The 72,089-nt window shown below is 42.4% G+C and overlaps 2 protein-coding genes across 7 annotated transcripts; one reads left to right on the top strand and one right to left on the bottom strand.

The window, feature by feature from the left end:
- The first annotated feature begins 19,133 nt into the window (after positions 1-19,133).
- On the top strand, positions 19,134-30,185 carry pomt1 (protein-O-mannosyltransferase 1). 4 transcript variants are annotated; one of them, XM_041863207.2, is made up of 20 exons: positions 19,134-19,291; positions 19,772-19,898; positions 20,449-20,555; positions 22,017-22,067; positions 22,186-22,332; positions 22,479-22,587; positions 22,797-22,856; positions 23,061-23,154; positions 23,272-23,427; positions 23,589-23,719; positions 23,871-23,966; positions 24,224-24,316; positions 24,489-24,585; positions 28,054-28,146; positions 28,246-28,366; positions 28,607-28,704; positions 28,803-28,916; positions 29,098-29,224; positions 29,334-29,511; positions 29,621-30,185. In XM_041863207.2, the coding sequence occupies exons 2-20, from the start codon at positions 19,777-19,779 to the stop codon at positions 29,793-29,795; spliced, it is 2,169 nt and encodes a 722-aa protein (XP_041719141.1). In that variant the 5' UTR covers positions 19,134-19,291; positions 19,772-19,776; the 3' UTR covers positions 29,796-30,185. The 4 variants fall into 4 exon arrangements, with proteins under 4 accessions (XP_041719141.1, XP_041719140.1, XP_041719143.1 ...); XM_041863206.2 differs by having other exon boundaries at positions 19,740-19,898; XM_041863209.2 differs by lacking the exon at positions 19,772-19,898 and having other exon boundaries at positions 19,140-19,291.
- Positions 30,186-57,052: 26,867 nt separating this feature from the next.
- Positions 57,053-61,952, bottom strand: LOC121551332 (caspase recruitment domain-containing protein 9). 3 transcript variants are annotated; one of them, XM_041863935.1, is made up of 11 exons: positions 61,676-61,952; positions 61,276-61,413; positions 60,537-60,862; positions 60,158-60,337; positions 59,599-59,754; positions 59,133-59,258; positions 58,616-58,804; positions 58,149-58,185; positions 57,851-57,960; positions 57,551-57,624; positions 57,053-57,336 (listed from the first exon to the last, which is right to left on the bottom strand). In XM_041863935.1, the coding sequence occupies exons 1-11, from the start codon at positions 61,872-61,874 to the stop codon at positions 57,234-57,236; spliced, it is 1,638 nt and encodes a 545-aa protein (XP_041719869.1). In that variant the 5' UTR covers positions 61,875-61,952; the 3' UTR covers positions 57,053-57,233. The 3 variants fall into 3 exon arrangements, with proteins under 3 accessions (XP_041719869.1, XP_041719870.1, XP_041719871.1); XM_041863936.1 differs by having other exon boundaries at positions 59,599-59,751; XM_041863937.1 differs by having other exon boundaries at positions 61,276-61,427; positions 61,676-61,729.
- Positions 61,953-72,089: the final 10,137 nt, after the last annotated feature.

The following is a 72,089-nucleotide window of genomic DNA, read 5'->3' as shown; positions in this document are numbered from 1 at the left end:
GTCATACGAAAATCCCACCCCTCTGTAGGCGGGCTGTAGTTTTCCACTTTAAAACTGCTCTCCTGACCATCAGTTCACACACGCATGTTCTTATCATAGGCTGCATTCCTTAGTTATCACCGTCCTCACAATATCCTGCACCATATTTCATACTCCTTAAAAAGCCTAACAGTTTCTCTCCTCCCTAAATTGGAAGGCCTCTTTATCTTGGTTTCTCAGTTGTCTGTAGACAGTTCTCCTTGTCCTTTGTTGTCTGGCCTAACTCTTACTCACATTGCTAAATAGTAGCACAATGTCATAATCTTTACTGGTCCTACACTCACACATTACCAGGTAGTAGATTCTAACACATCTCACACAGTTTCGGAGTGTAATAATTAGTCACTACTAAGAAAGTACTAATCATACTTAAAACAAGAACATTTCACAACTATATTTAAGGGTGGAACATTTAGTCATTACTTTTAACCTGTATATATTTTAATTTCTATATCAATCCACCCTTTGACAAAATTATCCACACTTTAATACACAGAAAATCATTACAATTACTTTTAAACTAGAGATTTATAGTTCCAAGAAAACATCCAGTCTCAAACTATCTGAATCGTCGTCGTCCTCCACCAAGCCTGGTGGGTCATATTCTTCATTCCTTAGGTCGGAGTCCGGGATTGGGCCATATCTCACCATCTGTTGGGAAACTGCATTCTCCAACGCCTTGCTCACCAACCCTCGGACACAGGGAATAAGACAACATCCACAAAGAACAAACATACCCATAGAAGCTATAGCTGCACCCAGAACAGTTGCAACAATAGCTTTCCATTTTCCAAACATGTTATCAAACCAACCAGTCATTGATGTATTCACCCCCCAGTTCTCAGCCCATTCTTTACTTAATGCAGTGAGACCTGCCAGTGCTCTAGTTACTGTACCATCTGGGGCTGTATTGTTTGGGATAAACATACAACAATGACCTCCCACCATCTTGCAAATCCGCCCTTCTCTGCTAAAAGCATTTCGAGAACCAAACTATTCTGCAGGTCATGAGTGAGGTGGCGGATAGTTGGTCTGAAATTCCCTCAACTGCATCCCTTGTCTAATTAACGAATCTTTGTAGATGTAATTAATCCAGTCAACATTTTTCTCAATTGTAACCCACCAGAAAAACGTTGTTGTAAATCCTTCTCCAATTTGATCTGTGATTTGCATTACTTTGGTGTCTATAACATTGATAATCTCCGGGGTTCATGGTGAATTGGGGTGCCTTAGTATTATCCTTTTTAAGAGTGGTTATTTTAATATCAGAACAATTAGGTGAGGTTTGGTTTGATCCCAAATCTATCACACAAGAGAACATGGTCTGAGGCATAGGTGCAGTTAGAAGGGTTGGCCTACCTGTTGAACAGGCATAACAATTAGTTTGACCCAACACCCTAGCTGTGTAGTTCATCCACCTTACCCAGAAGTTCTCATTTGAAATTCCTTCTACTTCTCCTTGGTTCATTTCCTGCAAGAGGAAATATTCTAACCTTGGTGGTTTAGTGCTATTTAGGATTCCTTCTGAGGGCCTTCCAAGGGGTATTAGACTAGTTTTTGGTACCTCTGGTGATAACATTAGATCTACCTGCTGTTCTGTCTCTGGGGTGGAAGATTCATTTCTCTCCTGAAAAATGAGCCTCACACATGTATTTCCCCCGACATCATCAACACAGACCCAGTAGTTCCTTGCTATGTCATCTTGCATAATTGACTTTACCGTTATCACCAGTTCCGTTTTACATTTATCATGGGTTTGTTTAATTCCCCATCGGTGTACTGCATCCATTCCATTCTCATAGTATGTTCCCCAGGTATGTTTAAACACCCTTGCCCAAGGACATGAGTGTTCCCCAGTGCAAATGTATTTACCATACCTTCTAGGACCTAACTTTCTTGTACACGCCCCCTTCTTACCAAAGCCCCCAAAACCTCCTATCTCTTCATGGGAGAAGTCGAATGGTATCTTGAATCCCCCATCTTGTCCTAAACTGACTTTAACTATAAAATAATAATTCCCCCAATAGTCTTTCTTGGTTTCAGTATTTCTACGAGATCGAATCAGTGCATAATTTCCCTGTTTAGGTTGACCTGGATTAATCCATAATATGGTTAACACGATGATGTAGCTCAGAGTCCCCCAAAATCCCAAAAACCGCCATCCCAATCCTGTCCCTGACCCACCTGCCTGGTACTTCCCTATATCCACACCTCTATAAACACCCCACAGTGATGAAAGGTCGGGGTAGGGTTTCTTCGTTAACAGAGTTTACCCCCGAACCCTAGTGGGTCAGTTCTTCTCTTTAACTCTGTGTGTGTTCAACGGTGTTGGTATGTGGGCCTACCTTTTTTTCATTTTACATTACATTTACGTCATTTAGCAGACGCTCTTATCCAGAGCGACTTACAAATAGGTGCATTCACCTTATAGCCAGTGGGATAACCACTTTACAATGTTTTTTTGGGGGGGGGTAGAAGGATTACCTTCTCCTTTAATTTTTGCAGTGGGTAACGTGGACCCAAGTGTCTCTCTCAGCTATTCTTATAGCGAAGGCAGTTACCAATAGGACTTGGTATGGTCCCTCCCAGCATGACTGCTTTCAATCCTTTTTCCTCAACGATTGGATCCACACCCAGTCTCCAGGTTATATACTATGAATCACCTTCTCCTTTAATTCTCCTGTAGGACACAAATTCTTAGACATACAAGTATGGTTAACGAACAATGTTCTCATGTGTTCTGCTAGTGTATTCTCTAGTTCTATGTCTGCCTGTTCTGGTCCTGCCAACTGTGGCATTCTGTAAGGTCTTTCAAATACTTTCTCAAAGGGGGACAACCCAATTTATCTGATGTTACCCTAATCGTCATTAATACTATCGGTAGACATTGTACCCAATTTCTTCCTTTCACTCCGTGATAACTCTATAAAATCCATTTACAATTGCTGGACTGGATATTTTGACAGGGAAATATTCCCCCTGGGGTGCTCTCTGTCTATCCTGACCATCAGTTCACACACACATGTTCTTATCATAGGCTGCATTCCTTAGTTATCGCCGTCCTCACAATATCCTGCACCATATTTCATACTCCTTAAAAAGCCTAACAGTTTCTCTCCTCCCTAAATTGGAAGGCCTCTTTTTATCTTGGTTTCTCAGTTGTCTGTAGACAGTTCTCCTTGTCCTTTGTTGTCTGGCCTAACTCTTACTCACATTGCTAAATAGTAGCACAATGTCATAATCTTTACTGATCCTACACTCACACATTACCAGGTAGTAGATTCTAACACATGAGTGTAATAATTAGTCACTACTAAGAAAGTACTAATCATACTTAAAACAAGAACATTTCACAACTATATTTAAGGGTGGAATATTTAGTAATTACTTTTAACTTGTATATATTTTAATTTCTATATCATGCTGCCACCACCATGCTTCACCGTAGGGATGGTGCCAGGTATCCTCCAGACGTGACGCTTGGCATTCAGGCCAAAGAGTTCAATCTTGGTTTCATCAGACCAGAGATTCTTGTTTCTCATGGTCTGAGAGTTTTTTTTAGGTGCCTTTTGGCAAACTCCAAGCGGGCTGTCATGTGCCTTTTACTGAGGAGTGGCTTCCATCTGGCCACTCTACCATAAAGGCCTGATTGGTGGAGTGCTGCAGAGATGGTTGTCCTTCTGGAAGGTTCTCCCATCTCCACAGAGGAACTCTAGAGCTTTGTCAGAGTGACCATCGGGTTCTTGCACATTGAAATAAACATAATTGATGTTGTTTATTTGTCAGGGCATAAAAACTAAAATCCACACCTGTGCAAATTACAATATGATCAGGGCACACCCCACCACACCCACAAACGGGAGCAAATATATTTAACATACCTCAGACTGTTGAAGAACTGTGCAAAACATACTTTGAAGTAGGCCTACTACTTAAGTTGTTTTTAGGGGTATCTGTACTTTACTTGAGTATTTATATTTTTACTTTTACTGCACTACATTCCTAAAGAGAATATGTACTTTTTAATCTCATTCATGTCCCCTGACACCCAAAAGTACTCATTACATTTAGAATGCTCAGGCAGGATGACAAAAAGGTCCAATACATGCACTTATCAAGAGAACACACGGTCATCCCTACTGCCTCTGATCTGGCGGACACACTAAACACAAATACTGAATGGTGTACTAGATTTACATTTACATTTTAGTCATTTAGCAGACGCTCTTATCCAGAGCGACTTACAGGTAGTGAGTGCATACATTAATTTTTATATGTTTTTATTTTATTTCATACTGGCCCCCCGTGGGAATTGAACCCACAACCCACAAACCCATGCTCTACCAACTGAGCTACATTCAGGCCAAAGAGTTCAATCTTGGTTTCATCAGACCAGAGATTCTTGTTTCTCATGTCTCAGTGATGTAAATGTAGATGTTGTCTCAGTGTTGGAGTGTGCCCCTGGCTGTCCGTAAATTAAAAAAGAAAATTGTGCCGTCTGGTATTCTTAATATAAGGAATTTGATTAATAGTAAAACCATATACTTTTAGAATTAACTGAAGTAGTATTTTACTGGGTGATTCACTTTCATCTTTACTTTTACTGAAGTATGACAACAATTGGGTACTTTTTCCACCTATGACCGTTTTGGAAGGTTTGTTGTTTAGCTCAAACTGTCGCGGAACGTAGTAAAACGTTAAATAAACTGAATGCACCCCAGGTATTTCCTAGGCCTTTTCTCAATTTGATTTTCTCAACTCCTGCTTCCTCTCTGGCCTCATTTTGATAATGGTCAAAGGTAATCAAGGAGATGACCTTTTTCACCCTCTATAACCACTGTGATTATTATTTGACCCTGCTGCTCATCTATGAATGTTTAAACATCTTGAAGAACGATCTGGCCTTAATGGCCATGTACTCTTATAATCTCTACCCGGCACAGCCAGAAGAGGACTGGCCACCCCTCAGAGCCTGGTACCTCTCTAGGTTTCTTTCTAGGTTCCTGCCTTTCAAGGAAGTTTTTCCTAGCCACCGTGCTTCTACATCTGTATTGTTTGCTCTTTGGGGTTTTAGGCTGGGTTTCTGTATAAGCAGTTTGTGACAACAGCTGATGTAAAAGAGGGTTTATAATTTGATTGATTGAGAGGTGGCGAGGAAAGGGAAAGTGGACGAAAAAAATGACACATCAGTCAAATTACCTTTACAGGGTGGAATCCCCAAATAAATGTATAAAGTGATCAAAACAAATGTGGCTAGTTATGCAAGACATCTCATAGATAAAAAGATAAGTAGCATATTCAAAGGGGGTGTGGCAGATTTCAAAACTCTTCCGTGAAAGACCCAGGTAGGATACAGTTGTGCTTCCTCGCCAAAAGGAGGCTATCGAGGAGGGGAGGACCGTCTTCCGTTTGCCTTCTAATGAATTGACACTCCTCGACAACTTATCGGTTTCCAGGACACGGTGGAGAGAGGACGGAGGAGAGGGCAGAGGATGTAATTTTCCCAAATGAGAAGAGGCCTAAGTCAATCCACCCTCAAGCATACAGTTTTCAGAGGAAAAGGAAAGGTTAGTGCTATCCGGAAACCTTGGGACATCCATACCCTAAACACTAGCAACCCCTAACCTTAACCACAACCCTTACCTAACCCTAACCTTAACCATTTAAAATGTAAACTTCAATGGGGTAGGGACGTCCCAAAGATCCCGGATAGCAAGGACCGAAAAGGAAGAGAGCCTGTGACACGACTTCCGCTTTTGGGTGTGCGCCTCGCTGTTTACAGTCCCCGGTGAAATGGATTAGAATACTACTGGAAAACATGTAGCCAAAAGGCCGGCAGACTCGCTATAGACTCGCTTCATCTTACCGTCCAAAGGGAATGAATGTAGTCGGCATTCCCCCATGGTACGGTTAGTAAATAAAACATTCTCCAACTCCATTTAATGGGAGAAGGTGGAAAAAACTGGGAAAATATGCGTACTTTCTGTATAAAACTAAGTTTTCCACCACCATGCTACAGTGGCTAATGCTAGTCCCTAATGTTGCATATCACGTCCAGCCAATCAGACCAGGGGTGAAGAAACACAATGCTGCAACCTGATTGGCTGAATGCGATACGCAACATCCGGGACTAATAACATATGATGTGCTTAGCTGATACTTAAAATACCTATCCAGGCGTTGTAAGATCTGGCAACGTGTAAGCACTAGAACGCTACCCATATAATTAGGCAATTTAGTGCTCTACTGCACAGTCGATGTTGTGCCAGGAAAACATTCCACTGCCACCAGCCTGTACCATTGACACCAGGCAGGATGGGGCCATGGAATCATGCTGCTTACGCCAAATCCTGACTCTGCCATCAGCATGACCAAACGGGAACCGGGATTCGTCAGACCAGGCGATGTTTTTCCACTCCTCAATTGTCCAGTGTTGGTGATCGCATGCCCACTGGAGCCACTTCTTCATGTTTTTAGCTAATAGGAGTGGAACCCGGTGTGGTCATCTCCTGCAATAGCCCATCCGTGACAAGGACTGACGAGTTGTGCGTTCTGAGATGCCATTCTGCCACCACTGTTGTACTGTGCCGTTATTTGTCTGTTTGTGGCACGCCTGTTAACTTGCACGATTCTTGCCATTCTCCTTCGACCTCTCTCATCAACTAGCTGTTTTTGCCCACAGGACTGCCGCTGACTGGATGTTTTTGGTTTGTCGCACCATTCTCGGTAAACCTTAGACACTGTCGTGTGTGAAAAGCCCAGGAGGCTGGCTGTTTCTGGGGTACTGGAACTGGAGCGCCTGGCACCGATGATCATACCACACTCAACGTTGCTTAGGTCACTCATTTTGCCCATTCTAACGTTCAATCGAACAGTAACTGAATGCCTCGATGCCTGCTTTATATAGCAAGCCGTGGCCACGAGACTCAATGTCTGTAGGAGCACACCATTTTTGTGAACAGGATGGTGTACCTAACAAACCGAGAAGGGTGTAATTGCAATTAGGGGAGTTTTCTGATATGGGCGTTTCTTGATATCAAGTTATACACATTGATGCTCACTATTGGACCGCGGCCGATTCTTTTAAGTGCATCTTTTTAATGACGAAAAAAGCTGCAGTCGTTAGATTTTGACATTGTCGGTAAGTTCTTCCACGTAAGCAACCTCTATATCTTTGTTACTTCTCAACGTGTTCAACTGGACACTTTACCTACCCAATTCTTTATATATTTGAAGGCAACATAATTGGATAGCTACAAATAACTGGGAAGCTGTTATGTTAGAAGAATATTGACATTAACGTTGCCGAAGAGTACAAGTCAAATGCCACGAGGCTGTCGTAGTTGCTAGCCAGCACCAGTCAGTCAGTTCAAGTACGCTTGAATTTTTTAACAGATTTTAACTGTAGCTAATTACACTGAACAAAAATATAAACGCAACATGTAAAGTGTTGGTCCCATGTTTCATGAGCTGAAATGAAAAATCCCTGAATGTTTCCATACCCACAAAAAGCTTATTTCTCTCAAATTTAGTGCACAAATTTGTTAACATCCCTGTTAGTGAGCATTTCTCCTTTGCCAAGATAATCCATCCATGTCTGCCATATATTAAAGACAAAAATTGGCTGAAAAATATTGGCATAAATAGAAAAATATACCAGTTTCATTTGAGGACATAAATATTGCCAGCCGCACCATACAGGTTGCAAAGTAGCTGGGAAGACATTTTCGATGTACCGATTCCATGGCACATTGTATATAAACTGATACAAAAAACAACACTTATTATTTCAATTTAAATTATTATACAAAATTCTTGCCACCAATAGAATGTTATATATATGGGGCATACAACAATCTCAGCTCAGCAGATTTAGCTGCGAAGAGACAGAATCATTAGATCAGGGGTGTCAAACGTACGGCCCGCGGGCCGGATCAGGCCCGCAAACGGGTTTAATCCGGCCCGCGAGATGATTTAAAAAAAAAAAAAAAAAGGGATTTTTTTTTGTATTTAAATTTTTTTTTTTGTAAAGTATAAAAATGCGCTGCAATTTTTCAATAAAATAAACTGCTGTTCCAATTGCGTCCACTGGATGGCGCAATAGCAATTGTGTTAAGCAAGCAAACTGTTTATACCGGGGCAGAGCAAGTAGGTCAAGCACGTGCAGCCAATGAGCTACTTTGTTTTGCCCGCAATATTTATTACGGCTTCTACTTTTAACATTATGTGCTTTGGCACCCTCATTGCCCCAATATGTCTCTGTCAAAAAAGAGAAAAGTGGACGCAGAGTGCAGAGTGTTCCAAGAAAAATGGTCATCCTATTTATTCACGGAATTGAATGGGAAAGCTGTATGTTTGGTGTGTTCAGAGCATGTTGCAGTGCTGAAAGAATATAACCTTCGTCGCCACTATGTGAGTCTCCATGCCGACAAATATGACAACTTTCAAGGACAGCGGAGATGAGAGAAGGTGAATGAACTGTTGGCGGGTCTGAAGAAACAGCAGTCTGTGTTTACTCACAGCCGAGAAATCAGTGACGCTGCAGTGAAAGCTAGCTACCTCATTGCTAATGAAATCGCAGTGGCTTCAAAACCATTTAGTGAGGGTGAATTTGTAAAAACATGCATGATGAAGGCAGCGGAGATTGTGTGCCCTGAAAAGCGGCAGGCTTTTGCAAATATCAGCCTGACAAGAAACACAGTTGCAGACAGGATTTCTGATCTTTCAGTGGATTTGGACAGCCAGTTGAAGCAAAAAGTAAAGTCATTTATTGCGTTTTCGGTTGCAATTGATGAAAGCACGGACATTACAGATGTTGCACAACTGGCCATTTTCATCCGCGGAGTTGATGACACATTGACCGTCACCGAGGAGTTCGTGGAGTTGGTGCCGATGACAGATACAACGACAGCAGCTGATATTTTTACCGCGACTCGTCGGCGCGCTGGACAGGGTCGGAGTGGACTGGTCCCGCGCTGTCAGCCTGGCTACAGATGGTGCGCCCTCAATGATCGGGGAAAAAAGCAGGCGTTGTGACAAAGTTCAGAGAGAAAGTGCAATCTGCAAATGGAGGACGTGATTTTTTGACTTTTCACTGTATTTTGCACCAGGAGGCTTTGTGTTGCAAGTCATTAAAGATGGATAACGTCATGAAGGTGGTCATCCAAACTGTTAATTTCATCCGATCCAGAAGCCTGAATCACCGTCAGTTTGACAGCCTTCTCAGAGAGAAAGACCACATCTATGGCCTTCCATACCACACTGAGGTAAGATGGTTAAGCCGAGGTGCTGTGCTGAGGCGTTTCTTTGATTTACGAGAAGAAATTGAACAGTTCATGGAAGAAAAGGGCAAACCAGTGTTAGAATTTCATTCCGCAGAATGGATGCAGGACCTTGCATTTATGGTGGATGTTACAGAGCACCTGAATAACTTGAACAAACAGCTGCAAGGGCGCAACAAAGTTGTCACGCAGTATTATGACAGCATACGTTCTTTCAAGTTGAAGCTGTCATTGTGGGAGACGCAACTTGCCGGTGGTGATGCAGCTCACTTCCCCTGTCTGAAAAATGTGTGCACGACCCAACGTGGCAGACATGAAGCGGTTCAAAGATAAAATAACGGGACTGTTTCGGGAGTTTGAGCAACGCTTTCAGATTTATGTTTATGTTTTTATGTTGATGTGCTATTGTTTTTAATTGATTTTATTTGTATATTTAACCTATTCTTGACTCTGTGGTTCTTGCACTTGTTTGGGGAACAGGATTTCATTATTTTTATCTACATTTCTGCCTGAGAAATGACACCCTGATATAGTTCTGTGATCTGTGAAACAGTTCTGTTAATCACTGAGGCATTGTGTGTTTGTGTGTTCTTTGTCCTCAGAACTTTCAAATAACTTGGTGTTTTATGATTAATAGTGATGTTGTGCTTTTGGACACTGTCCTCAGGCTCCAGCTTTATGTTTATATGTTTTTATGTTGATGTGCTATTGTTTTTAAATTTATTTTATTTTATTTGTATATTTAACCTATTCTTGACTCTGTGGTTCTTGCACTTGTTTGGGGAACAGGATTTCATTATTTTTATCTACATTTCTGCCTGAGAAATGACACCCTGATATAGTTCTGTGATCTGTGAAACAGTTCTGTTAATCACTGAGGCATTGTGTGTTTGTGTGTTCTTTTTCTTTAGAATTTTCAAATAAACTTGACGTGTTTTATGATTAATAGTGATGTTGTGCTTGTACTATTTTGGACACACTGTCCTCAGGCTCCAGCTTTATGTTGCATGTTGATCGTATTAAAACAAAGAAAACAATCTGAAGTTGTTGTTTTTAAGTTATATATACCATGATTTTTCCGGTCCGGCCCACTTGGGAATAGATTTTCCTCCATGTGGCCCCTGAGCTAAAATGAGTTTGACACCCCTGCTTTAGATACAGTATGATATATGTATGACCCATGTAGCTCAGTTGGTAGAGCATGGCGCTTGCAACGCCAGGGTTGTGGGTTCGATTCCCACGGGGGACCAGTATGAAAAAAAATATATATATATGCACTCACTAACTGTAAGTTGCTCTGGATAGGAGCGTCTGCTAAATGACTAAAATGTGAATGTAAAAAATATATATATATATATTTATTTTTTTACGAGCACACAGCCATGCAATCTCCATAGACAAGCATTGGCAGTAGAATGGCCTTACTGAAGAGCTCAGTGACTTTCAACATGGCACCTTCATAGGATGCCACCTTTCCAACAATTCATTTTGTACCGTTATGAAACAGCACTAATAAACTTGACATTTAGGCCTACTCTTGTCCAACCCTTCAAAGTCGTATTGTATAGCCTACAACAAACATATTAGACTGTAAAAAGAGTCAGTTACAGAGTTAACAGTAATAAAGTTGATTGAATGACCATTCAAAGTTGAAAACATTACCACAGTCTAACACTGACAAAACTAAACTAAAATTAGGCTGTGTGTGTGTGAATTTCTGGCAAAGTGAGAGGTTATAACTCTGGTGCCTTCAGCTATCCTCAGCTAGAAACCTCACAATCTTAAAAGTGATGTCGCGGTAAACTCGGATCTGAGTTTTTCCTAGCCACCGTGCTTCTACATCTGCAATGCTTGCTGTTTGGGGTTTTAGGCTGGGTTTCTGTATAGCACTTTGTGACATCTTCTGATGTAAAAAGGGCTTTATAAGTAAAATGTGATTGATTGAATAAAGTAACTCTCCCTATACTTTCAATGCTTTTTTCCACAAAAGGTGGATAAACCCTCTCACAAAATAAAAAATGTGCGTAAACTGCATTTACCCTCCACTACACCACTGATCTCTACTGTATATAAATATACATATATAAATATACATATATAAACACTAGTTATGACTAATACTGAGATGTGTGGTGACAAAGGGAGCAGGAAAATGCACTCACCTACCTGGTATGGTACATTATTAGCTCTCAAGCACACAGACCTCTTCAGAGACATCAGAAAACAAACAACAAACACAATATTATAATAATAATAAATAATAAATTTTATTTTAAGCACTTTTCAAGATGCCCAAAGTCACTTAACACTAAAGTCTCAACTGACTTTATCGCTTCAGTCAAATCACGTCAAACTGTATTATCATCTTTCAGTTCACACAGAAGCTTCAGTTGCTTGGATCAGTATCCTCTCCTCACGGAGAGAGCAGGAGAGACAAATAGACTAACATTTCCGTTCCCTTTTCCTATGATGACGTTATTACTGGTGTCTCTAGTCAAGGTACAACAATAGCATCTGGGTCAGAGGAATGTAGTACATACAAACAGTCATAAACCTTAAAAACAGAGAGACGTACTTGGTTTAACCCAGACCCCCCCAAACACACTCCCCAAACCAGGGGTGGCCAACCCTGGTCCTGGAGAGCTATAGGGTGTGCAAGCGTTTGTACGTTTACATTATCACTATACGCACATATCAAAGCACTGTCAGAATTATGCATACAACAAATGACTTCCTATTCCATAAGTTAATCTTGTAGCAAATACAAAATACAGTCGGCACAAAATGCTGAACAGAATATAAATGCAACATCCAACAATTTCAAAGATTATACTGAGTTACAGTTCATATAAGGAAATCAGTCAATTGAAATAAATTCATTACGCCCTAATCTATGGATTTCACATGACTGGGAATACAAATATGCATCTGTTGGTCACAGATACCTTTAAAAATAAAGTAGGGGCGTGGATCAGAAAACCATAGCATCCCAAACATGCTAAATGGGTGACATGTCTGGTGAGTATGCAGGCCATGGAAGAACTGGGACATTTTCAGATTCCAGGAATTGTGTACAGATCCTTGCGACATGGGGCCGTGCATTATGAGGTGATGGCGGTGGGCCTCAGGATCTCGTCACGGTATCTCTGTGCATTCAAATTTCCATCGATAAAATGCAATTGTGTTCGTTGTCCGTAGCTTATGCCTGTCAATACCATAAACCCACCACCACCATGGGGCACTCTGTTCACAATGTTGACATCAGCAAACAGCTCGCAACACAACGCCATACATGCTGTCTGCCATCTACAGTTGAAGAGCACACTTCTCCAGCATGCCAGTGGCCATCGAAAGTGAGCATTTGTCCAATGAAGTCAGTTACAACGGCAAAATGCAGTCACGTCAAAACCCTGGTGAGGACGACGAGCACGCAGATGAGCTTCCCTTAGACGGTTTCATATAGTTTGTGCAGAAATACATCAGTTTTGCAAACACACAGTTTCATCAGCTGTCCGGGTGGCTCGTCTCAGACAATCCCGCAGGTGAAGAAGCCAGATGTGGAAGTCCTGGGCAGGCGTGTTTACACGCAGTCTGCTGTTGTTAGGCCAGTTGGACGAACTGCCAAATTCTCTAAAACGACGTTGGAGGCGGCTTATGGTAGAGAAATGAACAGAGGTGTGGACTCGAGTCATGTGACTTGGACTCGAGTCAGACTCGAGTCATGAATTTGATGACTTCAGACTCGACTCGACAAAATGTACAAAGACTTGCAACTCGACTTGGACTTTAACATCAATGACTCGTGACTTGACTTGGACTTGCGCCTTATGACTCGAGAAGACTTGCTACGAGGACTTGTAATGACTTGCAAAGGCTTGCTAAGAGGACTTGAAATGACTCGAAACTAAAATGTAGGACTTTGGACTCGACTTGAGACTTGATGGCTTTGACTTTTGACTCGACTTGGGACTTGCCTCATCTTTGACTCGACTTGACTCGGGACTCGAGGGCAAAGACTTGAGACTTACTTGTGACTTGCATAACAATGACTTTGTCCCACCTCTGGAAATGAACATTCAATTATCTGGCAACAGCTCTCGTAGACATTTCTGCAGTCAGCATGCCAATTGCATGCTCCCTCAAAACTTGAGACATCTGTGGCATTGTGTTGTGTGACAAAACTGCACATTTTATAGTGGCCTTTTATTGTCACCAGCACCTGTGTAATGTTCATGCTGTTTAATTAGCTTCTTGATATGCCATATCTGTCAGGTGGATGGATTATCTTTTATTTTATTTGAATTAACCCATCCACCCTCTGGAGGACAAAATAGCTTTTTCAGTTTTTTTTTTACATATACATACGGTTTACATACTACATAAATTGTGCTTTTAAATACAGCATTCACCTGACAAAGATACACACACATACCAGTCAAAAGTTTGGACACCTACTTATTCAAGGGTTTTTCTTTATTTTTACTATGTTCTACATTGTAGAATAATAATGAAGACATCAAAACTATGAAATAACACATATGGAATCATGTAGTAACCAAACAAGTGTTAAACAAATCAAAATATATTTTATATTTGAGATTCTTCAAATAGCTACCCTTCGCCTTGATGACAGCTTTGCTCACTCTTGGCATTGTCTCAACCAGCTTCATGAGGTAGTCACCTGGAATGCATTTCAATTAACAGGTGTGTCTTTTTAAAAGTGAATTTGTGGAATTTCTTTCCTTCTTAATGTGTTAGAGCAAATCAGTTGTGTTGTGACAAGGTAGGGGTGATATACCAAAGATAGCCCTATTTGGTAAAAGACCAAGTCCATATTATGGCAAGAACAGCTAAAATAAGCAAAGAGAAACGACAGTCCATTATTACTTTAAGACATTTAGAACTTTAAACATTTCTTCAAGTGCAGTCGCAAAAACCATCAAGCGCTGTGATGAAACTTGCTCTCATGAGGACCGCCACAGGAATGAAAGACCCAGAGTTACCTCTGCTGCAGAGGATAAGTTCATTAGAGTTACCAGCCTCAGAAATTGCAGCCCAAATAAATGCTTCACAGAGTTTAAGTAACAGACACATCTCAACATCAACTGTTCAGAGGGGACTGTGTGAATCAGGCCTTCATGGTCAAATTGCTGCAAAGAAACCACTACTAAAGGACACCAATAAGAAGAAGAGACCTGCTTGGGCCAAGAAACACGAGCAATGGACATTAGACCGGTGGAAATGTGTCCTTTGGTCTGGAGTCCAAATTGGAGAATTTTGGCTTCAACCGCCATGTCTTTGTGAGATGTGGTGTGGGTGAACGGATGATCTCTGCATGTGTCAGTTTGCGCCGTTCTGTGAAGGGAGTAGTACACAGCGTTGTATAAGATCTTCAGTTTCTTGACAATTTCTTGCATGGAATAGTCTTAATTTCTCAGAACAATTATAGACTGACGAGTTTCAGAAGAAAGTTATTTGTTTCTGGCCATTTTGAGCCTGTAATCGAACCCACAATTGCTGATGCGCCAGATACACAACTAGTCTAAGAAGGCCAGTTTTATTGCTTCTTTAATCAGCACAACAGTTTTCAGCTGTGCTAACATAATTGCAAAAGGGTTTTCTAATGATCAATTAGCCTTTTAAATTAATAAACTTGTATTAGCAAACACAACGTGCCATTGGAACACAGGACTGATGGTTGCTGATAATGGGCCTCTGTACGCCTATGTAGATATTCAATTTAAAACAAATCAGGCGTTTCCAGCTACAATAGCCCTTTACAACATTAACAATGTCTACACTGTATTTCTGATCAATTTGATGTTATTTTAATGGACAAAAAAATTGCTTTTCTTTTGAAAACAAGGACATTTCTATGTGACCCCAAACTTTTGAACGGTAGTGTACATACACACATATATAAGATTTTACTTCGGTATACATTATATGCCTTGTTTTCAATAATACCATTACCGATTATCCCACCCCTCAGCTACTCTCAGCCCATTCCACCTATTACCTTAGACCACTCTTGTTTGGTTTCCATGTGCCATATATTATTCCACTGTGCTCTGATGTTTTACATGAATTTTGAACCTTTCTAAGCGCATAGTATCCACACATTGTGAGCTAAAGATGAAAACCTGTTCTACAAGCATTATTATATTGTTGATTGATTGACTATGGCTTTCCAAATAGCCCAACAGCGCTATTTGTAAGGTTAATTTTAAATGAATGTTGTGATTTTATAACCATTCCTGAACCTCTGCCCAGAAACAAGCTACATAGGGTCAATACCAGAATAAATGATCTAATGCAGGGGTGTCAAACTCATTTTAGTTCAGGGGCCACATGGAGGAAAATCTATTCCCAAGTGGGCCGGACCGGAAAAATCATGGTATATATAACTTAAAAACAACAACTTCAGATTGTTTTCTTTGTTTTAATACGATCAACATACAACATAAAGCTGGAGCCTGAGGACAGTGTGTCCAAAATAGTACAAGCACAACATCACTATTAATCATAAAACACGTCAAGTTTATTTGAAAATTCTAAAGAAAAAGAACACACAAACACACAATGCCTCAGTGATTAACAGAACTGTTTCACAGATCACAGAACTATATCAGGGTGTCATTTCTCAGGCAGAAATGTAGATAAAAATAATGAAATCCTGTTCCCCAAACAAGTGCAAGAACCACAGAGTCAAGAATAGGTTAAATATACAAATAAAATAAAATAAATTTAAAAACAATAGCACATCAACATAAAAACATATAAACATAAAGCTGGAGCCTGAGGACAGTGTCCAAAAGCACAACATCACTATTAATCATAAAACACCAAGTTATTTGAAAGTTCTGAGGACAAAGAACACACAAACACACAATGCCTCAGTGATTAACAGAACTGTTTCACAGATCACAGAACTATATCAGGGTGTCATTTCTCAGGCAGAAATGTAGATAAAAATAATGAAATCCTGTTCCCCAAACAAGTGCAAGAACCACAGAGTCAAGAATAGGTTAAATATACAAATAAAATCAATTAAAAACAATAGCACATCAACATAAAAACATAAACATAAATCTGAAAGCGTTGCTCAAACTCCCGAAACAGTCCCGTTATTTTATCTTTGAACCGCTTCATGTCTGCCACGTTGGGTCGTGCACACATTTTTCAGACAGGGGAAGTGAGCTGCATCACCACCGGCAAGTTGCGTCTCCCACAATGACAGCTTCAACTTGAAAGAACGTATGCTGTCATAATACTGCGTGACAACTTTGTTGCGCCCTTGCAGCTGTTTGTTCAAGTTATTCAGGTGCTCTGTAACATCCACCATAAATGCAAGGTCCTGCATCCATTCTGCGGAATGAAATTCTAACACTGGTTTGCCCTTTTCTTCCATGAACTGTTCAATTTCTTCTCGTAAATCAAAGAAACGCCTCAGCACAGCACCTCGGCTTAACCATCTTACCTCAGTGTGGTATGGAAGGCCATAGATGTGGTCTTTCTCTCTGAGAAGGCTGTCAAACTGACGGTGATTCAGGCTTCTGGATCGGATGAAATTAACAGTTTGGATGACCACCTTCATGACGTTATCCATCTTTAATGACTTGCAACACAAAGCCTCCTGGTGCAAAATACAGTGAAAAGTCAAAAAATCACGTCCTCCATTTGCAGATTGCACTTTCTCTCTGAACTTTGTCACAACGCCTGCTTTTTTCCCGATCATTGAGGGCGCACCATCTGTAGCCAGGCTGACAGCGCGGGACCAGTCCACTCCGACCCTGTCCAGCGGCGCCCGACGAGTGCGGTAAAAATATCAGCTGCTGTCGTTGTATCTGTCATCGGCACCAACTCCACGAACTCCTCGGTGACGGTCAATGTGTCATCAACTCCGCGGATGAAAATGGCCAGTTGTGCAACATCTGTAATGTCCGTGCTTTCATCAATTGCAACCGAAAAACGCAATAAATGACTTTACTTTTTGCTTCAACTGGCTGTCCAAATCCACTGAAAGATCGGAAATCCTGTCTGCAACTGTGTTTCTTGTCAGGCTGATATTTGCAAAAGCCTGCCGCTTTTCAGGGCACACAATCTCCGCTGCCTTCATCATGCATGTTTTTACAAATTCACCCTCACTAAATGGTTTTGAAGCCACTGCGATTTCATTAGCAACGAGGTAGCTAGCTTTCACTGCAGCGTCACTGATGTCTCGGCTGTGAGTAAACACAGACTGCTGTTTCTTCAGACCCGCCAACAGTTCATTCACCTTCTCTCATCTCCGCTGTCCTTGAAAGTTGTCATATTTGTCGGCATGAAGACTCACATAGTGGCGACGAAGGTTATATTCTTTCAGCACTGCAACATGCTCTGAACACACCAAACATACAGCTTTCCCATTCAATTCCGTGAATAAATAGGATGACCATTTTTCTTGGAACACTCTGCACTCTGCGTCCACTTTTCTCTTTTTTGACAGAGACATATTGGGGCAATGAGGGTGCCAAAGCACATAATGTTAAAAGTAGAAGCCGTAATAAATATCGCGGGCAAAACAAAGTAGCTCATTGGCTGCACGTGCTTGACCTACTTGCTCTGCCCCGGTATAAACAGTTTGCTTGCTTAACACAATTGCTATTGCGCCATCCAGTGGACGCAATTGGAACAGCAGTTTATTTTATTGAAAAATTGCAGCGCATTTTTATACTTTACAAAAAAATAAAAACAAAAATAAAATCTTTTTTTTTTTTATCATCTCGCGGGCCGGATTAAACCCGTTTGCGGGCCTGATCCGGCCCGCGGGCCGTACGTTTGACACCCCTGATCTAAAGCATTCATTTAAAACAAGTACTTTTTTCGACATCTGTGGACTAGAAGAGAAAGAGGAGAGAGCACCATTGTTGTGTATTTTATTCCTCTCATGTTACTATTTTAATCTCTGCATCATTGGGAAGGGCTCATAAGCAAGCAATTCATGTAAAGCCCACACAAGTTGTATTTGGCGCATGTGACAAATAACATTTGATTTGATTTGAAATCCGGAAGCTCCTTGATATAAACAGCGTGGAACTGACCAATGTCAGGTATCAATGGACCGACCAATGGCGGGCACCAATGGTCTGACATTAATTATTATTATTAATTAATTATCTGACATCAAGGAACGCCCATATCAAGAAATGCCCTGAATTGCTGTCTGCAATTACACCATATTGAACAAACTGGCCACTGAGTGTATATCTTGTTATAAGCACAACGTGACTGCAAAAGAGATAGCTTGGAACGTCTATTCTCATCAAATTAATAGGAAGTCTGACTGAAAGCGACATGATTGTTTGGTTGCGGGACAAAGGGCCAAAATACGGGACTGTCCCGCACAATCCGGGACATGTGGTTCCCATATTACCGCGTTCAAGACAACTGGGCCCTCTGACAAAAAAACAGCTAAGGATGGGGAAAATCGTTTGAACGGTCATCCAACTCGCAATTCCAAGTCGGAAACTCGGGCAACTTTCGAGAGCTCCGACTTTCCGACCTGAAGATCGCTGACATCATGATTTGACCTCGTTTATTTTTTGTTCCCAGTTGTCTTGAACGCACTGAAGTCGGAAGTCAGAGATTTCCAAGGACCGAGATCCCGGTTGTCTTCTTCTTCGTTAAGGTTTTATGGCGGTGTGCATATCAGTATTAAGTACATTACCGCGACTTACCGAGCTGGAGTGTGATAAGACTATGGAGGTGTTCCCAATTGTTTTGAACGCGGCATTAGTTATAGTCGAAGACACAGTCAATGAGGCAGCACGCAAGCATTGGTTGATGCGTGCAACCTCTGAGCAGGGGAACGCGACCATTGTCTCCACTGCAGCAGACCCTCAAGTCGACTACCGATTTATAGTCTCACTGATGGAAAACCCTGCGGGCAGCGAAATGTTGAGACATTCCGAAAGAGTGCCAAATTAAAGGTAATTGTATGGCCATCGTACCTAGCTAGTTAGTAATATACATTCGGGTCCTCCAATTTTGCTAGAAGACTAAAGGCTAAGGTTAGCTTGCTAAGAGTGGGTGGAATGGGGTGAATAAAGGTTAGCTAGTCGGTTAGCTAGCTATAATTAGCTAGCTAGTTAGGGGAAACCACTGGAATCAGTCTGAATTATGGGTTTACAACAGAAAAATTGTTCTGTATGTAATTCAATGGGTAACCTATTTGCCTATATGTGATATTATTTGCTCCATATTTGTTAGCGAGCAGTAGCTGGCTACGTTCTGTACAGAGACTTATGGCCATGCAAGCATCATGGATCCAATCAGTCTCTAGCCTCATCTTTTTATTCGATTGTTAACTAGCTAACTAGATTGTAATGTGGGAACAATTGGCTAATTGTGTCATTGGTTATGATTGAATCCTTGTAGTTAATGCTGACAACAAAACCCTGGGCACACAGGAGCCATGCTGACGTCTATCAAGCTGCCTATTGTGATCAGAGCCGAAATCAATTTGGTTTTGGTGGTAGTGACAGCCCTTGGACTTTTGTCCAGACTGTATGGAATTAACTTCCCTAAAGCTGTTGTGTAAGTAGCTCACATTTACATTTAACATTTTTTCATTTTGCAGACGCTCTTATCCAGAGCGACTTACAGGAGCAATTAGGGTTAAGTGCCTTGCTCAAGGGCACATCGACAGATTTTTCACCTAGTCGGCTCGGGGATTAGAACCAGCGAACTTTCAGTTACTGGCACAACGCTCTTAACCACTAAGCTACCTGCCGCTACTGTATATCCAATTCTTCACTCCTGGTCCGGATCCCACTGACACCCAGGCTTTTGTTCCAACCCAGTGTGAAACACGGAACACACCCATTTAGCCACTGATTAGTTGAATCAATCTGTGTGTTAGGCCAAGAACTGTACTGGAACAAAAGTCTGAAAATCCTAGCCTGATGGTACCCTGGACCAGAGTTGAAGGACCCACATTAAACAACAGTAGCCCATACTATACTGTCACAGCTACTGGACCGCCCTTGGTAGATAAGACAAATATCGTTTTTTTTAATAAGACATGTTTTAATTTTTATTTAGCAAGACAGTAGTTTACCCTGACACCCCCATTGATGTTTTACAGGTTTGATGAGGTGTACTATGGACAGTTTGTATCTCTCTACACAAAACAGGTCTTCTTTGTTGATGAGAGTGGACCACCTCTTGGTCACATGATTCTAGCATTTGGAGGTAAGTACTGAACCCTTACAATACGATACAATATACACTACATGATCAAAAGTATGTGCTCAAACACCTGCTCGTCGAACATCTTATTCCAAAATCATGGGCATTAATATGGAGTTGGTCCCCCCTTTGCTGCTATAAAAGCCTCCACTCTTCTGGGAAGGCTTTCCACTAGATGTTGGAACATTGCTGTGGGGACTTCCATTCAGCCACGAGCATTAGTGAGGTAGGGCACTGATGTTGGGCGATTAGGACTGGCTCGCAGTCGGCGTTCCAATTCAAAGGTGTTCATTTCTGTATGGACCTCGCTTCGTGCACGGGGGCATTGTCATGCTGAAACAGGAAAGGGCCTTTCCCAAACTGTTGCCACAAAGTTGGAAGCACAGAATTGTCTAGAATGTCATTGTTTGCTGTAGCGTTAAGATTTCCCTTCACTGGAACTAAGGGGCTTAGCCTGAACCATGAAAAACAACCCCAGACCATTATTCCTCCTCCACCAAACTTTACAGTTGGCACTATGAATTGGGGCAGGTAGCGTTCTCCTGGCAGTCCCGTGTAGCTCAGTTGGTAGAGCATGGCGTTGTTGCATGGCGGCAGGGTTGTGGGTTCGATTCCCACGGGGGGCCAGTATGAAAATGTATGCACTCACTAACTAACTGTAAGTCGCTCTGGATAAGAGCGTCTGCTAAATGACGTAAATGTAATTCGCCAAACCCAGATTCGTCCATCGGACTGCCAGATGGTGAATCGTGATTCATCACTCCACAGAACGCGTTTCCACTACTCCAGAGTCCAATGGCGGCGCGCTTTACACCACTCCAGCCGACGCTTGGCATTGCGCATGGTGATCTTAGGCTTGTGTGCGGCTGCTCGGCCATGGAAACATATTTCATGAAGCTCCCGACGAACAGTTATTGTGCTGAAGTTGCTTCCAGAGGCAGTTTGGAACTCGGTAGTCAGTGTTGCAACCGAGGACAGACGATTTTTACACGCTATGTGCTTCAGCACTTGCCGGTCCCATTCTGTGAGCTTGTGTGGCCTACCACTTCGCGGCTGAGCCGTTGTTGATCCTAGACGTTTCCATTTCACAATAACAGCACTTACAGTTGACCGGGGCAGCTCTAGCAGGGCAGACATTTGACGAACTGACTCGTTGGAAAGGTGGCCCAGTGCCACGTTGAAAGTCACTGAGCTCTTCAGTAAGGCCATTCTACTGCCAACGCTTGTCTATGGAGATTGCATGGCTGTGTGCTCAGTTTTATACACGTCAACAATGGGTGTGGCTGAAATAGCCAAATCCACTATTTTGAAGGGGTGTCCACATACTTTTGTGTGTGTGTGTATATATATGTATATATATATATGTATATGTGTGTACTTTCCATTTACATTGAAATTCATTTTGTGATGACCCTTTAATCCCTTCACTTAGAATAATGCTCATTGTTTCTCTAATTTATACAGCTCATCTTGGTGGATTTGATGGTAACTTTATCTGGAACAGGATTGGAGCAGGTAGGCAATCTAATTAATACAGTGCCAATGCATCTTTAGATCTAATGCCCAACATCCGAATGTATGTGCTTTTCTCAAGTGGTTTAATCAAGTTGTTGTTTCTTACAATTCTTTGCAGAGTACTCCAGTAATGTGCCTGTATGGAGTTTAAGACTGATACCGGCCCTGGCCGGGTCACTGTGTGTACCCCTGTGTTACCTTCTGGTAGTGGAGCTCGGGTACTCACACCTCACAGCACTGGGGGCTGCATTGCTCTTCCTCATGGGTAATGTTGTCCTATACTTCCTCTTATACAGTCAAAGTTGTATTTGGATTTGCATAATCGATTTTTGACTCCATTGTTGCTCATTCTTTTCCATTTCCATTGAGTGTAATAAGAGGAACCGTGTATTTTCTGTTTTTGTGAAACAGAGAATTCCTTGATTGTTCAGTCCCGCTTCATGCTGCTGGAATCTGTACTGATCTTCTTCCTGCTGCTCGCTGTCGTATCCTACCTCCGGTTTCACAATGCACAAAGCAGGTGAGTGTCACAATTCCTCTGTACCTACTAGGAAGGGGTTGTCATTCCATGATCACCAACACATCTAACACACACCAATACAAACGATGTTCAATGGCGATTAGCAGAAATGTACCCCACTTCCTTGATTTCGGTTGATGTGTAGTGTCCGCTCGGCATGCTCTCAGCCTGTGTCCGTGCCAGCTGATGTTTCTCTTCATCCTTTTTAGCTCACAGGTCAGATTGGCGTGGCTGGTGCTGACTGGAGTCACATGTGCCTGTGCTGTGGGGTTAGTTCAATCAATCAGCAACATTTTAAAACTAATTGGATGGAAATGAATCTATTGAAAAATAGAAGTTTAAACAGTTGTCCACAATCATCTCATGGTCATGTTTGTGATGACTGAGGGTGTTTTACCTCTTTAGGTCTCACTCATAAAGGTTTGGGTTTGTTTGCATGCATGTCTAAACGGTCTGCTTCTCCCATTCATCAGAGTGAAGTACATGGGTCTATTCACCTACTTTCTGCTGCTGGGCTTGGCGACCGTGCACACGTGGCAGCTTATTGGGGACAGAGCACTGAGCAATGTGAGTTCATTAGGTTTGTTTTTTTGTTTGTCTATGAATATATCCATTAATTCAAATGGACAGCTTGACCTCCCAGAAGCATCCTGCTAATGTTTGAAGTGTCTCCCAACCGTGCAGAGTGTGGTGCTGATGCAGGTAGTGACCCGCTTCCTGGCCCTCGTGGTCCTACCCCTACTACTCTACTTGGGCTTCTTCTATGTCCATTTAACCCTGCTCTACCGCAGTGGCCCACACGACCAGATGATGAGCAGTGCCTTCCAGGCCAGCCTAGAGGTCAGTATTCCTCTCTCTGAGACCCAGTTGAGATGGCAAGCAACCCACCGAAATTGTCTATTGGATCTATGAAGTGTTTTTAAAAGACTTTACATTGGGTAGTGGTGCTGCTCTGCTGCATGTTATTTGAGTTTATATCCAGTGTGTTTGGCTGGATTCAGGGAGGATTGGCCAGGATCACTCAGGGCCAGCCTCTGGATGTGGCCTATGGCTCTCAGGTGACCCTCCGCAGTGTGTCCAGTAAACCCATCCCCTGCTGGCTACACTCCCATAAGGCCAACTATCCCATCAGGTGAGGGGGGTGTTTCTGGTTAGCAATTATTTATATTTGGTTACCATCAGCCTTTTATCAGATCTGGACCATGCACATGACACAACACTAGTATGTAGTGTATTTGTGTTCTCGCAGCATGACCCGTTTCTTATTCTTTGGTGCTCTGAAGGTATGAAAATGGGCGTGGTAGCTCTCACCAGCAGCAAGTGACCTGTTATCCATTCAAAGATGTCAACAATTGGTGGATAATCAAAGATCCAGGAAGGTATGTGCAGGCCAGCTTTAATTTGGATGTCTATAACACCCCCCCCATTGTGATGCAGTGTTTATCCACTAAACCGTGTAGCTCAGTTGGTAGAGCATGGCGCTTGCAACGCCAGAGTTGTGGGTTCGATTCCCACGGGGGGCCAGTATGAGAAAAAATAATGTATGCACTCACTAACTGTAAGTCGCTCTGGATAAGAGCGTCTGCTAAAATGACAATTTTTTAAAATGTATATTGTTTATCTGATTCTCTTCCAGACAAGACCTTGTTGTGAGCAGCCCTCCCCGCCCTGTTCGCCATGGTGATGTTGTCCAGCTTCTTCACGGCATGACCTCCCGCCTCCTCAACACGTACTGTAGAGCCACCATTTTGCTCACTGCCTTTTCCATCTGCACCCCAGACAACATGTCTGTTTATTTAAAGAAGCTACTTTAATTTAGCATTTGTAACCAATATATTAGTTGTGTTACTGTGCTTAGCTGCAGCCTAACCTCATTATTAATATTATCTATGGTCTCTCAGGCACGACGTTGCAGCTCCCATGAGTCCTCACGCACAGGAAGTGTCTGGCTACATTGACTTCAATGTGTCAATGCCAGCCCAGAATCTCTGGAAAGTGGTGAGACACACGCACACACTCCCACCACCTCATACGTCACCTTTTGTTTTACATGCATTTAATCACAATAACTTATACACTCATTTTATGCTCATTATTTTGTATTGTGATAAATCCACTGTTATACACTTTATTAGGTACACCCATCTACTACCTCATCGGACCCTCCTTTACCTCCAGAACAGCCTGAATTCTTCAGGGCATGGAAACGTTGCTCAATTGGTCAGTGTTGGTGATGGCGTGCCCACTGGAGCCGCCCATCCATGACAAGGAACGATGAGTTGTGCGTTCCGAGATGCCTTCTGCACACCACTGTTGTACTGCGCCGTTTGCTTGTTTGTGGCCCGCCTGTTAGCTTGCGCGATTCTTGCCATTCTCCTTCGACTTCTCATAAGCGAGCTGTTTTCGCCCACAGGACTGCCTCTGACATTCTCGGTAAACTCTAGACAATGTTGTGTGAAAAGCCCAGGAGGCAGGCCGTTTCTGAGATACTGGAACCGGCGCCATTGTGTGTGTGTGTATATACAGTACCAGTCAAAAGTTTAGACACACCTACTCATTCAAGGGTTTTTCTTTATTTTACTATTTTCTGCATTGTAGAATAATTGTGAAGACATCAAAACTATGAAATAACATATGGAATCATGTAGTAACCAAAAAAGTGTTAAACAAATCAAAGTATATTTTAAATTTGAGATTCTTCAAATAGCCACTCTTTGCCTTGATGACAGCTTTGCACACTCTTGGCATTCTCTCAACCAGCTTCATGAGATAGTCACCTGGAATGCATTTCAATGAATAGGTATGCCTTGTTAATTTGTGGAATTTATTTCCTTCTTAATGTGTTTGAGCCAATCAGTCGTGTTGTGACAAGGTAGGGGTGTAAACAGAAGATAGCCCTATTTGGTAAAAGACCAAGTCCATATTATGGCAAGAACAGCTCAAATAAGCAAAGAGAAACGACAGTCCATCATTACTTTAAGACATGAAGCTCAGTCAATATGAAACATTTCCAGAACTTTGAAAGTTTCAAGTGCAGTCGCAAAAAACATGAAGTGCTATGATGAAACTGGCTCTCATGAGGACCACCACAGGAATGGAAGACCCAGAGTTACCTCTGCTGCAGAGGATAAGTTCAGTAGAGTTACCAGCCTCAGAAATTGCAGCCCAAATAAATGCTTCACAGAGTTCAAGTAACAGACACATCTCAACATCAACTGTTCAGATGAGACTGTGTGAATCAGGCCTTCATGGTCGAATTGCTGCAAAGAAACCACTACTAAAGGACACCAATAAGAAGAAGAGACCTGCTTGGGCCAAGAAACACAAGCAATGGACATTAGACCGGTGGAAATGTGTCCTTTTGGTCTGGAGTCCAAATTTGAGATTTTTGGTTCCAACCGCTGTGTCTTTGTGAGACGCGTTGTGGGTGAATGGATGATCTCCGCATGTGTAGTTCCCACCGTAAAGAATGAAAGAGGAGGTGTTATGGTGTGGGGGTGCTTTGCTGTTGACACTGTCTGTGATTTATTTAGAATTCAAGGCACACTTAACCAGCATGGCTACCACAGCAATCTGCAGAGATATGCCATCCCATCTGGTTTGGGCTTAGTGGGACTTTCATTTGTTTTTCAACAGGACAATGACCCAACACACCTCCAGGCTGTGTAAGGGCTATTTTACCAAGTAGTAGAGTGATGGAGTGCTGCATCGGCCTCCATAATACCCCAACCTCAACCCAATTGAGATGGTTTGGGATGAGTCGGACCGCAGAGTGAAGGAAAAGCAGCCAACAAGTGCTCAGCATATGTGGGAACTCCTTCAAGACTGTTGGAAAAGCATTCCAGGTGAAGCTGGTTGAGAGAATGCCAACAGTTTTTCCTTTACACGACGACCGTGACAGAGCAAAGCTGTCATCAAGGCAAAGGGTGGCTATTTGAGAATCTCAAATCTCAAATATATTTTGATTTAACACTTTATTTGGTTACTACATGATTCCATATGTGTTATTTCATAGTTTTGATGTCTTCACTATTCTACAATGTAAAAAATAGTTTAAAAAAAAACTTGAGTGTGTGTCCAAACTTTTGACTGGTAGTGTGTGTGTGTGTGTGTGTGTGTGTGTGTGTATATGTAATATATCTCACACACACTACCGTTCAAAAGTTTGGGGTCACTTAGAAATGTCCTTGTTTTTGAAAGAAACACAATTTCTTTGTCCATTAAAATAATATCAAATTGATCAGAAATACAGTGTAGACATTGTTAATGTTGTAAATGGCTTTTGTAGCTGGAAACGGCTGATTTTTAATGGAATATCTACATAGGCGTACAGAGGCTCATTATCAGCATCAGTCCTGTGTTCCAATGGCATGTTGTGTTTGCTAATCCAAGTTTATCATTTTAAAAGGCTAATTGATCATTAGAAAAACCTTTTGCAATTATGTTAGCACAGCTGAACATTTTTGTGCTGATTTAAAGAAGCAATAAAACTGGCCTTCTTGAGACTAGTTGAGTGTCTGGAGCATCAGCAATTGTGGGTTCGATTACAGGCTCAAAATGGCCAGAAACAAATAACTTTCTTCTGAAACTCGTCATTCTATTCTTGTTCTGAGAAATGAAGTCTATTCCATGCGAGAAATTGCCAAGAAACTGAATATCTCGTGCAACGCTGTGTACTACTCCCTTCACAGAACAGCGCAAACTGGCTCTAACCAGAATAGAAAGAGGAGTGGATATAAAGCAGGTATAGAGGCATTAAGTTACTGTTTGATTGAACGTTTGAATGGTTCCAGTATCTCAGAAATGGCCGGCATCCTGTACTTTTCACGCACGACAGTGTCTAGGGTTTACCGAGAATGGTGCTACAAACAAAAAACATCTGTCAGCGGCAGTCCTGTGGGAAAAAACAGCTTCTTGATGAGAGGTCGAAGGAGAATGGCAAGACTCGTGCAAGCTATCAGGCGGGCCACAATTGGGCAAATAACGGCGCAGTACAACAGTGGTGTGCAGAACGGCGTCTCGGAACGCACAAGTCGTCGGTCTTTGTCACGGATGGGCTATTGCAGCAGACGTCCATACCAGGTTCCACTCCTATCAGCTAAAAACAAGAAGTGGCTCCAGTGGGCACGAGATCACCAACACTGGACAATTGAGGAGTGGAAAAACATCGCCTGGTCCGCCAAATCCCGGATTTAGCGTAGGCAGCATGAGTCCATGGCCCCGTCCTGCCTGGTGTCAACTGTACAGGCTGGTGGTGTAATGGTATGGGGAATGTTTTCCTGGCACACGATAGGTCCCTTGATACCAATTGAGCAATGCTTCCATGCCCCAAAGAATTCAGGCTGTTCTTGAGGCAAAGGGGGGTCCGACCCGTTACTAGATAAACTGCCCACTGAGTGTGTACATATACAGTATATTAGACCGCAAGAGAAACATACTAACGTTGTTCTTAACTCTATTCTGTAGGACATTGCGAACAGGGAGGCGGAACAAGAGGTCTGGAAGACTATTCTGTCTGAAGTACGTTTGATTCACGTCAACACCTCGGCTGTGCTCAAGGTATGCTCAGGGAGCCCGGGGGATATCTTAAAACTATTTGTCTTACTGTCTTGTCTGTTTTAACATTGAAGCCCTCTTTCTCATGTTGTGGCTGTGCAGCTGAGTGGGTCCTCCCTTCCAGAGTGGGGCTACAGACAGCTGGAAGTGGTGGGAGATAAGATCTACAAGGGCTACCAGCCCAGCGGGGTGTGGAATGTAGAGGAACACCGCTACGGCAGGAGTAAGTTGTCCTAACACTAATCAAGTACATTCAGTAACACTTTACTTAAAGGGGTTATACATAAGGCATTCATAAAACCTTTATGGAACCAGTCATAACATCTTTGAGTGTTGCAGTGTCATTCATAACAACCTTCATAACACATTTATTCAACTCATTCATCAGGCTTCTTAACTGAATCGCTACACCTTGTGTAATTGTTACTGTGTTATGATGAGAGCATGGCTTCCTTTTTTTTAGGTCAGGAGCAGAAAGAGAGAGAGCTGGAGCTACACTCCCCCACACACATTGACATCAACCGCAGCCTCACCTTCATTGCAAAATTCCTGGAGCTACAGGTAAGAATAGGATAGCGTACCTATGAGAATGTGATTCCTTTCGATGCTGTTTCATTGGTGGACTTCACATGTTCTCTCCTTTTGTGTTGGTCTGACAGTGGAAGATGCTGACGGTAAAGCATGAGGAGTCTGAACACAAGTACAGCTCTTCACCTCTAGAATGGATCACTATGAATACCAACATTGCATACTGGCTCCACCCCGCAAGCAATGTAGGTTTGCTTCAACCTTTGTGTCTGTCAGTCACTCAAGTGTGCTGTGTTTTTTATATTCTAATATCTCTACTGTACTCCAGCCAAGATTTGAACAGTTGTGTGTATTCATGAATTCTTACATTGAAATGTAATAGTGCTACCATGTGTTAGCTTGATTAGCCTTTACTCTCTGTTTCAGGCCCAGATCCACCTGATTGGGAACTTTGTCACTTGGACCCTGGCAAACCTCGCCCTTGCTGTGTACGTTCTTCTTTTCCTATCGTATCTATTAAGGAGGCGACGGAACATTGAAGACATTCCAGAAGGTACACACGCCTCTCGTACATACAATTATGTAAACGCTAACAGAATGTTGACACATTGCAAAGTGGCATGTTAAAAACAGTCATGTAATGTTTTGACTTTGTTGTCCAGCCACCTGGTGCCAGCTGCTTCAGGCAGGAGTGGTGTGTGCTGGTGGCTGGGCCGTCAACTACCTGCCCTTCTTCATGATGGAGAAGACGCTGTTCCTGTATCACTACCTGCCAGCGCTCACCTTCCAGATCCTTCTGATCCCTGTGGTTCTGGAGCACCTGCACACACACATGCTGCGGTGGGCACCAATGGCTCGTCTCGGGTTGGGATTGAATCCGGTCACACTGTTGCCTTTCTCCTGACAGGTCTTAATCATTCCATTTTTAAAACATTCTCCCTCTCTCTAGGTGTGCTTCTCACCGGCGTGCTCTTCATGGAGTTGTATTGGCGGGGCTGTCCTCAGTATATCTGTCCTTCCGGACCTTCAGTCCTCTCACCTATGGTCAACCAGAGCTGAGCGCTGAGCAGCTGGCGTCGCTGCGCTGGAGGGACAGTTGGGACATCTTGTTTCGCAGACGTTAAGTCTTAACCATACACCCCCACTGACTGGGGAGAGGCGACGCTGTACATTTGCACAGGGCAGGAAGCGCCTAAGGGAACCGTTCAAGGGAAGGCCTTTGTCTTATTAACATGTATATTTTTTTTGGTAGAATGGATTACCTTAATTTTATCACTGAGTGCATCTACATGGGATCAGAGAACTTTGGGTCCAGAAACAGTTTAAATCTACAGCTATGGTCAATGTGAAAACCATGAAATGTTTACAAGTATTTTTCACTATCATTTACAGAGGAAAGGGGAATATGTTTATCCAAAAATGTGTCACTGTGATGAACCACTTTTTAACAATTTCTTCATGTGGAATTATGAAGGCTGCATAACACTTGAAATAAAAAAAACTATGAATAACAACAATGTTGCATCATTGTAAAGAATTAGACCGGGATTCTATCTGTAGTGCTGGACTGCTAACATACGTCCTTTGTCCTGATTCTGATTCTGCCCAAATATTAGCCTTTGTATCTACACATGGTATTAATGTGTCTCTGATCTGTCCACTGTGTCTGCATTGAGACCAGATTTCCTGGTCCCTCCCTGTATGCAAATATTTAACATATTTTGTCTAAATAGGTATTTCTTTAAGAGACATCTTGATGCCAAAAGTAAATGGTGGCACCTGTCAATGATTTTAGAGGGTGGGATAATGTTTACACTGTCCAGATCCATCTACACCTGTAAATATCCGGACATAATGCATCCCAACTACCTCCAGAGCTGGTTAGGAAGATCAGGGCCATGTTCAGTACGAAAACGTTTTTTGAACGTTGCTGGTAGAAATGCGATGAATAGAGCCGATGTGATTCTTTACTCTACATGTTAGAAAGGCATGTTTGTTCTACATAGCATATTTTTATCTGAACGTAACAAAATGTTGCATTCTGCTGAACGCGCCCCAGATAACAATTAATATTTTAATCGTCTACACCTGTCTAAAAATGTGGGCACAATCAGAATGTGGACAAGATCAGGACCAAGGACGCATGTAAGCATCCGGTATAAATGGGGCTTCTGTGTTTCTGCTCACAGTTCTGAGGTTACCTGGTACATAGTCACAGGCCTCCACTGCTTTCAGGTGACCTAAGGTGATCTTGGCAGTGATAAGAGGCTGTTTCCTTGCATGGTTGCTCCAATGGAACATCAATAGATTCCTGGCCACGTTCTAGCACATAAAAGGTTATATATGGTCACACATTTGTAAGACTGTATAAATCATATACAGTATATATATAAGACGTGCCGAATATGAAAATATTACTGCAGACCTGTATTTGAGGTCCACTTTGCTTCTCTAGCAGAGTGCCAGCTTATTTTTGGCAAATGAGGGTGGTGACATTTTCCCTCTTAATTACAGCTTCTACAATTCCAGATCAAATCAAATGTAAGGCTGTATATTGACATTTAAATCAACAAGGCTTTTGAGGATGGATGGAGACTTACAGCCAACTTGGACCTCATCTACAGTCAGGATGTTGTCCATCTGGAAAAGCAGGTTCTCTGTCGGAGAGGTGAGTGCTTTCACAAACACCTCCCCATGTTTCCTCACACATGCCGGAAATCCACAAAATGAGCATTCTAATAAAAAAAGAATGTGCATCCATGAAGTTCAAAGTCACCGAACCACCAACTCCCTATTACTGATTAGTTGAAAAGTTGTGGATATGGTCGAACCTCTGTCAGTGCTTACCTGTAGCTCTTGCTGTGTGTTTGTGTATTGTGTGTGTGTGTTGTATATATATATATATATATATATATATATATATATATATATATTAGTGTAATTGTTGTTGATGTGTTTTGACAGGTCGTCATTGTAAATAAGAATTTGTTCTTCATTAAATTGTGATAGCATTGGTCAGCTCTCTCTGTCTCTCCTCTTCAGCATGATTCAAGGCCTCCAGCTCTTTCTCACAAGCAGGATGGTTCAAATGCACACTCAGCTGGCCACTGTGCTTTTTCTGAAAGGACATGTTACAGACATGAAGAAATTCACTAGTATGACTGACTCCCACCTAGTCCTACCAGCATTAGGCTTAGCAGTGTGCTTTCATTGGACTGGTTCGAATAACTTTATAATGCATCGTTACTCCCTTGAGATAATGACTGGTCTATGAGTGGATAGATGAAGACATGGTTTCCACTCCATTGCTTTCACCAATCTTACCTTATCAAATCAGTGGTATCCTCTAGAAAAGACAGAAGGAAGTGTGCGTAGTAAAGTATTCAAACAGGGCCCAGTGGCCTTCTCGCCTCGCTCTCCTGCAAATTGATGCCTTGCTGTTGAAGGATGTTGGCCGTGTCCTGGGCATTGTTCTCCCAGGTTAGAGATGAGCACCCCTGGCACCTTGGAAAGACACTCCTCAAGTCATTCAGCTGCTGTTGGAGTTCTGTCCGAAGTCAGGGAACAGGACGGAGAGGAAGGGACTGTTAATGAGAAGAAAATGTGCCTCAAAATACAAAATATGCCTCAACTGTTACCCATAAATGGAAATGCATTGAAAAAGTCAAACTTGACAAAGTGCTACGAAAGTTCACGCTAACCTTGCAGACAGTTGTGGTAGTCCTCTGGTAGATGAGCAGCCTTTTGTTCATCTCACCTGCACATCTTCTGGAACTACTGAGGCCTTGTGGTAGAACTTATAGAACTCCTGCTCACCACACACATTCAAACTAGTGTTACTGGCAATTAACTTTGGGAAGATTTTGAATAATGTGATTATTAGACTTTACTACAAATAATGTATGATCAAATGGCACATCACAATATTGGGTTTAACTGCAGATCAGAAAGAAGGAGCTGTTACCTCAGCAACCAGGAGAAGATACAGCAATACTAATATATACAGTAACTCTACTGTTACTACAAGTGATGTCTGTGTGATTGTGAAGGATGAAAATGTATGCACTCACTAACTAACTGTAAGTCGCTCTGGATAAGAGCGTCTGCTAAATGACTAAAATGTAATTGTTCACCACTGATAAAGATATGAAAAGGTGTCCTCTGACCTTTGCGCACTGACAGACTCAGCAGATGGGCTCTTCTCTGACTTCTGCCCAGTAGGAAATGACAACCTGAGTACAGAGAGCAAAGACGGACAAAATACTACATCTTACTGGAGCCAACATGAGTTTTTCTTGCATTTGTTCTTGGCTAGCCTGGGAGCCAGACAGATCACATGGTACGCTAGCTTAGCTAAGTACAAACAGCAATATGGCTCAGAGTCTGTGCACCAGGCTAGTCCTGATAGGCTAGATTTAATTCAGTTTTCTTCTGAAGTGGATGAAATCATTGTAAACCAACACGACTGGTGACTGTCGCTGAGCCCCTGTCTGTTGACAATGGGTCTGAGCGATTTTAGGCTTGCTTAACCTGAGGAATCATCAGAGAATGTCAGTTCTACTTTTTACTCCATTTCTCATGTTAAAGGTTAGTCATTATTTTTTGACTTATACAAAATAAATCTCCTCTTTGACCAGGGAGTTCTGACAACCAATATCATACATGGATAATGTATGAACAAGATTATCTATGGCCCTATAAACAGAGTTATGGATTTGATTATCAGAGACTATGTGTGAGTTTCTCTGACCTCAGCAATCCCCTGATGACCCCCATGGCTACATCATCCATGAAGGGGACCCCCATGTGGCTAGGCTGAAGCAGACTGTCTGTGGCAGGGCTGCCTGTCTTGTCCTGTTCACGGGACTTGGGACACGGCGCTCGAGCGAAGGCCCCATGGAGAGGGCAGTCAGGCATCGGGACTGCCATGGAAGGGTCCTGCACACAAAACATATTTGTGAGCATTCCTTGGATTTTCTCCAGAAACCTCAAATCCACTGTAAAAAAGTGACATTTCTCCTTAAATCTGTTTATCACATCCTTCGCCTAAGCGGGAAATGCAACAGGGAGCAACATTTGTATGGCAAAGCTCAGTACAAATATGCAACACTGAAATAATTAATCTGGGTCAAAACAAAAGCATGTAATGTAACTTCTCTTTGGGTTTTAGTTACAGGGCTGTTTCTGAGGAAACATAGAAATGTAAAACACAGTGCAAGAACAGAACGTAGGAAAATGAACATAATAGTAAGATACATTAGTATAGAATGTGGATTTGCTCACCAATTTACTTGTAAGACAGATGATAGAGAGTTATAACACTTAGTGATAAGAGCCTTACAGCATCTTGGAGGTATCATGGCACTATAGATAAACCCACACACAACATATCAATAATTGTCGTCATATATAGGCCTATCTGTCTAATGTATCCCTAACTAAATGTGACACCCTGACTTGTCACACAATAGGGGAAATCGCCTGCTCACTCACGTGAGTGACTGAAGAATTTTGAAGCGTCATTCTCGAAAAGATTGCTGAGCTGCAAGCATGTTGTCCAGATTAGCTTGTACATCTTTGGGACATTGGACTGGAGGGCTGCCCATGAAATCTCTAATGTCAAAAGGTTAATGGGATTTAGAAGTTGGTCAGCAATTATCATGGGTGGGCGGACTGGCCATCAGGCAATTCTGGCAAATGTTGGGTGGGCTGGTCGAAATTGTCAACAAAAGTATTCAGAAATTATTTTTTTCTTCTCTTTTGTCATTATTGTATACAGCTCCAAAAGAATTGTGACAGTGACAAATGTTTTGTTGTCTTGGCTCTGTACTCCAACACATTGGATTTGAAATTATACAATTTAGAACCATTTAGAAATTACAGCCCTTTTTGTACATAGTCTCCCCATTTTAGGGGACCAAAAGTATTGGGCCAAATTAGTAAAAAGTTAAGTATTTGGTCCCATATTTATAGCACGCAATGACTACATCAAGCTTGTGACTCCACAAATTTGTTGGATGCATTTGCTGTTTGTTTTGGTTGTGTTTCAGATTATTTTGAGCCCAATAGAAATGAAAGGTAAATAATGTATTGTGTCATTTTGGAGTTACTTTTATTGTAAATAAGAATAGAATATGTTTCTGAACACTTCTACATTAATGTGGATGCTACCATGATTACGGATAATCCTGAATTAATGGTGAATAATGATGAGTGAGAAAGTTACAGACGCACAAATATCATACCCCCAAGACATGCTAACCTCTCACCATTACAATAACAGGGATTTTTGGGGATATGATATTTGTGCATCTGTAACTTTCTCACTTATCATTATTCACGATTCATTCAAACAGCAAATACATCCAACAAATGTGTAGGCACACACTTGATGTAGTCATTGTTTGCTACATTTTAAACTTTTGACTACTTTAAAACACATAAGTGAATTTTGTCCCAATACTTTTGGTCATATAAATTGGGGGGACTATATACAAAAAGTTATGTAATTTTGAAACGGTTCACAAGATATGGATGGAAATACACTCAAATTAAAGCTGACAGTCTGCACTCTAACCTCACAGTCTGTATCATTTCAGAGACAAAACAACAAAAAATGTGTCACTGTCCCAATACTTTTGGAGCTCGTTGCATATTTGAGCATTTGCCTGATCAGTGGACAACGGCGGGCCCCGTTTTCTGATTGGCTGAGCTGAGGTTGTGCAAAAATTCACATTCAAAGTCAAAAACACGCATCAGCAAAGAGACCTGCTTTGACTCACTGTCATCAGTCAGCCCAGATCAAGGATCGTAAAAAACTGAAAGATGGTACCAAAAAAGTTAGAGACTAAAAAAAGGCTCTTGATGCCGATGCTGCTAAATGTGTGAAATGTACCAACTTATTTTGTAAAAGTTCTGGTTCTGCTGGTCCAAGTGCTGTGACTGTGTCTGTGCTTAAAAATGATGCTAGGCTTAGCACTGACAGACCAGCAGCTGCTGCAGAAGACAGTGCAGTCGAGGTAGGGAGAAAACCAGGGGCGCAACTTTGGTTTTAGAAGTGGGGGGGACATAATCAAAATAATAAAAACATATTTATATATACAGAGCCTTCGGAAAGTATTCAGACATCTTGACTTTTTTACAGCTTTCTTCTAAAGTTGATTAAATCGTTTTTTCCCCTCATCAATCTACACACAATACCTGTAATGACAAAGCAAAAACTGGTTTTTAGACATTTTTGCTCATTTATAAAAAATAAAAAAACTGAATTATCACATTACATAAGTATTCAGACCCTTTACTCGGTACGTTGGTGAAGCACCTTTGGCTGCGATTACAGCATTGAGTCATCTTGGGGTATGACGCTACAAGCTTGGCACATCTGTATTTGGGGAGTTTCTCCCATTCTTCTCTGCAGATCCTCTCAAGCTCTGTCAGGTTGAATGGGGAGCGTTGCTGCACAGCTATTTTCAGGTCTCTCCAGAGATGTTCGATCGGGTTCAAGTCTGGGCTCTGGCTGGGCCACTCAAGGTCATTCAGAGACTTGTCCCAAAAACACTTCTGCGTTGTCTTGGCTGTGTTCTTAGGCCTGATTGGTGGAGTGCTGCAGAGATGGTTGTCCTTCTGGAAGGTTCTCTCATCTACACAGAGGAACTCTAGAGCTCTGTCAGAGTAACCATCGGGTTCTTGGTCACCTCCCTGACCAAGGCCTTTCTCCCTCGATTGCTCAGTTTGGCCAGGTGGCCAACTCTAGGAAGAGTCTTGGTGGTTCCAAACTTCTTCCATTTAAGAATGATGGAGGCCACTGTGTTCTTGGGGACCTTCAATGCTGCAGAAATGTTGTGGTATCGTTCTCCAGATCTGTGCCTCGAAACAATCCTGTCTCGGACCTCTACGGACAATTCCTTCGACCTCATGGCTTGATTTTTGCTCTGACATGCACTGTCAACTGTGGGACCTTATATAGACAGGTGTGTGCCTTTCCAAATCATGTCCAATCAATTGAATTTACCACAAGTGGACTCCAATCAAGTTGTAGAAACATCTCAAGGATGATCAATGGAAACAGGATGCACCTGAGCTCAATTTCGAGTCTGATAGCAAAGGGTCTGAATACTTATGTAAATAAGGTATTTCAGTTTTTTATTTTTAATACATTTGCAAACATTTCTAAAAAAAAGTTTTGCTTTGTCATTATTGGGTATTGTGTGTAGATTGCTGAGGATTTGTATGTATTTAATCCATTTTAGAATAAGGCTGTAATGTAACAAAATGTGGAAAAAGGGGTCTGAATACTTTCCGAAGGCACTATATATATATATATATATATATATATATAGCACCAGTAAAAAGTTTGGACACACCTACTCATTCAAGGATTTTTCTTAATTTTTTTAAATTTTCTACATTGTAGAATAACAGTGAAGACATCAAAACTTTGAAATAACACATATGGAATCATGTAGTAACCAAAAAAGTGTTAAACAAATATATTATATTTGAGATTCTTCAAATAGCCACCCTTTGCCTTGATGACAGCTTTGCACACTCTTGGCATTCTCTTAACCAGCTTCATGAGGTAGTCATCTGGAATGCATTTAATTTAACAGGTGTGCCTTGTTATAAGTTAATTTGTGGAATTTCTTTCCTTCTTAATGCGTTTGAGCCAATCAGTTGTGTTGTGACAAGGTAGCCCCCCTACCTTGTCACAACACAACTGATTGGCTCAAACGCATTAAGAAGGAAATAAATTCCTTCGACCTCATACAGAAGATAGCCCTATTTGGTAAAAGACCATGTCCATATTATGGCAAGAACAGCTCAAATAAGCAAAGATAAATGACAGTCCATCATTACTTTAAGACATAAAGGTCAGTCAATCCGGAAAACTTCAAGAACTTTGAATGTTTCTTCAAGTGCAGTCGCAAAAACCATGAAGTGCTATGATGAAACTGGCTCTCATGAGGACCACCACAAGAAAGGAAGACCCAGAGTTACCTCTGCTGCAGAGGATAAGTTAATTAGAGTTACCAGCCTCAGAAATCGCAGCCCAAATAAATGCTTCACAGAGTTCAAGTAACAAACACATCTCAACATCAACTGTTCAGAGGAGACTGCGTGAATCAGGCCTTTATGGTCGAATTGCTGCAAAGAAACCACTACTAAAGGACACCAATAAGAAGAAGAGACTTGCTTGGTTCAAGAAACACGAGCAATGGACAATAGACCAGTGGATATCTATCCTTCGGTCTGATGAGTCCAAATTTGAGATTTTTGGTTCCAACCGCCATGTCTTCGTGAGACTCAGAGTAGGTGAACGGATGATCTCCGCATGTGTGGTTCCCACCGTGAAGCATGGAGGAGGAGTTGTGATGGTGTGAGGGTGCTTTGCTGGTGACACTGTCAGTGAATTATTTAGAATTCAAGGCACACTTAACCAGCATGGCTACCACAGCATTCTGCAGTGATATGCCATCCCATCTGGTTTGCGCTTAGTGGGACTATCATTTGTTTTTCAACAGGACAATGACCCAAAACACACCTCCAGGCTGTGTAAGGGCTATTTGACCAAGAAGGAGAGTGATGGAGTGCTGCATCAGATGACCTGGCCTCCAAATCACCCGACCTCAACCCAATTCAGATGGTTTGGGATGAGTTGGACCACAGAGTGAAGGAAGAGCAGCCAAGAAGTGCTCAGCATATGTGGGAACTCATTCAAGGCGGTTGGAAAAGCATTCCAGGTGAAGCTGGTTGAGAGAATGCCAAGAATGTGCAAAGCTGTCATCAAGGCAAAGGGTGGTGTGATGGGTGATTTGAAGGAGTCAGGCGCAGGAGAGTAAATCACAGAATAACTTAATTTATTCCGGAACACAGAGTTACACAGTAAGGCGCACTGGAACCAACAAGGCACACGGGGAAAATAACCTGGCAATACAAAATACAAGGAGCTCAACCGAGCTTCACTCTCCTCACAATAAACAATCACACACAAAGACAAGGGGCCAGAGGGAACACTTATACAGGTACTGATGATGGGATATGAACCAGGTGTGTGTAATAAACAAGACAAAACAAATGGAATGATGAGATGAATAGCGGCAGTGGCTAGAAGGCCGGTGACGACGAATGCCGAAGCCTGCCCGAACCAGGAGAGGAGGCAGCTTCGGAGGAAGTCGTGACAGGTGGCTACTTTGAAGAATCTCAAATATAAAATACATTTTGATTTGTTTAGCACTTTTTTGGTTACTACATGATTCCATATATGTTATTTCATAGTTTTGATGTCTTCACTGTTATTCTACAATGTAGAAAATAGAAAAACTCTTGAATGTGTCCAAGCTTTTGACTGGTTCTGTATATACTGTATATGTCATCATGAAGTGCTTTGAGAGACGGCGGGATATACACTACATCGTCAGGATAGAACGGCTGACTCCGGTAAGACAAGGGGTGGCGGTCTGTGTATATTTGTAAACAACAGCTGGTGCATAAAATATAATACTAAGGAAGTCTCGAGGTTTTGCTCGCCTAAGGTAGAGTATCTCATGATAAGCTGTAGACCACACTATTTACCAAGAGAGTTTTCATCTATATTTTTTGTAACTGTCTATTTACCACCACAAACCGATGCAGGCACTACGATTGCACTCAATGAGCTGTATAAGGCCATAAGTAAACAGGAAAATGCTCATCCAGAGGCAGCGCTCCTAGTGGCCGGGGACATTAATGCAGGGAAACTTAAATTCGTTCTACCTAATTTCTACCAGCATGTTAAATGTGCAACCAGAGGGAAAAAAACTCTAGAGCACCTTTACTCCACACACAGAGACGCATACAAAGCTCTCCCTCACCCTCCAATTGGCAAATCGGACCATAACTTTATCCTCCTGATTCCTGCTTATGAGCAAAAACTAAAGCAGGAAGCACCAGTGACTCGGTTAATAAGGAAGTGGTCAGATGACGCAGATGCTAAGCTACAGGACTGTTTTGCTAGCACAGACTGCAATATGTTCCGGGATTCTTCCGATAGCATTGAGGAGTACACCACATCAGTCACTGGCTTCATCAATAAGTGCATCGATGACGTCGTCCCCACAGTGACCGTACGTACATACCCCAACCAGAAGCCATGGATTACAGGCAACATCTGCACTGAGCTAAAGGGTAGAGCTGCCCCTTTCAAGGAGCGGGACTCTAACCCGGACGCTTATAAGAAATCCCGCTATGCCCTCCGACGAACTATCAAAAAGGCAAAGAGTCATTACAGGACTAACATTGAATCGTACTATACCGGCTCTGACGCTCGTCGGATGTGGCAGGGCTTGAAAACTATTACAGACTACAAAGGGAAGCACAGCTGCGAGCTGCCCAGTGACACAAGCCTACCAGACGAGCTAAATCACTTCTATGCTCGCGTCGAGGCAAGCAACACTGAAGCATGCATGAGAGCATCAGCTGTTCCGGAAGACTATGTGATCACGCTCTCCGTAGCCGATGTGAGTAAGACTTTTAAGCAGGTCAACATTCACAAGGCCGCAGGGCCAGGCGGATTACCAGGACGTGTACTCCGAGCATGCGCTGACCAACTGGCAAGTGTCTTCACTGACATTTTCAACATGTCCCTGATGGAGTTTGTAATACCATGTTTCAAGCAGACCAACAGAGTCCCTGTGCCCAAGAACACTAAGATAACCTGCCTAAATGACTACAGACCCGTAGCGCTCATGTTTGTAGCCATGAAGTGCTTTGAAAGGCTGGTCATGGCTCACATCAACACCATTATCTCAGAAACCCTAGACCCACTCCAACATGCATACCCCCCCAACAGATCCACAGATGATGCAATCTCTATTGCACTCCACACTGCCCTTTCCCACCTGGACAAGAGGAACACCTACGTGAGAATGCTATTCATTGACTACAGCTCAACGTTCAACACCATAGTGCCCTCAAAGCTCATCACTAAGCTAAGGACCCTGGGACTAAACACCTCCCTCTGCAACTGGATCCTGGAATTCCTGACGGCCGCCCCCAGGTGGTAAGGGTAGGTAACAACACATCTGCTACGCTGATTCTCAACACGGGGGCCCCTCAAGGGTGCGTGCTCAGTCCGCTCCTGTACTCCCTGTTCACCCATGACTGCATGGCCAGGCACGACTCCAACACCATCATTAAGTTTGCCGACGACACAACAGTGGTAGGCCTGATCACCGACAACGATGAGACAGCCTATAGGCCGTGTGGTGCCAGGATAACAACCTCTCCCTCAATGTGTAGCAAAGTAGCAAATTGACAGTTTCTCTCAGTCCTGGGGAGCTGGTCCACAGTCATGAACATTGACGGTTTGAATCTGACCTGGGATTTTGTAGTTGCTAGCGACGCAGACCAGTGTGCACTGATAGGGACAGACATCCTGGTAAAATACGGGGCTGTACTTGATTTGAGAAAGAAAACATGTTGTGTTTTGGGGAAGCAGATTCCGTTGATTTTCAAGGGAGGGGCAGGGGGAGTGTGTAAAGTGGTGGTGATGAATGACACGATTATCCCCTCCAGAAGTGAAATGTTTATAACTGGCAAAGGTGAGGGTACAGTAAACAATAACAAAACTGAGAATCTTCTTGAGCCCTGTGTTAAAGTCACTGATACAAGTAACCTGTTGGTAGCATGTAGCATTTGCTGCTCAGTGAAGGGGAAACTGCCAGTGTGTGTGATGAATGTAACTCCGGAATCACAGTTACTGAGGGAGGGCACTAAACTGGGGGGTTTCTCTATCTGGGAGAAGGGTAGTGAAGACACTATCGTTGCTAGCCTACAGGCTAATCAGCCGCCAAACTCTCCCACCACAGCAAAGTGGGACGTAGAACAGTTAATGCAAGAGCTGGACATAGATTGCAGCCAGCTGAGGTGCAGCTGAGAGCTGTAAAGGAAATGGTGGGAAGGTATGTGGGAGTGTTTAGCACTGGTGATTTTGACATGGGCTGCACAAAACAAGTCCAGCATAGGATTGACACAGGGGACACCAGGCCTATCAAACAAGCGTTGAGGCGGGTGCCTGTTCATCTGCAAGCAGAGTTTGACAAGCATTTGCAGGACATGTTAGAAAGGGGAATAGTTAACCCATCCAGCAGTCCATGGGCAGCACCAGTGGTGTTGGTAAGAAAGAAGGACGGCTCAGTCAGGTTCTGTGTGGATTACAGAAGGTTAAACGAGAACACTGTTAAAGATGCTTATCCACTTCTTAGGACTGACGGGACCTTGGACTCGCTTGCCGGTACTCAGTGGTTTTCCACTTTAGACTTAGTCAGTGGGTACTAGTACTTTGGCTGATTTACAGTGGACAACATGTTTGGTGTACTTAGACAACATCGTAGTGTTTGGTCGTACATTCCAATAGCATTTGAAGCGTTTAGACAAGGTTTTCAGCAGATTGGAGCAGGCAGGACTTAAGGTGAAGCCATCTAAGTGCCATTTGTTCAGGTCGCAGGTGAGCTACCTGGGACACAGCATCTCGGCTGAGGGAGTGTCCACTGACCCCATGAAAACAGAGACAGTCAGGTCATGGCCTAGCCCCAAGTCACTGACAGAGGCAATAAGCTTTTTAGGCCTGGCGTCATACTACACAAGGTTTATACCAGATTTTGCAGCTAAGGCGGAGCTGTTGTACAGATTGACAGATAAGGGGAAAATGTTTGAGTGGAACGCAGCGTGTGAAGTGGCCTTAAATGAATTAAAGTCCAAGCTTACCACATCCACCATACTTGCTTTCCCGGACCCAAATCTAGATTTCATAATAGATACTGACGCATGTGACACAGACATAGGGGCAGTCCTCTCCCAGAAACACTAGGGTAGAGAGACAGTAGTAGCATATGCCAGGGGGGCACTGTCAAAACAGGAGAGGAAGTATTCAACTACCAAGAAGGAGCTTCTTGCTGTGGTAGTGTTTCTTAAACATTTCAGACACTTTTTGCTGGGGATGAAATGTCTACTGAGAACTGATCACAGCTCACTGAGGTGGCTGAGTAACTTCGAACAACCTGAGGGACAGTTGGCTAGATGGTTAGAGAAACTGGATCGGTTTGACTATGATATTGTCCACAGGCCAGGGAGACTGCACAGTAATGCAGATGGTGTGTCACGCCGTCACACACAGACAGAGAGTGTAGACACAGCCGTCTCACAGGAGGCCACTGTCAATCTGAGAGCCATCGTAAACAAGCCTCAGGATGTCACTATTGAGCCTGTAATTGGAGCTCAAACAAGCCAGGCAGTACCCAAAAATGCAGCTTTCCTTCTCCCAGTTAAATAAATATAAAAAAGCGGAGCCAAATCGGAGCCAAAGAGCCAAAGTTCAGACCTTTCAAACAAGTGTGGGGGGACTTACATGTGAAGAATGGAGTGTTATGCCTTGAGAGTCAAAACTATGAGACAGATGACACCATCTGGAGAGGGGTTGTACCAGATGAGCTCGTACATGAGATACTTACCTTTATCCACAATGACAGAACAGGAGGCCATTAAGGAGATCAGAACAAGATTTGATTAGCCAGGCTGGCAGAGAGCCATAAAGCAGTGGTGTAAGGGCTTACAAGTTACAGGGTCCAGCCCCCAGAGCGCCCATGACAAGTTCGGTCACAGGCCGCCCTTTTGAAAGGATAGCTGTAAACTTAATGGGTCCGTTTACAGAGACGGGACAAGTTAACAAACACATTATGGTAGTGTCCGATTACTTTATTAGGTGGTCAGAGGCATATGCCATACCCAATCAGGAAACAGTGGCCAAGAAACTGGTAGAGGAATTTGTGTTGAAGCTTGACGTTCCTCACTCTATCCATAGCAACCAGGGGCGAAATGTTGAATCTAGTCTTTTTAGAGAAATGTGCAATCTTTTACAAATGGACAAAACACGAACCACTCCGTACATCCCACAATGAACAGAACTCTGAACAATATGCTGTCACTTTTTGTTGATGACAATCAAAGAAATTTGGATGAGATACTCCCATATGTGATGATGGCATACAGGAGTAGTGTTCAATCTTCCACGGGGTTCACACCATACAGGGTGCTGTTCGGTACTGAAATTACTTTACCGGTTGATGTGGTTATGGGAACACAACAAAATGAAGGGAAACAGTATGTTTCTCAGTATGTGCAAAAGGTGCAAGGATATTTAAGCACTGTAAGGGAAGCTGTAAAGAGAAATCACCTAAAAGCCACAGGTAAACAAAAGCAATACTTTGATCTAAAGGTGACACCCCAGAGGTATGAGGAAAATGAATATGTGTGGCTTAGAGACTACCAGAGGAAAAAGGGGTTGTCACCCAAACTGAGAAAGAAATTCAAGGGTCCTTTCAAAATTGCAAAGAAACTGTCAGAGGTGCTGTATGAAGTAGTACAGTGTAATGGACCTTATCATGCCGTGGTACATTACAACAGGCTCAATCCTTACTTTGGGGTTGTTTCAGAGCATGAGGTCACTGGCATGGGACAAGAGACTGAGTTGAGCACTGACTCATTTGTGCCTAGTCAGACATACTACCTATCGAGGAAACAGGGTGCTCTGAGGAAAAAGCAACCAATGTTGCCTAGGTTACCCTTCAGGAGAAGGGTGGGGGACATTGTGAGCTCCAAGGGATGTTAATGTTTCAGTGGAACGGAAACTGGACACTGTCAGGACAGGTCAAGCACCTGAGTCAATTGCAGCAGAAGATCACATGGGTCAGGATGGTAGACCCCAAATAACTATTAGGAGGCATGTTTGGCAAGAGGGTTTTGTGTTGAACTTGGTCAATTCATTCTGAATGTGTTTGGTTACTGTACACTTCTCAGAGGTTATTTTGTGTGTGTTTATCCAGGTTATTAAACACAGGGTGTTTTCAGCTTAAGAAGGGGGTGATGTAATGTTTACACATTCGAAAGTCTCTCAGCCTATCACACAATGTTATGCAAATGAGTTCCTGTATGTGAGGGTGAGGACGCGGGAGGCATGCTGGGGGAGAGTTTTTGGGAAGGCGTTTTGTGCAGCGGGTCAGTGCACTGTCTGTTCATCCAAATAAAATACTGTCTTGTTTTGTACGCTTTGTACAAAATAATAAAATGCAGGACGACAGGATATTTATAAACGTACCTCTTTATTAACTAGCTATAACGTGCATGTCCATGTGTCTCTGGCCATGATCATCTTAGAATGACCTCACCACCTGGGTGGTCTTAACCAATCATTGCACAGTATGATGCATCCAATTACAATTCAGTATGGTGACACATATGAATATTACATCCCCCCTTCTTTTAAAAAAAAGAAAAAATATGTGGAACAATAAAGCGTTTCTTTTGAATATATGCTCTGTAGTTTGAACTCGAGGTAAGTAACCATTTAAACTGCACCAACTGCATCAACATAACAGACAAACAATGATTCAGCATATTGTTATTTTTAGAACAAATATTTCTCAGCAACTCAGCTTTTCACTGTAGCAATGACATCTCAACATATCAAACAAATACAATACCAAAGCATTTCAAGTTAACTTTCAATAACAAGTTTACAGTCTGGAAACTCTTTTAGGGCAGCGATCCGCCTACACCCTTTGACATTTCACAGGTCTAGGACAGCTCTAGGCTTGACCTCTCTTCCTGACCTTGTGTGATATGAAGCTGAGCATGCTTCTGTGTCAGTCAACAGTTCTTGTGGTGTTGCAGGTAAGTATGGTGTATGTTGTGTTGTGTCTGTGTTTAGTCCATCCCGTTCTCTTTCAGGGGAACAGTTCATCTCGTCAGTGTGTTGTTCTTTTGTGTTCAGTAGGTGACGACGATTGCGGCGGTACACCGCTCCTTCTGCGGTGCGAATGTGATATGAACGTTCAGTGTCAGCTGGTTGGATGACGACTGCTGGCTTCCAGTAGCCATGCTCCTGGATTCTAACTGACTCTCCGTCGTTCAGTGGTGGCAGTGGTCTGGCTGACCTGTCGTAGTATCGCTTTTGCTGTTGCTGTCTCTGTGCACGTTTTGCATGCACTTCCTTGTAGCTGACGACCTCAGGTTGCAGCTGCTGGTTGGTGCTGGGGAGGATTGAGCGAAGTCTGCGGCTCATCAACAGCTGGGCTGGTGATTTGAAGTTGTCAACTGGAGTGTTGCGGTATTCAAGGAGACTGAGGTAGGGGTCTCTCTTGTCTGCTTTTGCTTTGTCCATGAGTGATTTAGCGATCTGCACAGATTTTTCAGCAAGGCCATTACTTTGAGGGTAATGTGGGCTTGTGGTGACGTGTGTGAACTCCCATGCTTTTGTGAAGGATTCAAACTCATTTGATTTGTAACAGGGCCCATTGTCAGATATTAAAGTCTCTACAATGCCATGCCTGGCAAAGGCTGCTTTCAGCTTGTGTATCACAGCTGCAGATGTGGTGCTGTGAAGCTTGTCGAGTTCAAAGTATCTGCTGTAGTAGTCCACTGTTATAATGTAGTCCTCGTTGTTCCACGTGAACAGATCGGTTGCCACGACCTGCCAGGGTCGGTCTGGGATACGGTGAGGTAACATTGGCTCTTTGGTGTTCGAGGGGCGTCGTTCAAGACACGTGGGGCATTTACCAACCATGTCCTCTATTTGTTTGCACATTCCGGGCCAAAACAAAATGTCCCGTGCTCTCTGTTTGCACTTTTCCATGCCCATGTGTCCAGCATGGATCTTTGTCAAAATCTCTTCTCTGAGACTGGTAGGAATGATGATTTTCTCTCCTTTGAAAATGATTCCGTTGATCTGTGATAGTTCGTCACGATGGTTCCAGAACTCTGAGACGCTCTGAGGGCATTTTCTCCTCTCCTCAGGCCATCCTGACTGTATGACTTTCCTCAGCTGTGTGAGTTGTGTGTCTTTTTCTGTTTCTGCTCGGATCTCCTTCAGTTTTGTGTCACTAACTGGTAAGTTGCTGTACACAGTGTGCACCTGCATGTCCATGCCTTCACTGAGGCTGCTGTCCTTGTAGGTAAGAAACTTCCTGGAGAGTGTGTCTGCGACAGGGATGTCTTTGCCTGGACGGTGAGTGATTGTGAAGTCGTATTTTTGTAGTTGAAGGATCATTCTCTGTAGCCTTGGCGGGGCTGCGGCTAACGGTTTCCTCATGATTGACTCGAGGGGCTTGTGGTCTGATTCCACAATGACTTGTCGTCCATAGACATACTGATGGAAACGCTTACATCCGAACAGAATGGCGTACAGCTCCTTTTCGATTTGAGCGTAGTTGATTTCACAGTCTGTGAGAGATTTGGAAGCGTAGCCGATGGGTTTTCCTTCTTGCAGTAGCACTGCCCCTAGTCCATACTTTGACGCGTCCACCTGGAGTCTGAGCTCTTTGTTGGGGTCGTAGTAGGCAAGGATTGGTCCTGGTTCTCTCGTGATCAAGTCTTTCACTTTCTGGAAAGCGATGTCGTGTTGGTTGTCCCAGAGGAACTCACTGGACTGCTTTAGCAGCTGACGCAGGGGTGCATTAGCATTGGAGAGGCTGGGTGCGAACTTGGCTAAGTAGTTGACCATGCCAAGCACTGTTTCCAGCTCTGCGCGGTTCTTTGGTGGCTCCATTTCCTTTATGGCTGAGATCTTCTGCGGATCTGGCTTGATTCCATTCGCTGTGAGAAGATGCCCGAAGTAGCTGACCTCTGTAGCGCCGACTGTGCTCTTCTCGGGGTTGAGCCGGACTCCTCTCTCGCGGGACCTTTGCAGCATCGCGCTGAGGTTTCTGTCGTGTTCCTCTTTGGTTCGACCATAGACAAGGATGTCGTCCACAATTGCCACGACTCCGTCGAGGCCTTCGTACACCTCGTCGATCTTTCGCTGAAACTCGTCTTGGGCTGAGATAATCCCAAAAGGCAGGCGACGGAACCTGTAGCGTCCCAAACGGTGTGTTGAACGTTGTGAGCTTAGATGACTCTTCTGTGAGCTTGATAGCCCAGTAGCCTGATCTGGCGTCCATGACACTGAAGTAGCGTGCGCCCGCTAGCTTGTGTGTGATGCCATCTAGCGTCGGTAAGGGGTAATGGGGGCGTTTGATAGCCTTGTTCAAGTCTCTTGGGTCGAGACATACTCTGAGCTTGCCTGTCCGTGGTTTCTCCACCACCACTAACGCGTTGACCCAATCCGTCGGTTCTGTAACCTTGGTGACGATGTCAGATTGCTCCATGCTCTCCAACTCTTTCTTCAGACGGGCGCGGAGAGCAAGTGGAATCTTTCTCGGTGGGTAGATCACAGGGGTTGCGTCTGGGTTAAGGTGAATGGTACATTCTCCTGGGAATAGTCCTATTCCTGTAAAAACATCAGCAAACTCCTCCATGACATTCTCTATCTCTACTGGTGCTGTCACTGATAAAACTAGCTTGATAAGGTCCATGTCTAAACATGCTTTAAGACCCTAGCACTGCAGGTGCTCGAGTGTCAACAACGTAAAGTCCAACATCATGTCCCTTTCCTTGTATTTGCATTTGAGAGTGCATGTGCCTTTTACTGGGAGCTGTTCACCACCATAACCAGTCAGTCTGCGCGTGGTGGGCTGTAGCTCACACTCAGATGTCAAGCTTCTGTACTTACTCAGAGGAATAATGTTTACTTGTGCACCAGTGTCTAGTTTGAATTTTAGCTCTGTGCCTTGTCTTCCTATCTCAATGTCAGCAAAGGCTTGCTCTGTCTCTGATATCTGACTTTTCTGTGTCACTGAATCAATAAACAGTTCATCAGCATTTGACTCTTTGATTGACATTTCATCTTCACTCACTGTATGTACTGTTTTTCCACGGTAAACTCTGCACACTTTTGCAAAGTGATTCCATTTTCCACATTTAGTACACTGTTTGCCTTTAGCTGGGCAATTCCCCTGTTCGCCATGCACTTTGTATCCACAATATCCACATGTTTTGGGGCGTTTGGAGTCTGTGTCGCTCTGTTTTGGAGTTCTGTCTGTCTCCGTTCTGAAACATGCTCTCTGGGCACTGGAGGTGTGCTTTGATGTCTGCCTGACTGCGTGCACTGCTTGTTCACGTGATGCGCTCATGCTGCCGCCTGAAATGGTTTTCATCTGAACCTGTGCTAGCTCGTGAGATCTGGCTATGTCGATAGCTTTGTCCAGCGTTAACTCTGATCCAACATTCAAAAGTTTCTCTCTCACTCGCGGTGATTGTATTCCAAATACAATACGGTCCCTGACCATCTCATCCTTGTTTGCATAATCACAGTCTTTCACAAGCAGACGCAGCTCAGTGACAAACTGTTCAAACGATTCACTAGCGCCTTGTACTTTCTCATGGAATTTGTACCTAGCGAAAATTGTATTGGTCTTTGGCAAAACATATGCTTCAAAACGATCGTAGTATGTTTTCAGTACCTTTGATTCAGCCTCGGTAAGTGTCCATGTGTTGTAAATGTCTCTCCCTTTTTCACCGATCCAGAGGAGCAGGTAGCTGCACTTTTCCTCTTCTCCTCTTTCCTTCAGAGGACCCGTGAACATCAGCTCCACATGCTGTTTGAACTTACGCCATGCATCGGGTAGATTTGTAGACCCCCAATCCATTCGAGGTGAAGGAACTCCAGCAAAATCCATCTTTTAGTCCTTTTACTCTGACACCATGTCTTGTTTTGTACGCTTTGTACAAAATAATAAAATGCAGGGACGACAGGATATTTATAAACGTACCTCTTTATTAACTAGCTATAACGTGCATGTCCATGTGTCTCTGGCCATGATCATCTTAGAATGACCTCACCACCTGGGTGGTCTTAACCAATCATTGCACAGTATGATGCATCCAATTACAATTCAGTATGGTGACACATATGAATATTACAAATACAACTTGATTATTTCATGGGAAATCAGTGTCCTAGACTGTTTACACTAGTCAACAAACAATGTGCGAGTTTCGGTGGCCTTACAGTTTCGTTACAATAGTAATAATAGCCACCTCATATCGCTATCTGACAGATAACTAGAGGCTAGAGCTGACCTGGCTGTGGTAGCTACTCACTAGTGTAGCTTATTCATTCACCTCAGTCGAGAGCTAACGTTACATGTCAGTTACAATACTAGCTCAGCACTGCGAATAAACAGAAAACAGAGAAAGACACACGCAATGGCACAGATTAAGCCTACTGATGCCAGTTAATATTTTGGTTGTATATCATATGAAATAGTAGGCTAACTAACACTTCGGCCTAATAAGGGAAGGGGGGATTCAGGGGAACACATATGACAGGCACTAACTTGCAATAGCCTAAAAAGTTGTTCGATTGACTTTTATAACACATAAGCGAATATCCATCTATTAGACATTAATACAGTGCTACTGCTTTTTGTTAAGTGCAATTCATGATGTTTTACAATGAAACGTCCATCGATTTAGAAAAAAAGGACAACTCTGGCAACCAAACTGATAGAACGAACACCACCCGGTTTGGGTAGCAACCCTAGATTTGTGTTGGGACTATATCTTGTAGAAGGATGAAGTAGTATGAATAAATCCATCAAAATAAGGTTTTTACTGAAAATATGTCAATCATTATTTCTATATGTTGTTAACCCGTTGTATAAAAGTGATATTGCCCTCGAAGCCAGTGTTTGGAGGATAGATATATTGGCACGGTTTGCCAGCCCTCGACTTTGTCTCGGGCCTAACAACACCATGCCAATATATCCTCCAAACACTGGCTTCTCGGGCATTATCACTTAAGTGATTTTCTTCTTTGTCTAATATATGTGTTTATTCATTCACAACCAGGATGGGTATCGCTTTATTTTAAGGGTCCGTTATAAACCATTTAATTAAAAGGCATTTCTAAATTGTGTGTTCACCATTTATTAATCATTACTCCCACATTAATAAACCATTTACTAATCATTACTAAAGTATTTTTGCAGTCCCTCATCTAAAGTGAGTGCTATTTATACTTTATGATGTTTTGAGTGACCAGTGTAATTTCTCACAAAAAGATGTGCATGCCGTTGGTAGATATTCCTGCTGTACCTGGTAAAAGAATAAGCACACAACACAGGATGTTTAAGGAAATATATGGTCCGCTTTAAATGACATGCAGCTTATAAAGGCTTCATAAAGCCTTCATAAAGCTTTAATAAACACTACATAAATCTGTTATAAATCATCTATAACCGTATGTCATGCTTTATAAAGGGTTCATAAAATGTGGCATAACTGTGTGGCACAACCACCAATGTCAAATGTGACATAACCCACTATGTCAAATATGACATAAACCTGTGCTTTATAAAGGGTGGCATAAGCACCGCTTAATAAAGGCCTTATGAATTCTATTACATTGAGGCTTCACAAAGCATTTATAACCCTGTCATGCATCTTGGTAGAGCATTGCAATGCCAGGATATTGTGTTCGATTCCCAGGACCAGCTATACGTAGAAATGTATTCACGCATGACTGTAAGTTGCTTTGGATAAAAGCGTCTACTAAATTCTATATATTATATTATATGTCACTACAAAATTTCTAGGATAGCCCAACGTCTTTCCCTCTTGGGTGCATAGTCAATATAGGCCCTGAGCTCAACTTCCCCCAAAATGCCGTGCTGCAAGATGACACACATTCTAATGTGCAGTCATGCACAGCAAAAAAAAACGTTGGATGGGCATTTTAAAATCCGCATTAATCTTTTGCTGTTTTTCTTCCAAATTCAGTTTTCTTGGTTTTTCCAGATTTCGGATATCCACCATTTTTTTCATACTTTTTTCTATAGAAAAACAACCAAATTTGATTTTATGTGTTCACAACAATCCTTAAACCACATCAGGGGAGGACTTTTGAGGTCTGTAAAAAATCAAAGAAACTTTGATTTTTGAGTGTAGTTGCCGTTAAATTCAGTGAGCATGCCCTGCACTGTTGTTTGGTTAGCGGATTTTCTGTAGTGCAGTAAGCACACATGATGTGATTCGGCCGCCAATGGAATGGGTGGAGTAAAAGGTCAGCAACACTCCATATTATTCAGAGACCCATGAAATGACACCATATAATATACTGTATATACGGTGCATACGGAAAGTATTCAGAACCCTTGACTTTTTCCACATTTTGTTACGTTACAGCCTACATAAGTATTCAGTACTTTGTTGAAGCACCTTTGGCAGCGATTACAGCCTCGAGTCTTCTTCGGTATGACGCTACAAGCTTGGCACAGCTGTATTTGGGGAGTTTCTCCTATTCTTCTCTGCAGATCCTCTCAAGCTCTGTAATGTTGGATGGGGAGCGTCCGGGTTCTGGCTGGGCCACTCAAGGTTATTCAGAGACTTGTCCCGAAGCCACTCCTGCGTTGTCTTGGCTGTGTGCTTAGGGTAGTTGTCCTGTTGGAAGGGGAAACTTCGCCCCAGTCTGAGGTCCTGAGCGCTCTGGAGCAGGTTTTCATCAAGGATCTCTCTGTACTTTGCTCCATTTGTCTTTCCCTCGATACTGACTAGTCTCTCTCCCAATCCCTGCCGCTGAAAAACATCCCTACCACATGTTGCCAGGTTTCCTCCAGACGTGACGATTGGCATTCAGGCCAAAGAGTTCAATCTTGGTGTCATCAGACCAGAGAATCTTGTTTTTCATGGTCTGAGAGTCTTTACGTACCTTTTGGCAAACTCTAAGCAGGCTGTCCGTCTGGCCACTCTACATTTAAGGCCTGATTGGTAGAGCACTGCAGAGATGGAAGGTTCTCCCATCTCCACAGAGGAACTCTGGAGCTCTGTCAGAGTGACCATCGGGTTCTTGGTCACCTCCCTGCCCAAGGCCCTTTTCCCCTGATTGCTCAGTTTTGCCGGGCGGCCAGCTCTAGGAAGAGTTGGTGGTTCCAAACTTCTTCCATTTAAGAATGATTGAGGCCACTGTGTTCTTGGGGACCTTCAATGCTGCATACATTTTTTGGTACCCTTCCCCAGATCTGTGCCATGACACAATCCTGTCTCAGCGCTCTACGTACAATTCCTTTGACCTCATGGCTTGGTGTTTTCTCTGACATGCATTGTCAACTGTGGGACCTTATATAGACAAGTGTGTGCCTTTCCAAATTTTACATTTACATTTTAGTCATTTAGCAGACGCTCTTATCCAGAGCGACTTACAGTTAGTGAGTGCATACATGTTTTTTTCTTCATACTGGCCCCCCATACTGGCCAGTATCAATTGAATTTACCACAGGTGGACTCCAATCAAGTTGTACAAACATCTCAATGATGATCAATGGAAACATTTACATTTACATTTTAGTCATTTAGCAGACGCTCTTATCCAGAGCGACTTACAGTTAGTGCATACATTATTTTTATTTTTTCATACCCCCTGTGGGAATCGAATCCACAACCCTGGCGTTGCTAGTGGCACAGCTAGCACTGCGATGCAGTGCCTTAGACCACTGCGCCACTCGGGAGATAACTCGGGAGAAACAGGATGCACCTGAGCTCAATTTCGAGTCTCATAGCAAAGGGTCTGAATACTTAATGTAAATAAGGTATTTCAGTTTTTTCTTTTTATAAACTTGCAAGAACAATTTTAAACCTGTTTTCGCTTTGTCATTATGGGGTATTGTGGGTAGATAGATGAGGAAAAACATTTATTTAATCAATTTTAGAATAAGGCTGTAACGTAACAAAATGTGGAAAAAGTGAAGGGGTCTGAATACTTTCCGAATGCACTGAATATACAGTAAAAGTCAAAAGTTTGGACACACCTACTCATTCAAAGGTTTTTCTTTATTTTTACTACTTTCAACATTGTAGAATAATAGTGAAGACATCAAAACTATGAAATAACACATATGGAATCATGTAGTAACCAGAAAAGTGTTAAACAAATAAAATTATATTTAATATTTGAGATTCTTCAAAGTTTTGCACATTCTTGGCATTCTCTCAACCAGCTTCACCTGGAATTATTTCCCACATATGCTGAGCACTTGTTGGCTGCTTTTCCTTCACTCTGCGGTCCAACTCATCCCAAACCATCTCAATTGGGTTGAGGTCGGGTGATTGTGGAGGCCAGGTCATCTGATGCAGCACTCCATCACTCTCCTTCTTGGTCAAATAGCCCTTGCACAGCCTGGAGGTGTGTTGGGTCATTGTCCTGTTGAAAAACAAATGTTAGTCCCACTAAGCCCAAACCAGATGGGATGGCGTATCACTGCAGAATGCTGTGGTAGCCATGCTGGTTAAGTGTGCCTTGAATTCTAAATAAATCACTGACAGTGTCACCAGCAAAGCACCATCACACCTCCTCCTCCATGCTTCACGGTGGGAACCACACATGCAGAGATCATCCATTCACCTACTCTGCGTCTCACGAAGACACAGCGGTTGGAACCAAAAATCTCAAATTTGGACCAAAGGACAGATTTCCACTGGTCTAATGTCCATCTCTCATGTTTCTTGGCCCAATAAAATCTCTTCTTCTTATTGGTGTCCTTTAGTAGTGGTTTCTTTGCAGCAATTCGACCATGAAAGTCTGATTCACGCAGTCTCCTCTGAACAGTTGATATTGAGATGTGTTTGTTACCTGAACTCTGTGAAGCATTTATTTGGGCTGCAATCTGAGGTGCAGTTAACTCTAAGGAACTTATCCTCTGCAGCAGAGGTTACTCTGGGTCTTCCTTTCATGTGGCGGTCCTCATGAGAGCCAGTTTCCACATAGCGCTTGATGGTTTCTGCGACTGCACTTGAAGAAACTTTCAAAGATCTTGAAATTTGACTGGATTGACCGGATTGACTGACTTTCATGTCTTAAAGTAATGATGGACTGTCGTTTATCTTCGCTTATTTGAGCTGTTCTTGCCATAATATGGACTTGGTCTTTTACCAAATAGGGCTATCTTCTGTATACCCACCCCTACCCTGTCACAACACAACTTATTGGCTCAAACGCATTAAGAAGTAAATAAATTCCACAAATTAACAAGACACACCTGTTAATTGAAATGCATTCCAGGTGACTACCTCATGAAGCTGGTTGAGAGAATGCCAAGAGTGTGCAAAGCGGTCATCAAGGCAAAGGTTGGTTGATTTGTTTAACACTTTTTTGGTTACTACATGATTCCATATGTGTTATTTCATAGTTTTGACGTCTTCACTATTATTCTACAATGTAGAAAATAGTAAAAAATTAAGAAAAACCCTGGAATGAGTAGGTGTGTTCAAACTTTTGACTGGTAGTGTATATATATTTATAAACTGGGTGGTTCACGCCCTGAATGCTGATTGGCTGACAGCCGTGATATATCAGGTATATACAGTGGGGAGAACAAGTATTTGATACACTGCCAATTTTGCAGGTTTTCCTACTTACAAAGCATGTAGAGGTCTGTAATTTTTATCATAGGTACACTTCAAATGTGAGAGACGGAATCTAAAACAAAAATCCAGAAAATCACATTGTATGATTTTTAAGTAATTAATTTGCATTTTATTGCATGACATAAGAATTTGATCACCTACCAACCAGTAAGAATTCCGGCTCTCACAGACCTGTTAGTTTTTTTTAAGAAGCCCTCCTGTTTTCCACTCAATACCTGTATTAACTGCACCTGTTTGAACTCGTTACCTGTATAAAAGACACCTGTCCACACACTCAATCAAACAGACTCCAACCTCTCCACAATGGCCAAGACCAGAGAGCTGTGTAAGGACAACAGGGATAAAATTGTAGACCTGCACAAGGCTGGGATGGGCTACAGGACAATAGGCAAGCAGCTTGGTGAGAAGGCAACAACTGTTGGCGCAATTATTAGAAAATGGAAGAAGTTCAAGATGACGGTCAATCACCCTTGGTCTGGGGCTCCATGCAAGATCTCACCTCGTGGGGCATCAATGATCATGAGGAAGGTGAGGGATCAGCCCAGAACTACACGGCAGGACCTGGTCAATGACCTGAAGAGAGCTGGGACCACAGTCTCAAAGAAAACCATTAGTAACACACTATGCCGTCATGGATTAAAATCCTGCAGTGCACGCAAGGTCCCCCTGCTCAAGTCAGCGCATGTCCAGGCCCGTCTGAAGTTTGCCAATGACCATCTGGATGATCTAGAGGAGGAATGGGAGAAGGTCAAGTGGTCTGATGAGACAAAAATAGAGCTTTTTGGTCTAAACTCCACTCGCCGTGTTTGGAGGAAGAAGAAGGACGAGTACAACCCCAAGAACACCATCCCAACCGTGAAGCATGGAGGTGAAAACATCATTCTTTGGGGATGCTTTTCTGCAAAGGGGACAGGACGACTGCACCGTATTGAGGGGAGGATGGATGGGGCCATGTATCGCGAGATCTTGGCCAACAACCTCCTTCCCTCAGTAAGAGCATTGAAGATGGGTCGTGGCTGGGTCTTCCAGCATGACAACGACCCGAAACACACAGCCAGGGCAACTAAGGAGTGGCTCCGTAAGAAGAGTCTCAAGGTCCTGGAGTGGCCTAGCGAGTCTCCAGACCTGAACCCAATAGAAAATCTTTGGAGGGAGCTGAAAGTCCGTATTGCCCAGCGACAGCCCCGAAACCTGCTTTTCTGATGTATCAAATACTTATGTCATGCAATAAAATGCAAATTAATTACTTAAAAATCATACAATGTGATTTTCTGGATTTTTGTTTTAGATTCCGTCTCTCACAGTTGAAGTGTACCTATGATAACAATTACAGACCTCTACATGCTTTGTAAGTAGGAAAACCTGCAAAATCGGCAGCGTATCAAATACTTGTTCTCCCCACTGTATATATTTGGAACTCAGTCGGGGTCTCAACTTAATGTTGAGAGTTATAATTTTGAAATGTGTTATAAAATTGCTCAATTTTCTCTACACCCCATGGCAAAATGTGTAGAATTGCAGGAATATTTAGAATGGCAGGAAATTAACTACTCAAATGGATTAGGCAACAAAGAAATGCTTAGGGCCCCTAAAAGGCTAGTGCCGGCTCCGACTGCATGTGTGGGTGTGGATGTGGGTACGCAGACCCACGAGCCACTGCAGCCCCTCATGATGAGTTCAGTTTTTTTGTGGCCCCCACCACCATCAAAGTTGCTCATCCCTGCTCCAAGTTATGGGGGCTCCGTTTGCAACATTTGTGAAAACATTTTATTCCGTGACACGAAATGCAAACATTGCAACTTTTTGTGTCCATAAATTCAAAACAGTGTCTGCATTTTGTACACAAAGTGCAAGTGAGTACCACACCTCTTTACCAAAGATTTCTATACAAATAGTAGCTTTACTTTTCTTTGCCTTTCATTATCCCCACTTTCCTCTGCTTTTGCATTTCTTCTAAAATGCACATACAAGCAAAGACATTAGAGGAAGGTTTTGAAACTGTCTCTGGTACAAGTAACTTGCATAGAGAAACACATTAATCATGCAGTCATGGTTCAAAATATTACAATTTTATTAGAAAAATACAAAGATTAAACATATTCATAATATCAACAAAATGATTATTTCAATTGATTTAATAATTCTATTTTTTTTGTTTAAGAATGTAAACTAGCCTATGTGTCTGAATGGCCTTGCCATGCCACCCAGCCCGTCCTCTGTTCCCCCTCTCTCAGTCACATCCCATCCGTGTCAGTGTTGCCACTTCCACTGCTGTTGTCTAGGACACAAGGTGTGTGTTCCTTGCATGTGGCCTTTGACCTCCTAAGGGCACGTTTCCTGTTGTTGAATAATGAAATTATTATTAACATTTTACAAAGAACAAGGTAACATAAGCAGCATAAATCAAGTTCCTTTACCACACCAAAATCACTCCCATACATAACCCATAGCAGGGCATAGCAGTTTACCCCTATGGAGACAATCTATGACAAAATACAGATACTGCGTTTTCAACAAATGTTCTCTGAAACATATAAACTAAGTTGCCAACCTTCTGTAGTAGAAGTTACACCTCGATCTGGGCTTGCTGCAGCCTAAGAGTTCATCCACTGATAGAGCTCTTTCCTGGCACATGAAACAAAGCAAAATACATTTACAATACACATTAATCATTAACTTCATATCGGTTTCCTTTTTAACTGCAACAAATTTCTCTAGGAGCTAAAAAGGTTATGTGTGTTCCATCCAGATGGAGAGAAGTGAATTCAGTTGACACAACTACTGATAAGTGGTTTGTTATATAATAAGAAAACCTCAACTAGTCAAGAGATAAACAATTGAAGGTACTTACTGCTGAGATATTCTCTTCCCTGGACCCTCCTGCACACAACGGGTGGTCTTGCGAAGCAATGCACACATCATACTCCCCTGATGTCTGGCTTTGCAGCTCCACACTACTAGCTGTGATTTTAAAAAAATTTTTTAAAGTAGCTAACAACATAGAATGCTAGGATTTCAAAAAGCATGGTAAAATCACATCTTAAGCTAAGCTTATGATTAGCCTGAACACAAAAACGAGAACTTTTCAGATTGTTATTGAATATATTTTTTGGGTGATGATTATTTGTCACTTATCATAGATTTCTTGCCTTTGTCTCTGCAGTCTTCCTCACTAGTCTGGCTTTTCTGTGGCAGAGAACACACAAAAAGAGCACACTCAATCTAACGTGGGTTGGAGAGACAGAAAAACACATGAGTTGCCAAAGCAGAAACACAGAGGTCAAAAGTAGAAGTAGAATTATTCCGATCCTTGAACGTTGCAAACGTAATAATACTGCATGGACTAATTTGTTATGAATCAGGAAGCAAATTATATTTACAATCTCTGCAAGGAACCATCCTCAAAGTCTGACGTCTGAGAGTGAAATATGTTAATTAATATAAATATGTTTCCAAAATCAATAGGCTATCCTAGGCTATCCTTTCAAACAAAATCGACGGAAACAATTAATGGAGAGAGAATCTGAGAAGCTTGCAATTCAGTGATTCTGGTAACATTCTATGTTTGAATTAAAACAGATCTTAAATGGAAGTGGTTGCTGGAACCCATTCTCACATCATGTGGGGAGCAGGTGTGTGTGTGAAGCCTGGTCTGTAGTGCCATAACCTCTCCCTCAGTCCGGAACAACTGGACCTGCAGCTCATCACAAAGCTCACCCAGCTCCCGAATCTGCTTCCGGTACTGGTCCTTATCCTGGAGGCTCAGGCAATTCTCCTGGTGGTACTCCTCTCGTGAGGCGATGGCCTATCACAACAATCGAGGAAAGACTAAACAGATGCTTTGGTTTGCTTTGCTGTAGTGGTATATATCAAAACAGATGGCAAGTGTGGTTGGATGAGCATCTGATCACAACCACGCAGATAGTCAATTATTTAATTTGAATCAAATAGAAGTCAACTCTTTTGGATCAAATAAAAATAAGCACTAAGGGACGAATCTTAACCTCCACTTGAATTTTCACTTATTCATGCATTGAAGTCAATGGGAGACAAAGTGAAAGGAGAAGTTAGGATTTGCCCGCAAGCCAGTGAAGTCCTAGAATGACACAGTCCTAGAATCACACCATGTTCACCTTGTCTCTCTCCCTGATAACCTCATCCATCTGTTTCAGGATTTCCTCCATTCGGTCACGATACATTTTGGCATCCTTCTTCAATGTTATGCATTTCAAGTCAAGAACCTCGTTCGCTTCCAAGTACTGCAAGAATAAATCAAACCTACGTATTACAATTGGAACAATAGAACTTGCCACATCATGGGGAAAACCAACTTGCACAATTGAACACACAGGCAGCGATTCCAATGAATGAGGAACAAGCTTGGGCAGATGACAAAAATAAGGAAATATATGAATTCCGATGCTCAGGATCAGCATTTTTAAGGAAATAATAATGTGTCATAACTTTTGAGGTCCTCTTGCACCTGTGTTGAAAGAGCAGTTGAATAGCTTTTATTTAAGAAATGCTATATAATCAGTAGTCTTCTCTAGAACTAATCCGAAACAGTGCTCAGTGTTGTGGTAAACAAGAGATGTATACCCTATTCTGCCATGCCTCAGCATCGTGCAGATCTCTGCGCAGGGTGTAGATGTTGTTTACCAGCTCCTGGTGCTGAGCCTGAGAGTGCTGCTTGTAGTCCTCTAAACTCTCAGTGCTCAGCCTCTCTTGATCCAAGGGGGCTGGAGCTGTCCCCTGCTGAAACATACAGATGAATCCTGTCACACTACTCACTCAAGTCAATACTTTTATCACACTACTGTACCGGCCTGAATCGTACTGTGCCGACTCAGATACTTTCTTTTCACGTTGTCCTTTTCAGCAGAGTTCCCTCAAACTATAGTAGATGCGTAACCAAGCCAGCACAGTACAGCTCTGCTCAGCTCAGCACAACTCGGCTCAGAAGTGCCAAAAGGGTACAATTGTGCATCAGAAAAAAAATCACATGTACTTTATTTGCTTTTTTTTTTTTTTTGCGGTGCACAAAATGCCACTCCTAGCTGTTATTCCAAAATGTGTCCAGTGCAGCGCAGTGTCCTTTATATTTCACTGCATATCCAAACATTTGTTGAGAAATTATCGCTGAAGAGATCAAACGTACCTGAGCAGAAGTCTCCAGATCCTGGATGCGTGCTGTGAGCAGATCATTCTCTCTCTGGAGCTGCCACATCATGTCCTGACTGGGTCTCTGCTCCATGGCGTTCTTCAGTTTCACAGTTCGCTTGCGGTGAATTTTCGAGTCGCTCTCTGCGTTCATCAGGCAGTGCTTCAGCTTCTCTATCTATTGATCAATAAAAATCTCATAAAAACTGTTGTCGCTGTTGCTGATTGAGTTTGTGCTGTTCTCTAACAAATGTGTGAACATGTCTGACAGCAGAGGACTTCCTATACTGAAAATGTAAACCTATAGCCATTGCTTTTGTCGTAAGTTGTTGGGTTTGGGTTTGTCAGAGCTGCAACCCCCTCTCTCCCCATCTTACCTCCAGCTGCAGATCACGGTTGGACATGAGGGCACTGTTCTTCTCTTCGCTCAGCTTGGTCACATCGTGCATCAGGCTGTACTTCTCGTCCTTCAGGTGGTGCACCTCCTCCCACAGACGTTCCCTCTCCTCCCGCATACGCTGCACGCGCTCCTGCTGCTTCCGCAGCTCCCTCTCCCTAACCTGCTGTTGCCGAACAGCATCCTCCTGCGCGGCTGCAGCCGCAGCGGCCTCTTGTCTGCGCCGGCGTTCCTCCTGCAGTCCCTTCTGCAGGCGGGTGACCTCATTCATCAAGAACTGAGTCAGTCCTGACTCACCCACCGTGTCTATGATGTCAGAGAGAGGACAGTATGTTATGCAGTGGAGGCTGAGGGGAGGACGGCTCATAATAATGACTGGAACGGAGTATATGGAATGGCATCAAACACATGGAAACCAGTATGAAAAATGTATGCACTAACTGTAAGTCGCTCTGGATAAGAGCGTCTGCTAAAATGACTCAAATGTAAATGTAAAATGTATTTGATATTATTCCGCTCCAGCCATTACCACGAGCCCGTCCTCCCCAAGGTGCACCAACCTCCTGTGATGTTATATTATGGTCAAATCCATTGTCACAGTCAGACATCGGTACTTTGAAGGATCTGAGCAATCAATTAAACTCATAACTTACAAAAATACATAAAAGCTTGAATGGAAAATACACTTTTCCACAGAAAGATGGTTTATAGCTACTCACCAACTAGTATAGAGAAGACCCGGGCAGGTTCTTTGCCAGTAATTTTTTGATACAGTTGAGGATAATCCAGCTCCAAGCTCTCGAGGAATGCCACATAGCCTTTGCGTCCAGTTCTTTGAAGAATATCCAATAGTGCACCTGTGAGCATGGATCTGAGGTTTAAAAGTAAGGTATGGACATACATTTCAGGAGATTGTGGGCACATTCCAGATTATCTTTATTTAGCAGATTATCACATCTCTCAACAGCTGGATTGATATATATATAGCAATCTTCTGAGATGTGCAATGCAATTGCAATAAAGATGACCTGGAATACAACGTAATTGTTGTAGTTCAAAGTAAAAAGTGGAACACTTAACCGTTTGCTCAATAACCTGAAATAGAAGACAGTGCCTTACCTACTTTGCGTCGGCGGATGACCAGATTGGGGTCATTGAATATCTGCTCCTCATCATCACTGCCTAGCACCTTGCACTGCCGAAGGTAGGGAGTGATTCTTGAAGGCTCAATGGTCTTTATCAGCAGCAGTCTGTATTCTTCCAGCTGGACCCAGCACTCCTCATCCTCCATATCTGACACACTCTGACTGTCAGTCATGATTGTCTCCGAGTCCCTGCTGGTCCACTAACTCCTTCACTAAGGGCTTATCAACTTGGAGCAAACTCTATCTGTTAAAGTGGCTACAATCCAAATGTGGAACTGTTATGTGGAACTGCTCTTTTATGACGCAAGAGTCAAGTTCCTTTTTGTAGAAGTTATTTCAGTTTTTCCATTTCCCCCATTTCACAAGCATTTGTGCTGAGACACCTTCACTATTAAATGTTTAATAGTGAAAGTGTAACAACAGTAGTGAGTTCTTGAAAAGTTGTGAATAATCAACCTACCAACATATGTTCCTTTTTTCCTAATAAGCCAACACAGAATTATGAAGTGATTAGAATGATAGTATTGGTAGGGACATCTGTAGTTACTCACTCTCTTCTTTAATGACTTTGAGACAATGACTGATTCCCTCAATCATTTCCTTCCCTCTTGTTTGTTGCTAAAACAGTTCTGTTGATAAAACGACTTGATTACTCTAGTTTTGAAAGTTAAGGTAAAATTATGTATTTTCTTCATTGTAAATAATATTCAAAACAGGTTACTCACTGAGTATTGACTAGTTTATATACACTCAATATAATATTAAGACATTTCTTAACTAGGATTGCAAAATTCCAGTAACTTTCCCAAAATTCCCAGGTTTTCCAGAAATCCTGGTAAGAGAATGCCGGATTTCCTGCTTATTCCATACTGATCCCGGGGATATTTCAGCCAGAATTTTGGGAAAGTTACCAGAATTTTCCATCACTATTAACTCATGAACTGCACAATTCTTAGTTTTAGGCTAATAAACTTTTGCATCCTGGCTAAAAAAACATTTGTTCACGGGCAGAGAGGTGTGCCCCTTTGAGGACAAACTTTGACCACAATTAAACCACACTGCCAAATTATAATGAGTGTTATATACCGGGTGGTTCGAGACCTGAATGCTGATTGGCTGAAAGCCGTAGTATATCAGACCATATACCATGGGTATGACAAACAATTACTATTTACTGGTCAAATTACAATGGTAACAAGTTTATAATATCAATAAGGCACTTCGGGGGGTTGTGGTATATCGCCAGTGCATTCGGAAAGTATTCAGACCCCTTGACTTTTTCCACATTTTGTTACGTTACAGCCTTATTCTAAAATGGATTAAATAAATGTTTTCCCTCATCAATCTACACACAATACCCCATTTTGACAAAGCGAAAACCGTTTTTTATAAATGTTTGCAAATTTATAAAAAACAAACAGAAATACATTACTTACATAGGTATTCAGACCCTTTGCTATGACACTCAAAATTGATCTCAGGTGCATCCTGTTTCCATTGATCATCCTTGAGCTGTTTCTACAACTTGATTGTAGTCCACCTGTGGTAAATTCAATTGATTGGACATGATTTGGAAAGGCACACACCTGTCTACAGTACCATGGCTAAAGGCTATATCCAGGTACCGGTACTTTGCGTATACCACCTCCTTGGGCCTTATTGCTTAATAATAGTATTTTTTGCACAGATTTAAACTACACTGAACAAAAATATAAATGCAACATGTAAAGTGTTGGTCCATGTTTCATGAGCTGAAATAAAAGATCCCAGATATGTTCCATACACACAAAAAGCATTTCTTTCAAATGTTGTCCACAAATTTGTTTACATCCCTGTTAGTGAGCGTTTCTGCTTTGCCAAAATAATCCATCCACTTGACAGGTGTGGCATATCAAGAAGCTGATTAAATGGCATGATCATTACACAAGTGCACCTTGTGCTGGGGACAATAAAAGGCCACTCTAAAATGTGCAGTTTTGTCACACAACACAATGCCACAGATGTCTCAAGTTTTGAGGGCGTGTGCAATTGGCATGCTGACTGCAGGAATGTCCACCAGAGCTGTTGCCAGAGAATCATATGTTAATTTCTCAACAACAATCCGCCTCCAACGTCGTTTTAGAGAATTTGGCAGTAAGTCCAACCGGCCTCACAACCGCAGATCATGTGTATGGCATCGTATGGGCGAGTGGTTTGCTGATGTCAACGTTGTGAACAGAGTGCCCCATGTTGGTGGTGGGGTTATGATATGGGCAGGCATAAGCTATGGACAACAAACACAACTGTATTTTATTGATGGCAATTTAAATACACAGAGATACCGTGACGAGATCCTGAGGCCCATTGTCATGCCATTCATCCGCCGTCATCACCTCGTTTCATGATAATGCACGGCCCCATGTCGCAAGGATCTGTCCACAATTCCTGGAAGCTGAAAATGTCCCAGTTCTTCCATGGCCTGCATACTCACCAGACATGTCACCCATTGAGCATGTTTGGGATGCTCTGGATCGACGTGTACGACAGCGTGTTCCAGTTCCCGCCAACATCCAGCAACTTCGCACAGCCATTGAAGAGGAGTGGGACAACATTCCACAGGCCACAATCAACAGCCTTATCAACTCTATGAGATGTGTCACGCTGCATGAGGCAAATGGTGGTCACACCAGATACTGACTGGTTTTCTGATCCACGCCCCTACTTTTTTTTAAAGGTATCTGTGACCAACAGATGCATATCTGTATTCCCAGTCATGAGAAATCCATAGATTAGGGCCTAATGAATTTATTTAAATTGACTGATTTTCTTTATGAACTGTAACTCAGTAAAATCTTTGACATTTTTGCATGTTGCATTTATTTTTGTTCAGTATATTATGCACCATGTTAATGTCACCAAGTATATAGACTGTGATCTGCAAAAATATTGTTGAGGATCAACCTGAGCCAACTGCTCTGAAGATCCATCCAGACATTTATTTTTAAATAAGTAGAATGATTTATGACAAAATATGTACAGGTCAACACAATACTTTCTCTTTTCACAATATGTATATGAATAATTAAATTATTAACAAAAACAAGTACAAATATGAACCATTAGTTTAGTGCAGTGGTCACCAACTGGTCGATTGCGATCTCCAAGGCATTCCTAGTTGAACACCAAACATTTCTGTAAAAAAACCAACAATAAAGCCATGCGTTCTTATATTATATATATTTTTAATTCGCACTGTTGGCAGTAGGTGCACTTGATTCAGCAGCCCTAGCGCGTGGAAGACAGTGTTCCCATTATGAACAATTTCATGTGTCTGAAGGTAGAGCAAATCATGTGAACTTATAGGCCAATCAGATAGGTCAGATCACCATGTCTGCAGTTTCCTTGCGCCATAGACTGTAAAAAGAAGCCTCGAACGCACAGCAAAGTTGATATTGTGATTTCAAAACCATGACTAGAGACTCAACGAATACAGCAAAGAGCTGCTGTTTTTATCAGTAACTTCATGTTTAAGTTGTTGTTCAGCGCTGTCAACACATTGTTCAACACTTTTATAAGCCATAAAATGCACATTCTCCCTACTACCACTCACGCTACAATCAGCACAGCAGCCGCAAGAATGAGTAGAGCAAAGCGTTCCGATAAGCTTGTGTAGTTATTATTAGCGGCTTGTGTCTTTTTTTAACATTGAGGAATATTTCACTTTTTCTGGTCATAGGAGTAACAGCATAAATTAGTGCACGAGGCAAAAATAATGCAGTGTGTTGATGATCACAAGTTTACTGGAGAACGGAGACCAAGTAGAGACTTTCGGACAAGGTGGATAATTGTATAATATAAGGCAGTTTATTCAGAGGTAAAGATATCTGTAAATCGCGTGCACGGACCCGTTCGTCAATCTCGTAGGGAGATATCTGAGAGAGCGAGCCCCTAAACATTGTGTGCTGACATTTTATACAATAAAATAAAGTAGGTTGATTCTAGTAGTTCTGATCTTCTGATTGGTCCTGATGAGTTGGTCGAGGTCACCTCCATTGCATTGGCTCTGAGTCGGGTTCTCTGTCTTCAGATGTTCAGCCTAAGAGAAGGGGGTTTTTGTGTGTGTGTGTGCTTAACAATGATGATGTGTGTGTGTGTGTGTGTGTGCGTGTGTGTATGTGTGTGTGTGTGTGTATGTGTGTGTATGTTTAACAATGATGATGTGTGTGTGTGTGTGCGTGTGTGTATGTGTGTGTGTGTGTGTGTATGTGTGTGTATGTTTAACAATGATGATGTGTGTGTGTGTGTGTGTGTATATGTGTGTGTGTGTGGGGGTGTGTGTGTGTATGTCCTCAGAGCAAGAAGTCGTGAGTTGGGAGAACTGAGAGACCTATGGCGTGGGTGTTGTCCATAGCCACCTGCTGATAAGGCCGACAAGATAGAAGTCTTTGTGCATTGTATTAAATACAAAGGCCCAACACAAGATGGGTCATGCACAAGATTTTAGTCAGACCAAGCTATAACATTATATATTTACTACGACAAATCCCTCTCTTCACGTCTCCCCAGAGACGTGACCAAGTAACAGTAAAGAAGGAAAACTTAAGACGTGACACAAGCTAACAGTGTAATTGGCAAAATAGGGAAAACTTTATCAGAAGATAAAGTTTTGATTCCCCCTCCTCACGTCTCACAAGAGACGTGACATAAAGCTGAAATGCTGCAATTTGGCAAAATAGGGAAAACTTTATCAGAAGATAAAGTTTTAATTCCCCCTCTTCACGTCTCACAAGAGACGTGACAAAAAGCTTAAATGCTGCAATTGGCAAAATAGGGAAAACTTTATCAGAAGATAAAGTTTTACATTCCCCCTCTTCACGTCTCACAAGAGACGTGACAAAAAGCTTAAATGCTATTCATCATCCAGATATCCTTGGTCAGCATCGTCAATAGCAAGCAAAGGAAACATCTGACCGTTATCTGCAGGATGTGGATCAATAGCGGTGGTTATAATCCTGGTTGTCAGCGTCCGTATGCATGGAATGCAACAGCATCCACAAAGCACTAGAATTGCAGCAAAATTGAGATGGATACAAGTATAGAAGAAACAAGCGTTTTATATTTACCAAACGCATCCATCCAAGAGTCCCACATTGAAGTGTCCACCCCTGAGTGGCTCTTCATCTTACCATTAAGAGTTCGTAACCCTTCCAGGGCAATTATCAAACTGCCATCTGTGGCTGTATTGTTGGGAATAAAGGTACAACATTGTTCACCAAACATAGCACATACTCCTCCTTTTTCAGCCAGGAGCATGTCGACAGCAATACGATTTTGGAAAGCCATGAGAGAGGTTGCAGCCAACTGGCCATGCACCGCCTCAAAACCTTGTTGTGTCCAATTGCCTAATTTTAACATTAATGTATGCAGTTAATTCTATCGACGTTTTTATTAATAGTACAACAGTCAGCACCCAAAAGGACGAGCCCCCAAAAACTGTACTCCATGTACCCATGTTCAAGGACAGTTTCACAGACAACAAAGAGAGAGTGTTCTTATCAGCCTGTTATGTGAAACAATCCATATCAGTACAGTGCTCCTCATTAATGCATTCCTTCCAAGCTATTCATCACATACAGATCCAAAAAATAAAACCCAACAATTTTATGGTGTCACTCTAAACAGAGTATAATCACCCTTAAGAATAACAGGATATGGAAATTAAATCACAACATTTAATGTTAATAGAAAATAAAAATAATAATTTTAACCCTCTATTCCTCCCCTACACCTAACATGTACTGAGTTGGCTACCAGCCACCCAGGAATCCTTTACCTTCACATCAGGAAGAATAAACAATCACAGTGGTTAGTAAAAACGTAAGGTAATAAATGAGCAAGAACTGAAAATAAATGCGTGTATGTATTTTACTAGGCAAAACATGGATCATCCAGCTTGGTCTCAGAGTCAGTAGCAGAGTCACCTGCATCATCCTGGGCCGGTAACAACAGCATCATACCTGACGCCTGCACCACTCCTACCACTGACCTCCTGAGACAAGGGACGATGCAAGCAGCACAACACATTAACAGCAAAAACACAATTACTAGGGTCAGAAATCCAGTAACCACCATAGAAGAGTACTCACCAAACCAGTCACTCAGCCAGGAAATAAGGCAACATCCACAAAGAACAAGTATACCCATAGAGGCCATAACTTCACCCAGAATAGTCACAACAATAGTTTTCCATTTACCAAATACGTTATCAAACCAACCGTTTATGGAGCTATCAATACCAGAGTTCTCAACCAGTTCGTTCGCCAGCGTGGTGATGGTCACTCAAGCGCTTTGGTCACGGGCCCGTCCGGTGCTATATTGTTGGAGATGAAAGTACAGCACATATATCCAAACAGAACACAAACCCCGTCCCGCTCAGCCAAAAGCATATCTAAAGCTATTCTATTCTGCCATGTCATTAAGCTAGTTGCCGCTGTCTGCTCAGCTAATCCCTTTATTGCATCACGAGTGTGGTTAATAAATCTTTTGCTGGTTATATTAAATATAATTTATCCAATCTACATTTTTATTAATTGTTTGACCACCAGAAAATACTTGATTCAAACCCAGCTGCGATCTGATTGTGGATCCCATCAATATATATCCTTTCATCAAAGGATCCCGGGAGGAGGTCCTACTTTCTATGTGACAACTCACCAATCTCTGACACGTTTGATTGTTTGCGTATGTAGGTGAGTTCACAATCAGTTATCACCACACATCCATCAGATGTCAGCACGGGCCTGGTTTTGGCTCCTATAATCCTCTTGCTGCAACAAAGAGGAGAGATTTAGTCATGGTCTCTTTAGGTGTGACATTCTCTGTGTGGGAGCAGGAGCTAAGATGCCCTACCCTGTATCCTATCCTTACTAGTCCTAGAAAAACAATAATAAGAATCCCCTGTGACTTCAAACTGAGGCAACCCAGGTCGGGATGACTTTGTTATCGGGGGAAACAGATAGTGCAAGTTACCATAAGACTCTTTCACCACATTCCCAGGTGGCTTGCATGGAGGAAAAACCTGACAGAGAGTTAAAGCCTGTCAAGGGGAACGGAGTAGTTGTTATCCCTGGTTTGGCTGTCCTACAGGCAAAACAGTCCTCTTTAGACATAGTTTTTTTTTCCGTATACTGAATCCATTCCAACCACAGGTTAAGATTTCTATACCCCGTTTCCACCTGTACTACTTCCTCCAGGTCCATAGTTTTGCACTATCTTTATCACAGCCCCGGTCTCACTACCTCCCTCAGAGAGGTTTACTCTAGAATTTCCCCTTTCCCTACGTCTAGCTGTCTCCTATGCCTTTTCAACTTGTGTTAGGTTAACTACCACTTCTGGCTGAAACAGGAGGGTCCGTGTGTGTTAGGAATATGGCCCCCACAATCAGACAGCTACCTACCGTCGGGAGACCTGTGAATCCCCACCCTTGCCCTGAGAACATGTCAGATGCCAGAGGCCAACCCATTGCTTTACCTTCTATCGAACTCACACAGGGATGATCAGACAGGGTAAGGGAATCTTCGTTAAGGAGGCAACCCCGAACCATAGTGGTGATCGGATCTTTCTCCTAACTCTGTGTTTGTTCGTCAGGTGTAGCTGGTTTTGTACAGTGTGTGACATGCACCCAGATGGATCTCTCAGCTATTCTGCTGGCAAAGGCAGTACTTGGTAGGGCCCTTCCCGCCAGGCCTGATTCAGTCTCCTGGTTAGATAGAGTGGGTCACCTTCTCCTTTAGTTCACCTGTGGGGCACAAAACCTCTGACATACAGGTGTGGTTAATAAACTATCATACATGGTTTTTTTTTAAAAGTATTTTGTCCTCTCCTTCGTATATATTTAATAAAGTATTTTGTCCTCTCCTTCGTATATATTTAATATTTAATCCAACCATCCCCCTCTTTGACACATGATTTGGCCATGTGTCAATATTACCACCTACCTAAACAATCACTTTAGTTAATATTGGTATTTCATTATCCAATTGCCATTCCTCCACTCTCTCTTCTGTTATTTATGGTTCAAATCAAATATATTATTACCAAATTATAATCTTCTTCACAATTTTCACAGTACTATAAATTACCCTCAACTTAGTAAAATAAACTATCTTAAAGTCTTCCTCTCATGCCTTTAGAATGTACTAGTGTGGATGATTAATTAACACCAGAATGTTAAAACAGAGTTCAGAGGCCATTGAAATCATTTAACGAACTGTTTAATCCCATAGTATACTAAACAATTACCATTATTCTAAATATTTCATAAATGTTAGTTATCCCAAGTGTTCATTAAGTCCTCATGACATTCATTCTCATAAGAAATCATATATACCCCAAACTCAGCCAAAACCTAAAAAATCCATAAAATTCACTGTGTGCACCTTTAAGACCTATAACCCTTGACCTGCTGAAAACCCCCAAAATTGAAACAAGGCTTTATAAACATCATACTAGGTGTGTTGTTTTTTATTTGAAAACCCAATTTGAAAAACAACCACAAATAGCCAGGCCTTAATTTGGTAGCTCACTTTTATGACCTAAATACGGCCTAACTTCACTACTGCTCCCCCTAGCCCTTGGCAACATTCCAACGAGATGAGCTAATCTCTTTCTCCTGGTTATCCCCAGTCTTAACCCATCAATAATTGTTTGTATCAATCTAATTCCTCATAACTAATCTATAAAACCACTCAAAATTCCTCGAGTATACAATTATTATTTAATTGATTACCCTAACTCTGCTACATGTACCAAACATTTATATTTTCCCGCTAAACCATTTCAGTTCGCTATTCAATTTATTTAACTGTTCTCTCTGATTATGCCCTAATTAATAAAACAAATACTTGCTATCGTTGATTAGCATACATTTAATAATGTTCCTACCATCTGAACGGTACTGTCTCTCACCCTCCCCTTGCTCCTTCGGGGAGAGCGCATGGTAACCTTATAACATATTTTCATAGACTTTTCTAGAATACTTCTATTTAAGCTATCTAATTCAACCTTTCACATCCACATAGTAATGTAGGTATATAGCCCCACTGCGAAAGCTTTGTCTACTGTCCCTACCTGTGTTCGAACCAGGGACATCGCCAGTCACTCCACACCATCTACGATTCTCACAAAGTAAATACTTTCACGTCGCACATCCAGCCACGTCATCACCCCCGTCTAGCCAGCCCTTCCGTCTCAAACACCCTAGTAGCCTAAATAAAACACACTCTAACAGCGTTCTGCATTTTCCTCTATCATCGGGTTTAAGAACTAACGTAACAACATTAACTATTCTCTATTGCTGTAGTAACGTCTTGTTTGGTTCAGTTTATTTATTACGGAGTGTCCATAATACTATAATAATACATAATCGAATTCCCCTCATGCATACAGATTTCACCTTATGCCATTGAAATGCCAAATAAACCATAATAGTTCAATGGAGCCCCCTATTGGCTCTCCCCTACCTATACATTACTTCTACAACCACTTTAGTTATGGTCCGATTACAAATTAAACCTTATCACATGATCAAACAACGCCACAACCTTAAACTCATATGGGGCGGCAGGCAGCTTAGTGATCAGTAGCGCCGCGCCAAGAACCGAGAGGTCGCCGGTTCCAATCCCCGAGCCGACCAGGCGAAAAATCTGCCGATGTGCCCTCGAGCAAGGCACTCAACCCCCAATCGCTCCTGCAAGTCGCTCTGGACAAGAGCGTCTGCCAAATCACCAAAAATGCAAATGTAAATATTCTCTACTTTCTCACCCATCTCATCCCTCGTCAGAAACCCACAGGCACCTCTCAAATAATCACCCCGTGGTGTTCCCAGCCAACTCCAGTCTTTCCTCGCTCCAAAAGCCACACTTTCGCTCTCTCCAGCCCCTCCCTCGCAACTCTCTCTTTCTCTCTCACTGCTCATTTCTCCTTTACACACCTTATGTATCTGTTTTAAGCATGGATTCGAGTTTATCTGCGTCCAGACGTCCCTCAAAACCATACCTCTCCCTCCACCTAATGTCTAGAACTCTGCCACAGTTAAACTTCTACCTCCTCGCAACCTATAGGGTAGGACCTCCCCTAATAGGATTTATGCAAAAGGTCTCAGTTCAAACTGGGTCCCTTTAGGAATCTAGTTGTGGGTCAAATCTTATCCACCAATGCGTCAATCCGTGTTCGACACATTCTGGATACGTTTATCTTTATTCCTTATTCCTTAATTCCTTAGTATAAAACACAGTACCAGATATCTCATGTATGCCTTAATTCATTAGGATGGAAAATTATTTAACAAGTATTCATACTCACGCTCAGTACTACTGATCATAATTTGGTATTGGTCTATAATACAATAT

Source organism: Coregonus clupeaformis, chromosome 18, assembly GCF_020615455.1.
Source record: "Coregonus clupeaformis isolate EN_2021a chromosome 18, ASM2061545v1, whole genome shotgun sequence".
Taxonomy (NCBI): domain Eukaryota; kingdom Metazoa; phylum Chordata; class Actinopteri; order Salmoniformes; family Salmonidae; genus Coregonus; species Coregonus clupeaformis.
The sequence above is the reverse complement of the archived record's forward strand: the minus strand, read 5'-3'. Positions and strand labels throughout refer to the sequence as shown.

Excerpts from the sequence above, each read along its gene's own strand:
- pomt1 (XM_041863207.2), top strand. The coding sequence starts at position 19,777 with ATGCTGACGTCTATCAAGCTGCCTATTGTGATCAGAGCCGAAATCAAT. Across the intron at positions 20,556-22,016 it reads CATGATTCTAGCATTTGGAG|CTCATCTTGGTGGATTTGAT; the intron begins GTAAGTACTGAA and ends TAATTTATACAG. Across the intron at positions 22,333-22,478 it reads TGCATTGCTCTTCCTCATGG|AGAATTCCTTGATTGTTCAG; the intron begins GTAATGTTGTCC and ends TTTGTGAAACAG.
- LOC121551332 (XM_041863935.1), bottom strand. The coding sequence starts at position 61,874 with ATGACTGACAGTCAGAGTGTGTCAGATATGGAGGATGAGGAGTGCTGG. Across the intron at positions 60,338-60,536 it reads ACCGTGATCTGCAGCTGGAG|ATAGAGAAGCTGAAGCACTG; the intron begins GTAAGATGGGGA and ends ATTGATCAATAG. Across the intron at positions 57,625-57,850 it reads GGGAAGAGAATATCTCAGCA|GAAAGAGCTCTATCAGTGGA; the intron begins GTAAGTACCTTC and ends TTCATGTGCCAG.